The sequence below is a fragment of the Staurois parvus genome, unplaced genomic scaffold (assembly GCF_062004578.1).
Source record: "Staurois parvus isolate SC_StPar_1 unplaced genomic scaffold, SC_StPar_1.0 ptg000662l, whole genome shotgun sequence".
Taxonomy (NCBI): Eukaryota; Metazoa; Chordata; class Amphibia; order Anura; family Ranidae; genus Staurois; species Staurois parvus.
This window is the reverse complement of record NW_028318458.1, coordinates 1,434,097-1,506,185: the sequence shown is the minus strand read 5'-3', so window position 1 is coordinate 1,506,185 and position 72,089 is coordinate 1,434,097. Positions and strand designations below refer to the sequence as shown.

Genomic DNA, 72,089 nt, shown 5'->3' with positions numbered 1-72,089 from the left:
GGTGAGGGAAAATCTTCCAATGGGGCCACCTGTACTGGTGAAAACTGTTTAAGAGGTGAATTATAATGGTAAACTAAACAGGTTGCGCTTTACAAACCAAATATAATTACCGTATTTTTCGCTCCATAAGACGCACCTGACCATAAGACGCACCTAGGTTTTAGAGGTGAAAAACAAGAAAAAAAAATATTCTGAACCAATGGACTGCAGACACAGTACAGGGGATGACCAGAGACTGCGGACACAGTACAGGAGATGACCAGAGACTGCGGACACAGTACAGGAGATGACCAGAGACTGCAGACATAGTAGGGATGACCAGAGACTGCGGACACAGTACAGGGGATGACCAGAGACTGCGGACACAGTACAGGGGATGACCAGAGACTGCAGACACAGTACAGGGGATGACCAGAGACTGCGGACACAGTGCAGGGGATGACCAGAGACTGCGGACACGGTGCAGGGGATGACCAGAGACTGCGGACACGGTGCAGAAGATGACCAGAGACTGCGGACACGGTGCAGGGGATGACCAGAGACTGCGGACACGGTGCAGGAGATGACCAGAGACTGCGGACACGGTGCAGGAGATGACCAGAGACTGCGGACACGGTGCAGGAGATGACCAGAGACTGCGGACACGGTGCAGGAGATGACCAGAGACTGCGGACACGGTGCAGGAGATGACCAGAGACTGCGGACACGGTGCAGGAGATGACCAGAGACTGCGGGCACGGTGCAGGAGATGACCAGAGACTGCGGACACGGTGCAGGAGATGACCAGAGACTGCGGACACGGTGCAGGAGATGACCAGAGACTGCGGACACGGTGCAGGAGATGACCAGAGACTGCGGACACGGTGCAGGAGATGACCAGAGACTGCGGACACGGTGCAGGAGATGACCAGGGACTGCGGACACGGTACAGGAGATGACCAGAGACTGCGGACACGGTACAGGAGATGACCAGAGACTGCGGACACGGTGCAGGGGATGACCAGAGACTGTGGACAGTGCAGGGGATGACCAGAGACTGCGGACAGTGCAGGGAATGACCAGAGACTGCGGACAGTGCAGGGAATGACCAGAGACTGCGGACAGTGCAGGGAATGACCAGAGACTGCGGACAGTGCAGGGAATGACCAGAGACTGCGGACAGTGCAGGGAATGACCAGAGACTGCAGACAGTGCAGGGAATGACCAGAGACTGCAGACCTTTGGGGAGGGAGGGGGAGCGGGTACCTGAATTTGAGGTACTCGCTCCCACTTCCGCGGCGTTGTCTTTCCCTCTTCTTCCCGGGCCGGCTTCTGTGACAGCCGGGTGCCTACTGCGCATGTGCGAGAAGCGCTGCGCTTTGTGAATGGCCGGGCGCCTTCTGGGACCTTTCATGTGTCCCAGAAGACACCGGATCATTCACAAAGCGCAGCACATGCGCAGTGGGCACCCGGCTGTCACAGAAGCCAGCGCGGGAAGACTGTGCAGCGCTGGAGCGAGGAACAGGTAAGGCCCTGCAGGAGAGAACAGCTGAGCAGCCGGCCCGATATTCTGACATGGTGGCCGCAAAAATACCGGACCGGCCGCTTTATATTTGCTCCATAAGACGCACTGACATTTTCCCCCTTTTTTGAGGGGGAAAAAAGTGCGTCTTATGGAGCGAAAAATACGGTAGTGGCAAAAATATATTATGTGAGAAAATATAAATAAAGTCCAAATAACAATATTGTGTTGTGATGAAGGAAAATGTATTTGTGTCCAACAAATTTCAGTAGTATCCGTACATTCAAGGTATATTCAAGAGTATTGCTCCTTGAATATACGGATACTATCTACAGAGTTATTGCATCCTTCCGCAGAGTATTGCTCCTAGAGCAGAAAGCGCTTACGCTGATTTATAGTTTGATCAGCATATTGCTCTGGTGAGTTCATTCAATTTATTTGGTGGTGGATTAACACATGGTGAAATTTGTTGGACACGAATAGGTTTTCCTTCATTACAACAAATATTGTTATTTGGACTTTATTTATATTTTCTCACATTATATATTTTTGCCACAAATTATATTTGGTTTGTAAAGCGCAACCTGTTTAGTTTATATGCACCTTTTTTTAAGGTTAGGTTTGCAGCTGTGACTTTTTTGATTGGTTTATATGTTTTTTTCACTTTTTTGTTATTTATCATTTTGTGGCGCTATCCAAATATAATTTTTGATTAAGAGGGAAATTGTCTTCCTTTTTAGAGAATTCATCTCACTTATGGTTGAGTCCCTGGGTCAAGAAGTGAAGAAATTATCCCTGAAAAGACACACTGCAGACTATAAAGCAACAGGGGTTTTAGCCCTTCCCTTACTCAATCCAAACTAAACAAAATTGGGGCTAGAAATGTATATCCGATAAAGGTATCCAATAATGTTTCAGAGCTTATGTTCACAAACTGCATAGCTGTTATCATAGCTGCATGGTACATCATTCCATTCTCCATTGGTCCATACCAGTGCACAGTCTTCCTCATCATTATGGTCATTTGGCTCCCCTTTGGTCCAGGACCTGAAGAAAAATGGCCAGAATTACATACAGGAATTTTTTCAGGACATCCTTTTTTAAAATCCAATTAGCTAAGCTCAGTACGTTTAACTGCTTTCTGCCCACAGTCTGTAGATAGTTATGCATGGTGTGAAGGGAGTATTAATCTATGTTCCCTGTTTGAGCTGACATTCACAAACTGATCTGACCAACATGACATTCACAAACTAGTCTGACCAACATGACATTCACAAACTGGTCTGACCAACATGACATTCACAAACTGATCTAACCAACATGACATTCACAAACTGGTCTGACCAACATGACATTGACAAACTGATCTGACCAACATGACATTCCCAAACTCGTCTGACCAACATGACATTCACAAACTCGTCTGACCAACATGACATTCACAAAACTGATCTGACCAACATGACATTCACAAACTGGTCTGACCAACATGACATTCACAAACTGGTCTGACCAACATGACATTCACAAACTGGTCTGACCAACATGACATTCACAAACTGGTCTGACCAACATGACATTCACAAATTCGTCTGACCAACATGACATTCACAAACTCATCTGACCAACATGAGAGTCACAAACTCGTCTGACCAATATGACATTCACAAACTCATCTGACCAACATGAGAGTCACAAACTGGTCTGACCAACATGACAGTCACTAACTGATCTGACCAACATGACATTCACAAACTCGTCTGACCAACAGCACATGTGCACAGAGTTTACTGCTAGCTGTCAGACCTGGTTGTCACTGACAGCTCCAGTCTTCACTAATAATCAGGAACCATTCAGAGTAGCTCCCAGTCATCCAATCACTTGTCAGCTATGACATAGTAATCACATGCAAGTTGGAGGTTCATGCACATATTTTTTAAGTCTTTATTTTTGCTTTTTAATTATGAAGTGTAAGGCATACATAGCAAAGTTACAGCCAGGACAACAATTCCTGGTAACTTCAGTAACACAAGGAACATTAGGATATACTACATTCACTCATACATACAACATACCGTCAACTCCTACCCATCAAATTCCACAGTGACAAGCAAATTTTCATAAGTCATGGCAATTAACCAGCCAAATGCCTGGTTTTACAGAATTTTTGGGATAGTGTTCTCCCAGCATACAGTGTTTTCAGTTTAGGTACAACATTGTTAAGCATTCAAAAGAGTAAAGTTACAGTATATAGATTTGAGACCTTCCAGTGCATCGGTATTTCTTTGCAAGCCTAGAAGACTATCCTTCAGAACATGGATCTTTGATACACATGGGAAATAAAAAAATTTACTCCTAAAAGGTGTTTTGGGTGCATTGAAGTGGAGTTGGTATTCCAGGATAGTTTGTGTTTGGAACCAGTAATGGCTCAGGTACAAACTAATCCAAAACATACAGTGTGTAAATGATTGGCTGCAAGGAGCTAACGTCTTTAATGTGCCAAACACTAACTAAATTATAACAACTCAGCATGATACAGCTCAGGGAACAACTAACCTATTTGTACTTCAGTGAGCCAAGGATCACAATGTCAGCAATGGCCTGTTGTAAATTCCTTGCTTACCAGAACACCTGATAGCCCTGTGTTTTAAAAGACTTGTGCTTCCCAGTCTGTACTGGGAAGGTGACATGTCTATTATTTTCTTAAAGGGCAACTATATAAGAGGGCTCTCATTTATTCAGGTCATGCTATGACTTGTAGCCAGGGGCGGACTGACAACTCATGGGGCCCCCGATCAATAGGGGATCATGGGGCCCCTGTGTCCTTGCTCAAACTCAAAAAAGCCTATGAAAAAGGTACCAAGGGCATCTCATGGGGCCCCCTACTGACCCCGGGCCCTCGGGCAGAGTTTCCAAATGGTCAGTCAGCCCCTGCTTGTAGCATTAAGTCACATTCAACTGAACTTATTCTGTAACGTTGTTTCACCATTTGGATGACTTACGAAACATCTTCAATATTACAGAGCAAGTTCAGTTAAAAGGAAACGAAAATGGATTTGGATCAATTTTATTTTACATTTTTAAAAGTGCAAACATATTTAAAGTGAGTTTCTTACTTAGTTAAAGTAGAAGAAGGATTTTCATGGTGCCACTATTAATCATACATTTGCAACAGTTAAAATAACAATAATTTTTATTGTATTACATTATAAAATCTTGCATAAAAACTGGATTGTTGTTGTACAATAGTTATGCCTTTGGTACTATAAACTTCCTGATGAAACCAGACCAGGCAAAACATACAGAAGAAGCAAGTACCTATGGTGATTTAGTTCAAGATTAGGGGTGGACTGACCATTTGGAAACTCGGGCACTGCCCGAGGGCCCGTGGTCAGTAGGGGGCCCCATGAGATGCCCCTGGTACCTTTTTAATAGGCTTTTTTGAGTTTGGGCAAGGGCACAGGGGCCCCATGATCCCCTATTGACCAGGGGCCCCTTGAGTTGTCAGTCCGCCCCTGTTCAAGAACATTGACTTGGAACTGTATTGTTTATTTTGCTTTGCTGTGTTCAACAACAATTCAGTTTTTATGCAAGATTTTATTATGCAATACAATAAAATGATTGTTATTTTAACTGTTGCAAATGTATGATTAGTAGTGGCACCATGCAAACCCTACTTCAACTAAGACATTTTTATGTATTTGGAATGCAGGTGCCCTTTAACCTTCCTTCTATCCAGCTTTATGTATCACACATTTTTCAATTGAAATTTCTGTACATTTTTAAATTTTGTCTACAATTATTTATGTAGAAAAAAAAAACATTTAATAAGAGATAAAGGCTTTCCAGAGCACAATGGATTTTTCTTCAGAGAGAGCATAACAGAAGCATCCTTTTAGGCATGCTATCTATAATTGAAAGGGAAAGTTATTCTTCTGATTTACTACGTTGATGTGTAAATTTTGGCTATTGAACTCTCTATACAAGCCTTTTTACAGTAGGAGGAGAAGCTGGAAAACATGTGAAAAAGAGCTGTGAGCTCCACTTACCTCCTGGATATACAGATATAGAGTATTCATACAGAATATTTAATGTTTCATTTTTTTATGTGGTCATAATAAAGTAAACAGCTATATTGATCTTCAGGATGCCCATTAAATTTTGTAACATGACTATTAGAAGACTGGCTTCAGTGTCAGTTTATCAGAATTGTGGCAATTCTTTTTACCTGCTCATTAGTGGTAAAGATCACTCATGTGCGAAAAACAAAAAAAATGAATTAGCACACTTAAATAGAATAAAACAATGTCAAAATTGAGTTGCTCAATGCAGAAAGTATAAAGGAAAATCTAGTCTAGGCTTTACTGCACAAGTGGTAAAGCATCCAATCCCTTGGTGCTCCGCAAGCAGTGCTATGTACCACATACCTGCCATACTAGTGGACTAGGACTGGGCTGGGGAGCATGTGCCTCCTGAACCAATATTGTTAAGATATGTTGGGTTAGTGGCCCTGAGGAAAGATACTGCAACATTTAGATACTGATGTGTGGGGTCAGTGACATATGGGGAACAATATATAGCTACAAGCTCCTCATTTAGACCTGCAATCACAGCATTTTTGGGGCTTTGAGATGTCCTGTGACAGAATACAGAGATCTTTAAAAAACTGCTGAAAGATGTTAAAAATGCATGTCACAGTAAAATATGTCCTTTAGGAACACCCATCTTTCACCATGATCATCATTCAACAAGGCACCATAGTACTTTATTTTTGTCCCACAGGCCAAAGGTTCCCAGCCCTCCCCTGCTATTATGGATAGATTAACATTCTAATGTTTGTTTTTTTTGTGTAGTAAAAAAAATGACCAGAAGCTGGTGGTCCAGTGATTGTCTATCTCTCTGTCATCACATTAAGGTGGCACTGTATTTTCCATTTGCTGTATGAAGTACCATCAGAATATTAGTACAGGCACCATGCCAGTGCTGGATTTATAAGAGACAAAAGGGGCAATTGCCTCAGGCCCCAATATCAGAGGAGGCCTCAGACTTACTTTATAAAAAAAAATATAATAATTATAAAATAAGTTTTAATATTTAAAAAAAATTACCAAAGAGTGTGTGGGTGTCAGGATATGGAAAAGTTAAGCCTGACTTTACCAGCAAAGAAAGGGATGAAGGCTTCTTGCGGATGTTTTACATTTCACTATTTTGCCACTTGAGGTGTTTTTTTTAACTTGACTGTGAATTTATTGCCTTTTTTACTGAGAGACAAGTGGAAGGGACAAGGGAAATGTTTGAAAAGTGTTGGAAAGTGCCAAACAACAACCCCTCCCCCACCGTGTGGGAGTGAAGTTAATGACCAGCATTGATTTATTGCAGTAAGAAACAACAGAGACACTCCTTCCCCACTTGACCCTAATTGGGTCAAGGGGTGAATCTGACACTCTGCGATCTTGAATGGGGTAAAACTCTGTTAGCAAGTTGTACTCTACTTCTGGAATTTGGGTTGAATTTGGGACAGGCGTGGTCCTGGATTGGAATTCAGCCAGAGTGACATAACAGAGTGTTGGACAATCAGAGAGTAGAGGACCTTTGTTCCTTATGAGTCTTGCAGAGTGTTGTAGTGAAATCGACCCCTAACCAGTGGGTTTTTTTCAGTGTCCTAAATCATTCGTCCAGACTTCCCATAAGTGATTTTCCATTTCTCAAACCTTTCAGCTTTTGGATCCACACACACCACCTCCTGTGCGCCTGTCAATGCTGTCAACTCAGCAAAAAGAGAGGGGACTTCCCATAATGCTTGGAACAAGAGAACCCAGCAAAAAATGTATCTACCCCTAAGTGTCTTCATCAAAACAGATAAAGTTTATCACTCATTTCAGTTCACTTTTTTATTTGTAATATTATTTAATTTCTATGGTGAGGGGCCACAAAATGGGAAATGCCCCTGTCCCCCCATGGTCTAAACCTGGCACTACACTCTCGTCTGCCTGGGTGTCTCCTCAGCTATCTTCCAGGGCATGCCAGAAATCCCAAACCGGGGTGCTTTTTTTTACCTTGACTCCTACCTCTCAAAATTGCCCTCTCAATGTGCCCTGGGTTTAGATATTCTGTAACATAGCTGAGGAGATGTGCACACAGCTTGGTGCTAACACTAACATCCTGACAACACTTTATACAGAAAGAGAAATTTCACAATTTCTAAATGAATTCTCTCTGTGATTATTATCAGTTTAAGAACAGAGTAGTTTGTAATATTCTTATACTTACTTGAAAGATGTTTCATAGTTTGTTTCATCCACCCATTTCCACAATCCTTCCTCATCAGTATCGTGCAGACCAAGCCAGAAACGTTTGTAAGAGCTAGGACTTGTTTTGCCAGTAATGAAAAGCTGAAATGAAAAGGCAACCATCAGGAATTGAAGAGTAAGCTCCCCATTTAAAGTGACCCTGTCAAAACCAAAAGAAGACAGATAAAAGAAGAGGCTATATATTTACTTTTTAGTTAGCCTGTGTGTTGGAGCTCCATTGTTTGGCTGGTCCCTGGACACTGAAAGTATTTAACAGTTCTAGGTGTGTAATATAACTGCTCATCTACCACATTCTGTGGTTCCCCACCTTGGCTTGTAGATCACTATAGGACTTATCAGCAGGGAGACCGCTGTTTGCAGTAGAGGGAGAAGATAGTCAACCCACCTGAAGCGTCGGTTACTTGCAGCAGTCAGGGAACAGCATCACAGCAGCTTTTCAACACATGGGCCCCCAGAAACATACTGTAGGTATATAACATCTTTAACAGGTACAGTATGTCTTCTTCAGTCCACTTTTATCTCTGTAGTGACAGGGTCATATTAACCTGTGAAGGTTTTTAAAGCATTACCTATGGACAGGGGCAGACTGACCATTTGGAAACTCGGGCACTGCCCGAGGGCCCAGGGTCAGTAGGGGGCCCCAATGAGATGCCCCTGGTACCTTTTTCATAGGCTTTTTTGAGTTTGGGCAAGGACACAGGGGCCCCATGATCCCCTATTGCCCGGGGGCCCCATGAGTTGTCAGTCCGCCCCTGCCTATGGATAATTTTAGGTATAATTAGCTATAATTTGTTGCTATTTCACAGGCGTGCACAATTTTAAGTCTTGACATGTCTGGTATCTATTTACTTGGTGCAACATCATCTTTTATATGTTACCAAAAATTGGGTTTTATATTGTGTTTGCGTGTACTATAATTAATTTAATTGTGTTTTTTTTCAGAAAATTTGCATATGATAAATGGCTGTATAAATATCATGCAGTTTAAATAATTGTAATAACTAACATTTTATTCTCCACTTTCAGAAATAGTTTTCTAGCAAAAAAGGAACATTTTAATATGTGAAATGTCAAAGTTGGCCTGGATGGCAAGTGGTTAAAATAACTGTAAAAATATCTATTTTAAATCTTATAGCCCACAATTGTCCCTCATTTGGAGGGACTGGCCCTTACAGTATATCAGTGCAAAAATGGCCTCTGCCCCAATCTATAACTGGCCCTCACAGCAAGGAGCACATGGACGGGCGACGCATGTCAAGCAACAAAAAAGAAAAATTCCAGCTCAACTTGCCAGCCAGCCTGCAAACAAACAGAATTAACCTGTCTAACAGTATGTGTTAAAAACAGGGGTTTAGTTAGCACACAATTGCAAACACATGCGTAAGCTTCAGAGCCTCGTCATAGCACCCCAATATTCTGTGGTTCCTAACTCTACAAATTTTAAGAGCTCCCATAGTAGAAGCACATGTATTTAATGGATAGACCAAGGGCAGGTGGACCTGAGATTTGTTTGCAGGCTGGCTGGCAAGTTGAACTGGGAATTTTTCTTTTTTGTTGTTTGCCTTACAGTATCTCACCTGTTCTTTTGCACTGTTAATTACAAGCAAGTCACTTTCTTTTCCTTGACACATTGTCCTGGCTGCTGCCCATTCAAATTTGGACTTGCTTATGTAGTAGCAGCTGTTCTCAAATTGTATCCAGTCAGCTCGACACTTTTTCTCTAGAAAAATCCAGAAACGCAACAATGACACTCAAATGATAGAAGGATCATAAAGTTTTAAAACAGTCTTAACGCTTTAGAAAATTCAGTCCAGGCATCAGACACACATTGCACCTCTTGTGATTGATGCGTTTCACTATTAGCCTGTAAAGGACCACCTGGCGGCACCTCTAGCAGCTCTGGTCAGGTTTCCCCAGAGCGCGGAGTCTAAGTCCCGGATCACTTGTTCACCAGAGCCCCTGATGGTGGGGATGGACTTGGAGTGTACCGAGACCAGGTCGCGACTACCGGGTACACCTACCAGTGGTAGAGGAGTCCGCCAGAGGCTCCCGCAGGGTGAGAGCCTGATGTGAGGAGGCCGGGAGATCCCGGTGGGATGTACGGATGGATGGATGAGCAAGTGCACAGTCAGACAAGCCAAGTCGGTAGCCGGGGAGTTGGTGCAGTACAAAGCAGCAGGCAGAGAATGGTCAGGTCACACGCCAGGTCAGTAACAGGAGGTCAGATCTATAAAGGGGCATTCAGGAGCAAGGTCAGGCAAGCCAGGGGTCAGGACAGGAGAAATCAGCAAAGTCAGGCAATCCGGATCAATAATACTCACTAACAGATTCAGGAACACAGGTAACAGGGAAAGACCATTCGGCAACCAGTGACAGCACAGGGGGGATTTAAATACCGCGCCCTGCGCTGTCATTAGTGCCCGGCGTGCACCCGCGAATGCTAGTGTGCATGCACAGACTCCGTCGCCACGGCTGATCCACAAGTTTTGTCTCTTACCGATTTACAGATTAAGGGAATTGGCATGTCTTTAAAATAGAACCGAACCCACCTATTCAACTGTTTCCCAAAACCTTACATTCAAGGCATGTTTCAGTTACTGTACTGTCTACCATTATTATTGTGTTGAGTAGGGAGCCATCTATTAGGTGTTCGCTGCAATTGCACCCTTTTTTATTCTTTTCAAACAAGAACAGGAAGTGCCTTGTATTTATTCAATAAAGATTACCCACAAACAATGCAGTGCCATTTCAGCTTCCAGAAGGACACACCAGGGAAGGTCTCCTCTTTTCCCTTTGATAAACATATGCTTGGAAGTCTATTCATTGTTTGTTAAAGTTATATATATCTAGATTGTACTGTTATGTGCTTGATGTAGATTTAAAGGTAGTTATCTGCAAAACAATGCGTTCATTGTATGCATTTGTAAAAGACATGTATAAAGCATATTGTAACTCCAGTTTAAGTGATTTATGTGACTGTTTTACAGAACTATTCACAGAAGTAAATTTAGTTTTGTAATGAAACACAATGCTGCTTCTGTCAGTTTTGTTAGCTAGCTTTCAGCTAACTGTTAGTAGGACAGCATAGTTACTAGTGTGCTTATATTACCTTTCAACCGAAACTGTCAAGCCATAAAGAGGTCACCCTTTTAATGGTCTTAAATCTGAACTTTAGGAAGATATAAAACCCTGTGCTCATTAATACATGATTACTTTTTTGCGACCAGCAGGGATGAATTGGGCTTGGTACGAACTTGGTACAAATACAGTTCAGCAGTTCCCGCAGGAAGCTGTCACTTGATCGCACTCTGCCTACTCAAGCAAAAGCTCAGGGGCATTTCCCACCTCTCAGTTGCGCATACACAGAAGGGTTGCGGATGAACGTGATGGCTGCTTGGCTACATTGAATCAATGATATTGATCTAATATGACAATATTAGGTAAATGATGCTACGAGTCTCCCTGCCACTTTGTGTATGCTGGACTGGGGGGAATGCACTGGGTGCAGATGATTGGACTGGCAGCTCATCCATAGTGTAGTGTATGCATCTAAATTTGAACTGGCATTAGCCTCTTACAGTAGTGCTTATACTGGGAGAGGGGGAAGCAGCACAAGGAACCAATCATCTGTGCTGCAGAGTAATAAGAGAGATTATCTGTTCATGATTCCATTCCTTTCGTTGTCCACTCATAGGCTGGGGAAGGGACAAGACTTTTGAGAGTTACTTTTCAGCGGTAGAGAAAAAGCAGATCTCAAAACAGGGGTGAGCTATATGGAAGAATTGTGTAAATCCCTTAGGACTGAGTGGACAGAAATACATATCCTTCAGCAGGTAAAACAGCTTTCATATACAGTATATATATTTCATCTGTATTTAGCTGCCTGGCTTGAGCTCAGCTTTAACACAATGTAGAACTTCACATTAGATGTTGGTGGGATCCTCTGTTGGTCATTCTATGCACAGATGTCCTCCCGTCTCCATAGGTATAAATATGAACACTGCAGAGACCCATTTTATGCCTTCTTTTGGACTAAATAATAATAATAGGATAATGCCTTAAACAGTATCTGACCATCACCTAATGACCAGCTTTTGTCATTGTTTTATTTTCTCTGTTCAGCTCATTTCATCTCACAGGTCCTTATAAACTTAGAAAATGGCAACATAGCAACATTTTTTCTAATTGATTACTTTATGGTTTTTTTATGTTAGCTGTCTTACTTGTGAAAGTTGAATGTAGCTGGTTCATTTCTGAAGAGAGTTTGCTGACTGTAAAGGAAAAATACATTGCTAAAAATGTAAAACACACCGCCAATATAAAAATGACAGTTGCCTGTGGTCAGGCCGAGTTATATTAAATGGAATTAGTCCATCAGAATAAAGTTAATAAGAAAAAATTACTCATGTGGCTCAAAATGAAAGGTTCTTTTGACATACTTCCACTGACAGCTACTTTCTCAGTGCTTTCCCACTACCCTCTTCTTGTGCGGGACTTCAATTCACATGCTTGAGTTTACATAGAGTTACTATAGACATAATTGTACTCTTGCAGCAATGTGTATTTCTCCCACCATTGTCTACAGATGTCCTTCACTACAAAACTTTTCATACACAGCTAATGAGTTTCTTTTATTCCCTCATGTAACGGGCTTGGTGATTGGCTGCTCAGGCCTAGGCATTGCATCCTGGGAGGAAAGGGAAAGGGTCATATGCTCAGCCAACCAAAGAATTAAGCAGGCCATAGATGATACAATTTTCTTTTCTTCTACCAGAGTCGGTGTTGATGGTGGAATCACTCCTGTAGCGCTATTTTGTTAAGCCGGTAGCAGGGGTGGACTGACAACTCATGGGGCCCCTGGGCAATAGGGGATCATGGTGCCCCTGTGTCCTTGTCCAAACTCCAAAAAAGCCTATGAAAAAGGTACCAGGGGCATCTCATGGGGCCCCCTACTGACCCCAGGCCCTCAGGCAGTGCCCGAGTTTCCAAATGGTCAGTCCGTCCCTGGCCGGTAGGAAGCCCACAATGATATATTCGGGAACAGCACAGTGGCTAAATGGTTAGCACTTCCACCTGGCAGTACTCAGGTCATTGATTCAAATCCCAACCATGGCACCACCTGCCTGGAGTTTGCACGCTCTCCCTGTGCCTGTGTGGGTTTCCTCCCACACTCCAAAGATATGCCGATAAGTTAATTGGCTCCTGTTGAAATTGGCCCTAGTCTGTGTATGTATGATGGGAGTTCAGGACCTTAGATTGTACGCCCTTTTAGGGTAAGGGACTGATGTACAATATATATGTAAAGTGCTGAATAAATTGATGGCGCTAAACAAGTACCTGAAATAAATAAATAAATAAATAAAATATAGACACCAGCAGCAATCGCATGCTAAAAATCCAATATGCTGGTTGTACTGAAGTTGATCAATGGATCGACTTCAGTACAACCAGCCTGACCATAGATGGATCGGATCTCAGCTGGTCCCTGCTGAACTGGATGAAATTCAATCCATCTATGGCTGATTTTACTGGGTATTTGCAATGACTCTGACAGATAAATAAACCAGTGGGAGGAGTATATAATTATTTTACCATCCACTATTGATTTTCAGTAACTACCTTGCAATAGTTGTCTTTTAAAATGCTCCTGGATATTAAATGATTATTGCCCTGTCCTGCTGAAATGGCAGGATCAAGAGACAATCCTGGAGACCACGATTCACCATAAGATAAAGGCATACAGCTGTAGGCCAATTTGCAGCTGGCTATAAAGAGTCTGATACAGGGGCGGACTGACAACTCATGGAGCCCCCGGGCAATAGGGGATCATGGGGCCCCTGTGTCCTTGTCCAAGCTCAAAAAAGCCTATGAAAAGGGTACCATGGGCATCTCATGGGGCCCCCTACTGATCCTGGGCCCTCGGGCAGTGCCTGAGTTTCCAAATGGTCAGTCCGCCCCTGGTCTGATACCTTTAGAGTGAGATGAGGGAAGAAGACGCCAGCTAGTTTTGTGCTGCTTTAGTCTATTATGTGAGCCACACAAGCCACAGTGGTGGGTCTCAGTACTACTGTAAAGATGGAAGAGAGATGTGTCTCAGCACACAACTCTTGAGGACTTAAGCTATTGTACATGTTGGAAAACATTGTCTGATCGCTGTTATTTCACTGTAGATATGACAGCACCATAGATCTCCAGGCACCTCCCTAAACTTCCTTATGACAGGATCATTTATCAGAGGTACCGTGGGCAGGATCTGCTTATGTATCTTGCTGCCTTCCTGTGTCTATGAACACCGACAACTGGAGAGAATTCACCTGGTTCACATATGGGAATTGTTAGCCTAAGTGCCAGTTGGAGGGTTGAGACCTTGCAGAGTGGTCAAATCGTTTCCTGGCGTGCGGTGAATCACTAATGGCTATGACCAAGGGTGGACTGACAACTCATGGGGCCCCCGGGCAATAGGGGATCATGGGGCCCCTGTGTCCTTGCCCAAACTCAAAGAAGCCTATGAAAAAGGTACCAGGGGCATCTCATGGGGCCCCCTACTGACCCCTGGCCCTCGGGCAGTGCCCAAGTTTCCAAATGGTCAGTCTGCCCCTGGCTATGACCATGTTTAAAACCTGAAGACAGCTGATATTTATTTCAGGTTGAGATGTCACAGGAGGAGTTTATATGGCAGGAGTGGAAATCACTTTTAACTTTAATCCAAAACTTGACTGCAGTCACAACTGAATCTCCAGACCTTTACTGTTGAAGTCATTAATTTCCTTCTTGCTGACAAGCTGAAGATTCTCAGGTGAAGAGGCTGTAGAAATGGAAAGATAAAGTATATTTATAAATATACACGTTATACAAAGTATAAGGGCTCGTTCACACAGGCGGACCAGTTGCATCCGCCTGTCCATTTTTCAGGTGGACCTGATTGGACCACTCATTGTTCTCTACGGGGAGGTGGATGTAAATGGACATATGTCTGTTTACACCCAATATCATCCGATCCAATAAAAACAGATAGGTTGGGATCTGTTTCCCATATGTCTGGTGGATCGAATCGAATGACAGTCAGATGTAAACGGACAAACGGTCCGTTGACATCCAACCACCCCATAAAGAACAGCAGGCTGTGCGTGTGTCAGCTCTGCACAAGTGGAGCACACAGGGAACTGTCATATGCCTGCTCAGCAGGGATCAGCAGACAGACCCCCTGCTGAGCAGGTGGATCCGCTTGACAGAGTCCACCCATGTGAAAGGGCCCTAACAGGCACTTGGAGAATGAAAATGAGAATTCCAGATTCCCGAATCTTTCCAATGACTCACAGGGCCGGATCTAGCTGGAATGATGCAGGGGTGCAGTAAAACATTTCAGGGGGCAAAAGATGGGAGATCAACAGAGCAGTGTACAGGGGGTCAGCAGGGCAGAAGAAAGAGGGTAGCAAGACAGTGTGTAGTGGGTCAGCAGGGCAGAGGATGGGAGGTCAGGAGGCAAGTGTACAGGAGTTACTAGGGCAAAGGTTAGGGATAAGCAGAGAGATGACAGGAATCAGCAGGGCGGAGGACAGGGGTCAGTAGGGCAGAGGACAGGCGGTCAGCAGGGGAGTGTACACTGCTCAGTATGGAAATGTACAGGGAGTCAGCAGGCCAGAGGACTTTTAGTGTGTTGCTAAATGCAAACTTAGCCTTTAAACAATACTCTATCTGCCTTTCTTTACAAATAAAAAGTCAATACAGCATGACAAAATGTGAATAAGTCTAGGATTATGAAAGACATGGAGCACCCTTGGACAGAAGAGAAAAGTTCTTCGGCTTGCCAGTGGGGGGTCTTAAGGGGGAATTGGAACATAATATGTGCCTGCTGTATACAATGCACACATATAACAGTCCTTGTACCCACAAAACACTAATTACTGTGCCACAACTGACAGTCTCACAGACACAAATAAACCTCAGGACAAAGTAATAATGTTTTTAATTAAAGTTTTCCATTACATTACATGTATTATGCACAAGAAAAGGATATTTTTGTCTTAGGCAGCCATACAGGAATCAAAATAATTCCAATTCAGGAGGATGAGTTTCGATCCATGTACTGTATGGGCAGGCTGGTTGTACAGAAGTCGATCTACTGATTGACTTCTGTACAACCAGCCTTTAGAAATATTTCTGCTCATTTGGTGCAGTCGACTGCGGCTGGCAGCACTGATCAGTGTATTATGATGGCAGAGAAGTCTCCCCGCTGTCAGAACAAAATACCTTAGTGGGACTGATTCCCTCTTCCATATCGAATGTGTGGATGAGGGAATTAGCTCATTTTTTTATTCAACCGGCTGGTTAAATGAAAAATATGAATAACATATGGGAAGCCTTATTGAGCCTACCTTAAAGAAGAATTTAATAAAATCAGCAACTGTTGAGACAATGAACACCTTGGTCAAGTCTGTATGTACAGCATAATGTATACAGTGCAGGGGTCAGGACTTGGGAGTAAGTAACAAACAAAACAACATATATAGTGCAGCAGTCAGGATGAATGGCACATTTACATTAGAGTCCCATCTTACATCAGTGTCCACAAAGTGCCACCACCTTACATCAGGGTCCGCAGAACATCTAGTATGAGGCCTGAGTGAAATTTCTTCCCATCGCTGATATAATGATGACTCAACTAACACTTCAGAGATCTTATTAGCTTGACTACCCTGTAGGCCAATGGGCCAAACTGATCCACAGTTCAATGTTGGGCTGGAAAAGAGACAGCAGGCCTACTAAATAATTTGTAATGACAATCCTTGTGAAGGCATTTTGGGAAGAATGCTCGAAGAATAATCTTTGGCCACTCTAGTTGTGATGACTTTTTAACATTCTAATGACAGGTTCAGTTTATCACCAGTAACAGAAGCTGGCTTGGCTAGTGTGCTATATATATATCTGCAGAATGCTGATACAGTATGTTTTGGCTTCAGGATATCCCTTGACTTGATGGCAGAACTGTTGCAATTGATATCAACAAGTAGCGGAAGGAATGAGAATAATGTGCTAGTAGTGCAGGTGGTGTGCATATACAACATTGTATGTGTATGTGTGTACATGTGTGTTTTGGGGAGGAGAATTACCAGCGAAGGCTAAAGAGTTTAGAGAACAAAACTGAATGTCTTGCATCCAGGGTGCCAAATATCAACTGTATATGTTCTTAGAAAAACTTTATTTTTGCCTGAATTATTTTTTATTGTCATATGTTATTTTAATTTTTATTAAAGTCCAACTCCAGGATGGAAAATAAAATCCTTAAAGTGCCTCCACACCAATGCTCTCCTCTTCTCTTCTTCACTCCAGGCTGTGGGTGGTCCCACTGTGTCATCGTGTGCAATGCAGGGTTATTAATCCTACTTTGTATGTAATTGAGGTAAGAGTAGAACAATGGCAGGGAGTACCCTACAGAGGATCTGCAAGGGACCAGTTGCCCAGATTGAGGGGGCTGGCTGAGCGAGGAAGTCCACTGCAAGGATTTTTTTAGTTTCTTGGCTTTAAGTATTGTAAGCTCAGTTCAAGACTGACCTAAAGAGGGACTTTTCATGGGGGTTTACTTGGGTCATGAATAGCTACCTGAGCCACTTTATAAAATATGTAAAGGTATGAAACCAACATGCCAACCATACAATTGTATAGAAGCTAACACACATTTTACATAGAAGCTATATTACTAAATAAGGGAATCAATGTATATAAAAATGTTCAATGTCAATAAATGTAGCATTGAAGAGTCTCCACTGCAAATAAGTCAAGCATGCAATCATATTCCACATGTGTTCTAATCAGAATATATTACATTTCCAAGCAGTGAATAGCCATGAAAAAATATAAACAGATATTATAGTATACACAAATTTGAAATAAAATAAGAAAAAAATTTGAATTCTTACATTTGGAGAATACGGTAATGAATAAAGCCACGATCAGTATATATAACAAAGCCAGCAGTCCATAGGTAAGCCGTATTGGGTTTTGCCTGTAAAAAGTAGTCCATCTGTTACCTAAAATGACAACACAAAAGGGATGTTAGTTTTCCAGACCTTTAAAATTAAAAAAATTTGTATTTTAAAGCCTAACTCTATTTTTTACCCTGACCCTATTGTGCTGTTATACACACCTTTTTTTTCCTGCAGTCAGGATTTCATGTCTGCTGACATCATGACCTCTTCCCCTTTGGTGGTGGCGGTGGGTGGACTTTACTTTTGGACAGCATGGCGTTCAGATAATATTGTGTGAGCATAAGTCTGTCCAGCAGTACTGCAAGTCTAAGCTATGTGAGGGTGCACAACAAGAGTCCATGATGGCCTGAGCTAATGGGAAGTGGCTTGGATCACACTGGGCATCCTTCAGCCTGGAAGATGCCATGGTGAATATCGCATCCAAATCTTTTTTATTTTTACACTCCCTAGGTCTAATTATTTTGGTTTCCTTTTTAAAAGGTGGAGTTGGATTTTAATATATAAATAAGCCATATTGTACTTGCATAATCTAAAACTGTCCATAGATGAATCAAAATTTGACTGCTTCAGCAGGGATTGGACAAATTTTGATCCATCTGTGGCCATTCTTGCTTAACAGAAGTCGATATAAGGATCATCTTCTGTCAAACAGTAATGCTGAAATATTTTTCTTGATCAGCCGACTGCAGCCGGATAATTGCTGATCAGTGTATTCTGACGGCGGAGGAGTCCCATTGTCAGAATATAATGGCCCAAGGGTAAGGTTCCTCCATCCACCTCGCTTGGGGGAATCTGTTAATTTGTTTTGATCACCCCTCTTGCTTATCACAAAAAAAACCCCAAAAAATTAGTCATCTATGGCCAGCCTAAATCTGGGTACACACTATTATTATTATTATACAGTGTTTATATAGCGCCAAAGGGTTTGCTCAGCGCTGTACATTAGCGAGGGGGACAGAACATGAGACAATACAGTACAATACAATACACGAGGGGTTTGAGGGCCCTGCTCTTTCGAGCTTACAATCTAGGAGGGAGGGGATAGTGGTACAGGAGGAAGTGGCTGTGGGGGATGGAGTGGTAGGAGGAGTGGAGGAGATCGGTTGTTAGGTGAGGGTGGGGTAGGCTTTCCTGAAGAGATGGGTTTTCAGGGTGCGCCTGAAGGTGAGGAGGGTAGGTGACAGTCTGATGGATTGGGGTAGGGAGTTCCAGAGGATGGGGGAAGTCCTGGAGAAGTCCTGCAGTCGGGCATGGGAGGAGGAGACCAGGGAGCTGGAGAGTAGGAGGTCCTGTGAGGAGCGAAGGGCACGGGTATGGTGGTATTTGGGTATCAGGTCAGTTAGGTAGTTTGGGGCAGCATTGTGAATGGCTTTGTATGTCAGAGTTAGTAATTTGAATTTAATGCATTGGGCAATCGGGAGCCAGTGAAGGGATTGGCAGAGGGGGGTAGCAGAAGTGGAGCGGTTGGTGAGGTGGATGAGTCTAGTTGCTGAGTTCAGGATAGACTGGAGTGGGGATAGCATTTGTTTGGGTGGGCCGGTGAGAAGGGAGTTGCAGTAGTCCAGGCGTGAGATAATGAGGGACTGTACGAGTTGTTTAGTAGTGTCTGGGGTGAGGAATGTACGTATCTTGGAGATGTTGCGGAGGTGGAGCCTGCATGACTTTGATAGTGATTGGACATGAGGTTGGAAGGAAATGTTTGAGTCCAGGGTGACACCCAGGACTTTGGCGTGTGGGGTGGGATTGGACAGGTTTAACTTGAGGAAATGGAGCGACATCCAGTCTGATATGTCGTTCAGGAGGTGGGCGATGCAAGCGGAGAGAGAGGGGGTGAGGTGAGGGGTGGAGAGGTAAATTTGTGTGTCGTCGGCATAGAGGTGATAGTTGAAGCCGTGGGAGTGTATCAGTTTGCGAAGGGAGGAGGTGTACATGGAGAAGAGGAGGGGCCCGAGGACAGAGCCTTGGGGGACTCCAACAGAGAGGGGGAGAGAGGGGGAGGTGGCAGCGTTATAGGTAACGCTGAAGGAGCATTGGGATAGGTAGGAGGAGAGCCAGGAGAGAGCAGTGTCCCTTATGCCAAAGGAGTGCAGTGTAGTAAGGAGGAGGGGGTGGTTGATGGTTTCGAAGGCCGCGGAGAGGTCGAGGAGCAGGAGGACTGAGTAGTGGCCATTAGCTTTGGCGGTTAGCAGGTCGTTAGTGATTTTAAGTAGGGCGGTTTCGGTGCAGTGTAGGGGACGGAAGCCAGACTGTAGTGGATCAAGGAGGTTGTTATCAGTGAGGTGGGTGCTTAGGCGATTGTAGGCTAAGCGCTCAAGGAGCTTGGAAGTGAATGGCAGCAGGGAGATGGGTCTAAGGTTGTTTAGGTCAAGGGAGGGTTTTTTGAGTATGTGGGTTATGTGTGCGTGCTTTAGGGGGGAGGGGAATGCGCCAGTAGAGAGGGAGAGATTGAAGATGTGGGTGAGGGAGCGAATGATGGAGGAGGGGGGTGACTGGAGGAGTTGTGAGGGGATAGGGTCCAGGGGGCAAGTGGTGAGGTGGGTTTCAGTGAAGACCTTAATGACCTCCTTAGTGGTAGCAGGGCTGAAGGAGCGGAGTGTTGGGGAGGTTATAGTGTGCGGGGCGTTAGGTATGGTGGGGGGCAGTGCGGTTGCGAGGTCAGAGGAGGGGAGAGTTGAGGGGGTGATGGAGAGAGGGAGGCTAGGGTGAGAGGTCGATTGCGAATTGACAATGTCCTTACGGATTGCGTCAATCTTGTTTTGGAAATGATTTGCAATCTCATGGGCGGTGAGTGAGGTTCTGAGTGGAGGTGGGGGGGGAGAGAGCAGGGATTTGAAAGTGGAGAAGAGCTGGCGAGGACAAGTGGAGAGGGTGTTGATGAGGGTTACGAAATATGCTTGCTTGGTCGGCGTGGAGGGAGGTGGTGTAGGTGAGGAAGGTGGATTTGTAGAGGGAGAACGCTCGAGGGGATCTGGTTTTGCGCCATAATCGCTCCAGCGCACGACTGCGTCGTTTGAGACATTTTGTATGGTCGTTCTGCCAGGGTTGAGGCGGTCGGGGTTTGATGTTACGCGTGGTTAGGGGTGCCAGGGAGTCTAGGGCAGCTGACAGTGAGTCGTTGTATGCAGTAGTAGCCAGGTCAGGGCATGACAGTGGAAGGATACTGCCGTACAGACGGTCAGCTGCCGAGTGGAGACGGGCCAAGTTCAGGTTGCGGAGGTTATGGCTGGTGATGGTTTGATGGTTTGGGGGGGGAGATAGAGGAGGGGGAGATGGAAAACATGAGGAGGTGGTGGTCAGAGAGGGGGGAGGGTGTGTTAGTGAAGTTGTGGAGGGTGCAGAGGTGGGAGAAAAGAAGGTCCAGGGTGTTCCCATCGGTGTGGATGGAGGACTGTGTGCACTGTGTGAGCGCGAAATAGGAGGTTAGGAGGAGGAGTTGGGAAGTAGCCGGGTTGTTGATGTTGATGGGGATATTGAAATCCTAAAGGATGATGGTCGGTAGCTCAGAGGAGAGGAAGAAGGGAAGCCAGGCGGCAAAGTCGTCCAGGAAGAAAATTGGAAGAAAAATTCCATACGAGGATCGATTGGTTGATTATCTGATTGCTAGTCAAGTACTTGTAACAGCCAATTCCCACACACAACATTTTAATACCATTGTCGGTTACATCATGATAAGCACCTTTGTGGAAAATCGGATGATTGTTCGTCCGATTTTCTCATAGTCTGCACCCCACCTAACATTGTACAGTGATGATAAGGGAATGTTCAGATACCAGCTTCTACAGAATTGTCTTACCATTGTCCTTTAATAAGGCTACACTATTACAACTGATAATGGATTGGTTGCTACAGGTTGCAGAAAATACTTGCTTATGTAATTAACAGTGGTATTTTTAATGATGTCTGAAGTACGGATGCTCATGGTACCGTCCTGATGTCTGCTCTAGCTACCCTACTTAACTGGGTATTACAACCAATGTTTTGGGCCTCCAGGGGTAGAAATTATTTTGACTTGGCTATGTTCCACTGCAGAGCATATACACCACAGGTGCCCTCCAGCTTTTGCCAAACTACAAGTCCCATGACACTGCAAGATTGACAGTTACAAGCATGACTCCCAAAGGCAGAGGCATGATGCGACCAGGGGCGGACTGACAACTCATGGGGCCCCCAGGCAATAGGGGATCATGGGGCCCCTGTGCCCTTGCCCAAACTCAAAAAAGCCTATGAAAAAGGTACCAGGGGCATCTCATGGGGCCCCCTACTGACCCCTGGCCCTCGGGCAGTGCCCAAGTTTCCAAATGGTCAGTCTGCCCCTGGCTATGACCATGTTTAAAACCTGAAGACAGCTGATATTTATTTCAGGTTGCGACTTGTAGTTATTATTATATTATTATACAGGATTTATATAGCACCAACAGTTTGCTCAGCACTTTATAATATATTGTAGTTTTGCAACACAACAGCCGGAAGGGCCGCCAGTTTGACACCCCTGACATACAGTATTTTGGGTCTGATGAATAGAGACCCCCCCAAAAAAATCTCATACGAATATGACCAAAAAGTTCTTTCACCCAAAATATTGGGTTGGTGGAAACCCACATAGGATCCCAAAACTGTTTTAGGGCGTTCAGATTGACATTTAACAACAGAAATATGAGCTGGTCTAAAACCGCTTTTGACCTAAATTGACGCTTTTTGGACGCCATGGACATTTCTCAGTTTCAAGGCAGAAAGAACAGTAAAAATGCAGGCAGGGCACAGGACAAAGCACTCGGGACAATATGTATGTGAAATGGTTTGATACAGGAATGTTTTACTATGTGATTTTAGAGTATTTAGTGAATGTCACTTTTTGACATTTTTAAATTTCCCGCCAGTTCCGTCCCCGTACGTCCCAACGTCGCAGGGAACGGAACCGGGAAGACAGATGCCGGCATCAGCCGGAGGACTTTGCCGGGGACGCTGCAGGGGGGACATCGCGGGAGCGCAGCACAAGGTAAGAGAAGAAGAGATCCCGGAGCAACGCTGCAGGGTATTTCCGAGTGTAGCTCGGGGTTACCGCTTGTGGTGCTGAAACATTACCCCGAGCTACACTCGGGAATACCGCCAGGGAGGTTAAGCTGCTCTTGAGGGTTACAGAACCTTATTCTAACTACCCTGGACCTGTTCTTAGCTGACAAATAGACTCTTATTAGCCTCATTATTTTACACTTTTTTTTTAAGCACAAAAAAAACAAAACAAAACAAAAAACTTACAGGCTACAAACACATACACACACACACTAAAAACAGTTGCACACTGAATTTTGTGGACACTTTTTTATTGGACATTGGACATATTGCGCTGCTTGAAAAATTGGGAATAACATGTTCTTTATTTTTCATTCAATTTAAGTTAATTATATTTAAGAGCAGAAGCAATTAAGATTTTGAAATTTAGGTTGTTTTTATGGTTTATTTTATAAGTTAAGGGTGAGATGAAACTGATTTTGGCACCTTTTAGGAATTTTTTTATAAAAACAATAGACAATCAAATACATACAAAAGAAAAATGAAATGACTTACACAACCCCCCAAAAAACACAGAAACTGTCGATTTTGTAATCAAATTTTGCCTAAGCAGCCCAATGAGCAAAACCTGGAGTTTTCACTTACTTTGAAAATTTACCAAAGGATAAATCAGTTTCTTAGAAAACTCTCCAAACTCTTTGGTATTTACCAACACATACAAAATATTGTATATTTATTTCTGCACTTTGCACATCATTCTTTCACTTGCACTGCCTTACATAAGTCCACTGGGTTTTGTGCATAAAACTGAAAAAAAGCAACATGCAAAGAGCAAAAACCCATTACAATCAATCAGGCCACTTTCAACAATATTATTTTTCTCCAAATGGTTTTATTGAATTTATCATCTGTGTTTTCTTTATATACTATTCAGCTACAGGAATTAAATTCTTACCAGAATTCTGCAGATCATGAAAAGTGCTCTGGTCCGATTCCATGGTCACAGTTTACACTATCTTGACTGAACGGGTTTTATGCAGAAAACAGCTGAATCAGGAAGGAAATGGTTAGGAAATAGTCTATCCTATCCTTGCTTTTGGACGTGATTCTAAAAGATAAGCACATCTTTGTGGACACAAAATACTTATATATGCTTTTCCTAGAATCAGACTGTAAACAGATCTGTGGAAACTGAACTCCAGTCAGATATAACAGAACTAAATTACAGGGGTATTAGACCCAAAATCAAAAATTGCACTTTTGATTTTGGCTGCATTATTTTCCTCTTTTAAGCTTTTTACTTTATTTTCACCTGATGATCTGACCAATAAAGCTGGTCATACACATATAGATTTCTTTTTTTCAGCCCGTGGGCTAAATGAAAACAATGTAAGATTCCTTATCTACGGATGGATGAATCTCTCACTCCAGCTATTTTATTTTGATAATAATTTGATAGAAGTGCAGCGGTAAAAAACAAGCAGTAATGAAAAAAACATAATTGTCATTATCAATCCAATGTTAAGTGTTCAGAAAATAAACAAAATACAAAAATAGAAAGTTCATATATGAGGGGCGTTCAAGTCAAACTGGGACTTTTCATTTTGCAGGTATAAAAAGGGATGCCAGCATGGTGTGGTACTACACACAGCAGTAAATAAATAATATCAATGAAAAAAAAAAATGCTGGGCTACATATACAAAAATGCACAATACCTATAAAATATATAGACGTAGACAGTGATATAAAAAAACAGAGATTATGTGACTTCAAAGAGAAATATTCCAAAAAAAAAGAAGAAATTAATTAATTAAAGTCCAGTCAATTAAGTGTTCTCCTGTGACCCCCTCCTTGAGATAACAACCACCGTGTGCACTAGCGGCTACAGTATTCAAATTATACTTATTTATATTTTGTATTCACCATAGTAAAAACTTGAGTTTATTCACAATTTTCTTACACACAGTGGTAAGTGTGTCCTATTACTGATAGGCGGCACAAATGTCGCGGGCCAGTCCAGAAACCATTTATCAAGATGGCAGACAACAGTGTTAGTGCGTGCATGGAACAGCGTGTGGTGAAGAGGTTTCTTGTGAACAAAGGGGTAAAACCCGCAGATATCAACAGAAGATTTCACGCACAGTACAGTGATGAGACACTCAGCCGCAGTGCATGGTGTAAACTTTTCAAAGATGGCCGTACATCCATCAATAACACTCCCGGCCATGATGGTTTCCAGCCCACAGCAGTCATTCCTGTAAACATTCAACGTGTCGAATGCCTGATCCTGGATAATCAACACAAAACCTGTGAAATTGCACATCACTAAAGGCATCCTGTATCTCCAGGATAATGCACGAGCTCCTACTGCTCATCGCACTACATGCAGATTACAGCAAATCAGCTGGGAGGTATTGTCACATCTCCCTTATAGCCCAGACTTCGCTCCACCTGACTGGATACCTAAAATTGTTCTTCCAAGGTCAGCATTTCAGCACTGATGACGAAGTGAAGCAGGATGTCCTAGGATGGTTCAGGCGCACTGACAAATCTTTCTATGCCAAAGTTTTCCAGGCATTAGTTAAATTCTGGGATAAGTGTATAAATGTAGCAGGGGAGTATGTTGTAAAAAATAGATGCAGTTTCAAGGTCCAGGTTTCCAAGTCCAGGTTTGTTTTGAACACCCCTTGTAGTTCCAAATATCAGTGTAAAAAACAGCAGAAAATGTTCTCCAACAGTTGCTTCCACCAAACGAACTAAGAGGAATATTCCAATCACCACGTGACCACCTCAAGTGCCCATGAAGTACCTTACCAGAGGATATATGACTATGTATAGAAATATGGTCATTAGGCGCTCAGAGTAAATGATAATATAAAAGTATTGCGCTACTCAACAAACATTCAAAATACAAAGTGCAATAAAGTCCAAAAACATAATAGAAACTATATTAAGTGTGTCCATAAAACGTGGATGATTCAAATGTACTTCAATGATCCAAACAAATACTGTGTGCTTCACCCGTCACACCCTTCCACCAAGCTTAAGGATGGTTGCTCACATGAGCACCAGGACCTATATAATTAAATGCAGGTCACAAGCACTTGCATTTCCATAAATAGACTCAAGATGATATCAATTTGATGAACACTGTACATCTCCATTTGAGCTCCACTCCAGTTATGAAAACTCTACTTCCTTTCCTCCACTTGATATACCTCCACTTCCTCTCCTCCACTTGAGATAGCACCAAGGGAGAAGAAAGAAAATGCCTCCAATAGTGTAATATTGTTTTATTAAAATATATTGAAAAAGCCAAATAACTAATCACATTAACAATAAAAACAGAAGACTTCCAGTCCATGGCTCCGTGCCAGAAATGACGTCACCATGCTCCACCCCACGTGTTACGTCACTACCCACGTGGCTTTAACAAGGATAGGACATCTGAAATCCTCTAACGACTAGCTCAAATCCAATGCTCCAGCCCAAGCATACCGATGACATATAGAATAAGAAGAACTCTCAAAGTTTAGTAAAGACCGATATAGAATTTTTATACAGTACACTCACATGGTTAAAATGGAAAGACATCAAAGTACATATCTACAACCATCAGATCAGCCGCTGTCTCGATACACAGTCCCGTTTCCCACGTCAGCATGTGTGGTGGCATCACATCCGCTGACCTGACCCAAAGACTCACACAGCAGGACTTAGCCCCGCCCTCACTTTCTCCTCACTGCATTTGATTGACAGCAGCAGGAGCCAATGGCTCCTACTGCTGCTTGAGTCCTGTGTGAAGAAGAAGAGGGTAGAAGCCATGCACAGCGCTTGATCTATTCTCCCCTCTCTTCCCCTTCACACATGGAAGGGGGGGACAGAGAAACAGAAAATGTTTTTTACCTTAATGCAAGGAATGCATTAAGGAACATGTGTCAAACACAAAGGCCCTCGGGCCAAACTCGGCCCCCCCAGCCCATTTCACATTTCTCCTGCAGCTGCGACACCCATCCTCACATCGGCACCCACCTTGTCTCAGCAGTCGGCAGCAGAGAGGAGGACAGAACTCCTCCGCCAAATCCTACACTTCTCCGTTCAGCCATGGAGAGGCTCATCTCTCTGCCCCCTCCCCAGTCTCAGCAGTCAGCAGCAGAAAAGAGGACAGCCTTCAGCAAACTCCAGCAGTTGACTCCAGCCCTCCTCTGGTCCTCCTCCAGACTCTGCACTTTCTGCTTTCCAACTTCTCCCCCAGCTTCTTTCAGGCAGAAGCACAAGGTAGGGGGGTGCAATGTGACATAAGGGAGGGTGGGGGACTCTTGCTATCTAATGTAAGGGGGGTGGGGTGCTCTGTATGTCTAGTCTCACAGAAACAACTGGCCTTTTGAGGGCAACCATAATGCTGGCCCACAATGAAATTGAGTTTGACACCCCTGCCTTAAGGTTAAAAAATAGTTTTTAGATTAAGTATCACTTTAATGTTTGGTAAACTGCAATATGTTACATTTTTTGTTTATTACCGCTTTATTTCATCTTTGTATTCATTAACACATTTTGACAGTTTTTTTAAATGCAAGAAGCACACAGTGCCTTGAAAAAGGTATTCATACCCCTTGAAATATTCAACATTTTTTCATGTTACAGGGCTCCAGAAGCTCTGACATGTAGAGCCTCGCAACCTGTACTGAGATGAACTCACTCTACCTCTTTCTGAGGCTGACTCATCCCAGGCTGCTAGCCAGCCACTTACTAACAAAACATCAAAACCCAACACTAGAGGGTGCTACAGGGGGAAGAATAGGCTTGTTGACTTATCAGCTCCCTCTAGGTCAGTGTTTCTCAAACTTTTTTCAGTCAAAGCAACCTTTAAAATTATGGATAATCTCAAAACACTCTTTGAAATTCTGCACAATCTTAAGGCACCCCATTCCAAAATGCAAAAAACTATTATACACACATCCAATGCACCCAACGTCAGAGGTGATTTACTCTTCCAAAGCAAATACACCTTTGCACATTGGTACCAACTAGTACCAGTGTGTTGCTCTGTCTCCCTCACTCTACTAATGTGACTCCAGTGCTGATGGAGAGGGGCGGGGAAGGGGCAAACAAAGATGATGTGCATGCAACCCACGTCCTTATCAACTGATGATGTTGAGAGAGAAAGGATGCTCTAGGTCATAAGCGCCACAAAGGTGAATACAGAGAATCATGTAAATATATAGATATAAGAATTCTAATTTGAATAACAACGGCCTTAGGAGAGAAGAGATCCCTTTAACTACAGATTGCAACTTGAGTCCTGTGATGTTTAAAGTTCCTGATATGGTGGAGTCCGTTGTCTTCTGCTAGCAATGGTGGGCTCCATAAACATTATTGAATACTGGTAATCAAAGCAAAGTTGTAAAGGGGCAGTTTGCAGTGTCTCTAAAATGGTGACAGATAAAAGTTAGGCATCCACCCACTCACCAATCTTATGGAGAGCACTGCCTCCTAGGAATGAGAGTTCTTTCCCAGGCTCTTGGCTGTTTGCAGGGAAGTAACCACCCGATGGCCTGTCAGTGCGGTAAGCACAGATGAATGTGTCAAGACTGGACAGTAATAGCCCCAATGCAGAGAAGCTTATGTGATCCCGGTGTGGCGATTGGCATCATTGATGTGCTGAACTGATGTGCAGAGTCCTGCAGCAGAAGTTCAACAATCTGTCTCTGGAGGAGCAATATATTTGCTCTCCCAGCATCCTTCTGGAGAGATGAAGTTGCACACTACAGAGCACAGTGAGGAAAGTTCTGAGAGCTGATTGGAGGGAAGGGACACACCCACTTCCACACAGCTCCCAGGAGCTGAGGCAGTCAATCTGCTGGAGGTCCCGCCCTTGTCACCATTTTTATCTTGGTGTCAAGAAAATTTGTCATAAGTGACTCATGCTGATATTAGAGGAACAAAGCAAAAGACAGAAATGACACTTAGTGCTCTTAATTGAGAAAGGTACACACTATAGAGGGATATACTTTGTTCATATTTCATATCTGAGCTTTACAATCACTTTAATACTCATTTTGCCTTCATTCAGCCTCAAAGAAAATAATTCAGTACTTGCAAGTATGGAGGAGTAGATGATTCACACCAAATAACAGCCCTGGTGCTTTGGAATTGGCCCCACGCTGTCACATAAGGGCAGAGGATGTCCTCAGCTCTGTGTAATCTCTAACGCATACATGGATTGAAATTTGGCTGAACCAGCAGGGACTGGCTGAATCTTGATCCATGTATGGGCACTGTGGCTGTACAGAATTCTACTGATTGGCTTATGTACAAGCGCCCTGTTATATTTTTCCAGCTTGATCAGCAGTGCTGGCTATATACTGCAGTGCTGATCAGTGTACTGTATTCTGATGGTGGAGAAGTTTCCCTGCTCTCAGAATATAATAGCTCTGCCCTGATGTGGTGAACATCTGTTGGCATTGCAGGGAGGCTAAAATTACCATGTTACACATTATCTTGTCATTCCAGAAACTAGAGACGTTTTGGTCCCAGGTGTGTGGCACTATCAAGCAACTCACTGATTTAGATATGGGCACCAATCCAGCCAGATACCTCCTCCATTATCCTGATCTCTCAAAACATACATACAAAAACTTAATGTTGGTCCACCTTTTGAATGCAGTGAAAGGCCTGTATAACAGCGATGTGGAAGCAAGACTCCCACCCTACAATCTCGCTGTGGCTCACTAACATTGCTAATATGTATGCCATGGAAAGTACACTGCTAAAAAAAATGAATGGAACACTTTTTAATCAGAGTCTAGCATCAAGTCAGTTACACTCCTGGGATATGCACTAGATGGGCAACAATGAGACGACCCCCAAAACAGGAATGGTTTTACAGTAGGCCACTGACATTTTTTTCCCTACTCATCTTTTCTGACTTTTTTTCACTAGTTTTGCATTTGGCTAGGGTCAGTGTCACTTCTGGTAGCATGAGGTGATACCTGAACCCTACTGAGGTTGCACAGGCATTCCAACTCCTCCAGGATGGCACATCAATACGTGCCATTGCCAGAAGGTTTGCTGTGTCTCCCAGCACAGTCTGAAGAGCATGGAGGAGATTCCAGGAGACAAGCAGTTACTCTAGGAGAGCTGGACATGGCCGTAGAAGGTCCTTAACCCATCAGCAGGACCGGTATCTGCTCCTTTGTGCAAGGAGGAACAGGATGAGCACTGCAAGAGCCCTACAAAATGACCTCCAGCAGTCCACTGGTGTGAATGTCTCTGACCAAACAATCAGAAACAGACTTCATGAGGGTGGCCTGAGGGCCCGACCTCCTCTAGTGGGCCCTGTGCTGACTGCCCGGCACCATAGAGCTCACTTGGCATTTGCCATTGAACACCAGGATTGGCAGGTCCTCCACTGGCACCCTGTGATTTTCACAGATGAGAGCAGGTTCACCCTGAGCACATGTGACAGACATGAAAGGGTCTGGAGAAGTTGTGGAAAACGATCAGATGCCTGTAACATTGTTTAGCATAACCGTTTTGGTGGATTTTGCGCACCCGTGCCGCCCTGTAGCAGTATTTCTGCTATAGGGTAGTCAGGAAGCGGTTAAAGTAAACCTTTTGACAGGCTATTGGCATTCAAATATCCTAATATAATAAATTGTAACTCCTCCCCTCCCCTCCCCTCAGGAGCCACCCCAATGGGAGATATCAATCTAACATGCAGGTTTCCGTAGTGTAGTGGTTATCACGTTCGCCTAACACGCGAAAGGTCCCCGGTTCGAAACCGGGCGGAAACAATTTTTTTTTTTCATCCTCCACTTCTTGACACTTTTTTCCAGACTCCACAAAGCTGCTGCTTCTTCTTTCTTTTTTTTTTTTCATGTTTGACGTACATTTTTTCAAGCGGCAAATATGCAGTGTTAATTAAGAAATGTATAGTGAGCGCTCTTAAATATATATAGCAGCTGGAACACTTCAGGTAACCACAATACCTTTAGAATATAAGTATATCAATGTAACAAGAAACAGTGCAGCGCTCAAGAATTGATAAATAAATGAAAACCAAGTATATATAAAGTCTGTGCAATATCCGTGGTATCGTCTGGTAAGGTGAATACACATCCGGAGTATATACTGCCTCGAAATAATAGCAATGCGCACTCACCAGAAACGCATGGATTATGCGCATGTAGGGTAAATCATCCCAGATATCAGATCCAACAAAGACCGAGTGGTGGGCGTCCTACTCACGGTGGGTCATCAGAAACACCAAGACTGATATCCCAATTACAATGAGCAGATAAAAGGTCCAGAGTTCATTTCAAGTGTGCTATTTGCATTTGGAATCTGTTGCTGTCAACTCTCAAGATGAGATCCAAAGAGCTGTCACTATCAGTGAAGCAAGCCATCATTAGGCTGAAAAAACAAAACAAACCCATCAGAGAGATATCAAAAACATTAGGCGTGGCCAAAACAACTGTTTGGAACATTCTTAAAAAGAAGGAACGCACCGGGGAGCTCAGCAACACCAAAAGACCCGGAAGACCACGGAAAACAACTGTGGTGGATGACCGAAGCATTCTTTCCCTGGTGAAGAAAACACCCTTCACAACAGTTGGCCACATCAAGAACACTCTCCAGGAGGTAGGTGTATGTGTGTCAAAGTCACCAATCAAGAGAAGACTTCACCAGAGTGAATACAGAGGGTTCACCACAAGATGTAAACCATTGGTGAGCCTCAAAAACAGGAAGGCCAGATTAGAGTTTGCCAAACGACATCTAAAAAAGCCTTCACAGTTCTGGAACAACATCCTATGGACAGATGAGACCAAGATCAACTTGTACCAGAGTGATGGGAAGAGAAGAGTATGGAGAAGGAAAGGAACTGCTCATGATCCTAAGCATACCACCTCATCAGTGAAGCATGGTGGTGGTAGTGTCATGGCGTGGGCATGTATGGCTGCCAATGGAACTGGTTCTCTTGTATTTATTGATGATGTGACTGCTGACAAAAGCAGCAGGATGAATTCTGAAGTGTTTCGGGAATATTATCTGCTCATATTCAGCCAAATGCTTCACAACTCATTGGACGCCGCTTCACAGTGCAGATGGACAATGACCCAAAGCATACTGCAAAAGCAACCAAAGAGTTTTTTTAAGGGAAAGAAGTGGAATGTTATGCAATGGCCAAGTCAATCACCTGACCTGAATCCGATTGAGCATGCATTTCACTTGCTGAAGACAAAACTGAAGGGAAAATGCCCCAAGAACAAGCAGGAACTGAAGACAGTTGCAGTAGAGGCCTGGGAGAGCATCACCAGGGATGAAACCCAGCGTCTGGTGATGTCTATGCGTTCCAGACTTCAGGCTGTAATTGACTGCAAAGGATTTGCAAGCAAGTATTAAAAAGCGAAAGTTTGATTTATGATTATTATTCTGTCCCATTACTTTTGGTCCCTTAACAAGTGGGAGGCACATATGCAAACTGTTGTAATTCCTACACCGTTCACCTGATTTGGATGTAAATACCCTCAAATTAAAGCTGACAGTCTGCAGTTAAAGCACATCTTGGTCGTTTCATTTCAAATCCATTGTGGTGGTGTATAGAGCCAAAAATGTTAGAATCGTGTCGATGTCCCAATATTTATGGACCTGACTGTATAATACATGAAAATTATAGCGTCTAAAAATTGTGTTATTTACTGGAATTTTTTTTTCAAATACTAGTAATGGCGGTGATCAGCAGCTTATAGTGGGACTGCGTGACTGTGGTGGGCATTCTGGCATTGGTGGGGAACTAACTACCACTGACATCCCCAGTGACGTTAATACAGTGATCAGTGCTAATAAAAAGCGGCACCATAGAGCTCAGTTGGCATTGCCATTGCACACCAGAATTGGAAGGTCCACCACTGGCACCCTGTGCTTTTCACAGATGAGAGCAGGTTCACCCTGGGCACATGTGACAGACGTGAAAGGGTCTGGAGAAGCCATGGAGAATGTTATGCTGCCTGTAACACCATTCAGCATGACCGTTTTTGTGGTGGGTCAGTGATGGTCTGGGGAGGCATATCCATGGAGGGACACACAGACCTCTACAGGCTAGACAATGGCACCCTGACTGCCATTAGGTATCGGTATGAAATCATTGGACTCATTGTCAGACCCTACACTGGTGCAGTGGGTCCTGGGTTCCTCCTGGTGTACAACCATGCCCGGCCTCATGTGGAGAGAGTATGCAGGGTATTCCAGGAGGATGAAGGAATTGATACCATTGAATGGCCCCCATGCTTGCCTGACCTAAATCCAATAGAACACCTCTGGGATCTGGGAGGATATACCCCAGGACACCATCCATTGTCTCATTAGGAGCATGCCCCGACGTTGTCAGGCATGCATACAAGCACGTGGAGGCCATACAAACTACTGAGGACCATTCTGAGTTGCTGCAATGAAATTTCAGCAAAATGGACTGGCCTGCTGCATAATTTTTTCACTTTGATTTTCGTGGTGTCTTTGAATTCAGTCCTCTGTAGGTTGATAATTTTCCTTTCCATCAAACGATGGGGCATCCTTACATTCCTAACACATTACCCATCCATATCAGTATAGATATCCAGCATGAGATTATTTCCAAATGAGATCTGAAGTGTTTTCAAAGTGTTCCTTTAATTTCTTTGGGCAATGTATCACGGCTGCCTTGCAAGGTAAAGAGGAGGAGTTTAATAAAAAAGTGGTTCTATTGGTCTCTCTATACACGTTCCAGGAAATATGGCTCTGCTCTTGTAGAGGAAGGGGAAGGGTAATGGTACTATTCTCCCTCCCCCATTCCCCCCTCCCCTTTCCTTTTTTCTTCTTCTTCTCTGTTCTTTTTCTTCCTTTTATTTGTTGATGTAGCCAGGTCCTGGCTATATCAATATGCCTTTTAGGGACATTTACAGATTAGACTATATTTAATCCTTTTGCCCCCCTAGTGCCCAGTACTGGGACTGCTACATCACTTCCTGTTAGCAGAATTGATACAGATCTTGGGATCTGTAGTCCTACAGCTAATACCTAATGCATTTCTGAGTGCCAATTGAACTACAACTACCAGAAAGCTTGTGAACCAGAAGGAAGCTGGGAGAGCAGACATATTTTACAGCAAGGGACTGGTTTGCTCTCTTGCTGTGGGATTCAGACCTGAAAACAGGGGGTTTGCTGCTCTCCTTCAGAGACAGATTGTTGACCTACTGGTGATTGCCACACCAGCATCACATCAGCTTCTCTGCATCGGGACTGTCACTATCCAGTCTTGACTCATTCATTTCTGCTCACTGACAGGCTCGTCGGGCAGTAACTCTGCACTTCCCTGCAAATAGACAAGAGTCTGGATAAGAACTCTTATTCCTAGGAGGCTATGCTATCCATAGGATTGGTGAATGGGCAGATGCCCAACCTTTATCTGTTATAACTCTAAAAACACTGCATGCAGACAACTTTACACCTCCGTATCAGATCTTTGCTTTGAGCAGTACCACAGCCTGTTTAACTTCATTGCATCACCAGTATTCACTAATGTTTATGGACCCCACCATTGCTAGGAGAATACAACAGACGCCACCATGTCAGGAACTTTAAACATTACAGGACTCAAGTTGCAATCTGTAGTTAAAGTGACCTCTTCTCTTCTAAGGCCATTGTTATTCAAATTAGAATTCCATCTATTTATGTCGGAGTATATAATTACATAATTCTCTGCATCCACTATTGCTGTGCGGTGGCCTAGAGGGAGCTGATAAGTCAACAAGCCTTTCCTTCCCCCTCTTACTGCTGGTGTGGCAGTTTAATTTATTATTAATATTATTATACAGTATTTATAAAGCGCCAATAGTTCGCTCAGCGCTGTACATTACAAAGGGAGACAGAACATGTGACAGAACAATACCAATACAATGCAAAACATGAGGGGATCAAGGGCCCTGCTCTTTCGAGCTTACAATCTAGGAGGGAGGGGGTGGTGGCACAGGAGGAGATAGCTGTGGGGGATGGAGTGGTAGGAAGAGTGGAGGAGGTCGGCAAGTTAGCAGGGGGTGGGGTAGGCTTCCCTGAAGAGATGGGTTTTAATAATCGAAGCTTACTACTCATGACTGTATAATTTGTTAAACATTGAAAAATTGATTATTTCTACTTTACCAGTGTTCTGTTTTGTACGTTAACTGGGGTTTGATATCCTAAACCCTTAGTTCTTGTGGTCTACTCTTTTGAACAAGACTAATATACAGTAGAGGTGTTACTAAAGAATTGTGCCTCTTGTATTGTTATACTATACTGTTGAAATATGTCCGAACCCAGAGTGTCAGAGGTGTCGGGAGGCTTGCAAGGTCAGGGCAATCACTGGGAAGCAGTATTATCAAGCGACCCCTGTGGGGGTAGCGCTACATTACTATTGTTGTTTCGACTCCATTTTGTTTTTGTGTGTGTTTTTGTTTTGTGTTCTGAAAAATGAAGTACAATACGGGTGGTGAGGACTTCATTGCTATCCATAAGCAGTGTTCAGTGACATGGAGTATGAATTTTGGCCTGGTGTATTCACTCACAATGTAGTATATTTTCTGAGTTGTACTTTTTGGTTGGCTTTGACTATTGTTTCTCCCAGGTCTTTCTGTATGAAAGAAGATTCCCCATTTACCGCAAATGTGTGGATGGGTGACTTGGATCAGATTTTTCATTCAACCAGAAGGAAAAAAACTGGCTAATGAATGGGCTACCTAAGTCAAGTGACTCCATGGCTTTTTTTCCTCTCCAGTTGACTAAACAGGGAAAGGAAAGGTGAGTTTAAACTGAGTGAAAGGGCAGTTTTAAAGTCTTGTTTAAGCAAAGCTTCCCCCAATACAACAATGAAAATTCACTATCGTGCCCTGAAAATGCACTATGGCTTTCCTTTACTACAATAGGTTCAGATCACCAAACTAACACAGGGATAAGAATCTTTATTTTGCCAGGATACTGTATTTTTTTTTTAAATCACTGGCCTCAGCAAAAAAGATGCTTTGTTTTTAGAATAAAAAAGATCCTTTTCCTGGTGGGTTGACTCATCTTTTTCTGAGTTTACTATTCTCCAGAATTGGCCTTCTCACATGTAACAGTTTTACTCTTTTAACATAACTATGCCTAACCTAAAAATGGGGAACTATGGGCAGAGCACGCCACCCTTTTGAAGATTTTCACAGAAGAAAATTCTGCATGTTATATCATTTAAGGAAGATATCTGAGAAAAACAAAAATCTCTTGTTGGACTGGGGCCCATTTTTTGCAAAACAAAAAGTCCCCACCTCAACAGCAACCGGCACTTCTCTCTCTCAATCAACATGAGCTATTTTTAATCCTTATGCTGCTAGCATTAGTAAATAGACAGGAACGTACATCATATTTCCTTGCTTTAACCTCTTGGTGCCGGCAGAACACAAATGTGCGACCTCCCGGGCGTCTGGGCCTAGACGCAGAGCGGCCACACATTTGCCTTCTATTAAAAGAGATATGTACTGTGAGTGCGCGCCCTGCGCACTCCCAGCACACATGTCCAGTACTCACGGAAAGGTTCCAATCTCCTCTTTCGATCGGGACCTTTCCCGATCATGTGACCGCCGTGACACGACATCATGACAGTCACATGACTCTAAACCCGGCCTCCCGGCTTCTGAAACCCTTAAAGGGCCGGGAGGCACCGGCGCCAAGGGGTTAAACATTTTCTTTTTACATTTCTTCAGTTACTTCCTGGTTTCCATGCCTAGGCAAATGATGTCATACATCCCAGGAGTCTTCAGGAGGGGAGGGAGGGATTTTCTCAACTAAGCACACCCTCCTGCTTGTATGCCTAAGTTAGGGGCAGGCACACTTCAGGAAGAAAATGCTACATGAATGATCTGCCCTTACTCAGGATGGCCATGGCTAGAAATAGGGGACAAGAGGAGGCACTTCTAAGTGTAATAGGCTGGAAAAATTTATAGGGACAAAAAAGAAAAAAATGCACTTACTAGGGCATGGTGAAATTTCAGCATATCAATCAAATAAACTGTCAATGAATTCCTCCTCAAAGGGATCGAGTATCTAGATGCTTTATTTGATTGATATGCTGATATTTCACCATGCTCTAGTACAGCAATGGGCAAACTACGGCCCGCGGGCCGTATACGGCCGGCGGACCTTTTAATCCGGCCCGCGGAGCGTGATACTGTCAGGATGGCTGTCAGGATGTGTGTAGGCGGGGCAGCGTGATGAACGTGAGGGGAGCTAGGCTCCTCTCACAGTCCGCCCTGAAAACCGGAACGGCGCGGGAACATGGCGAGAGGAACGCGCGGAGCAAAGGTAAGTAAATTGAATTACTATAGGGGGGATGAATTACTATATGGGGGATGAATTACTATGGGGGGTGAATTACTATGGGGGATGAATTACTATATGGGGGATGAATTACTATGGGGGATGAATTACTATATGGGGGATTAATTACTATGGGGGATGAATTACTATGGGGGATGAATTACTATGGGGGATGAATTACTATATGGGGGAGAATTACTATATGGGGGATGAATTACTATGGGGGATGAATTACTATGGGGGATGAATTACTATATGGGGGATTAATTACTATATGGGGGATGAATTACTATGGGGGATGAATTACTATATGGGGGATCAATTACTATATGGGGGATGAATTACTATGGGGGATGAATTACTATGGGGGATGAATTACTATATGGGGGATGAATTACTATGGGGGATGAATTACTATATGGGGGATGAATTACTATATGGGGGATTAATTACTATGCTTACTATGGGGGAATATTACTATACTTACTATGGATGACACATACACATCATTCATCTACTCTTGGTCCGGCCCCCGGGTCCAATATATGAACCCATTGCGGCCCTCAAGTCAAAAAGTTTGCCCACCCCTGCTCTAGTAAGTACATTTTACTCTTTCTGACCCAATAAATTTTTCCAACCTATTACACTTAGAAGCGCCTCCTCTCTTCCCTTGTTGCTGTTTAGACCCTGGCTTCCCTCTCCTGTAGGGCTGCTGCAAGCGGATGATGATTATCCATTTCCCCTCACCACAACATAGATGTTTATAGCCTACATACATGACTGTTTGGATTCCTAGGGTCTCTCTTACCAGAGAGCCCTACATATCCTATTTATTGCTGACCACGGCTAGAAATACTAGGGGGGGGGGGGGTTTCAAAGTGATTTCTAAGCAAAATACAACATGGAGACATGGATGGATGGGTGAGTTTTCTTTCAATATTAAAAATGAATTATTATTAGACAGCATTTATATGGTGCCAACAGTTTGCGCAGCGCTTTACAATATAAGGGAGACAGTATAATTACATTTCAGTACAGAAGGAATATGAGGGTCCTGCTTGTGGAGCTTACAATCTAAAGGAAGTGGAGGTGATACAAAAGGTGATAGCTGCGGGGGATGATCTTGTGGAGGTGATTGAAATACAGTTCTTAGGTGGAGGTGGGGTAGGGTTCCCTGAATAAATGAGTTTTCAAAGATCGCCTAAAGGCAGACAGGGTGGGGGCTGACCGGACATACTGTGGTAGGGAGTTCCAGAGGATGGGAGAGGCTCTGGAGAAGTCCTGGAGGCGAGCGTGGGAGGAGGTGATGAGGGAGCTAGAGAGGAAGATATCTTTGGAGGAGCGGAGTGGGCGATTTGGGTGATATCGGTGGATGAGGTTGGTGATGTAGCTGGGGGCAGTGTTGTAGATGGCTTTGTATGTCATGGTTAGTATTTTGAATTTTATACGTTGGGTTAGTGGAAGCCAGTGGAGGGATTGGCAGAGAGGGGCAGCAGTCGCTGATCGGTTGATAAGGTGTTTGAGTCTAGCAGCAGCATTCATAATAGATTGAAGGGGGGATAACCTGTGTAACGATAGACCAGTAAGGAGGGAGTGCAGTAATCAAGGCAGGATATAACCAAGGCGTAGATAAGTTGTTTTGTGTTGTCATTGGTCAGAAAGGGGCGGATTCTGGAAATGTTCCGGAGGTTGAGGTGGCAGGATAATTAAGGGTTCTTTGGTTTCTGGGTAAATTCTGTAAACTCAAACTTTGTTTTTAAATTTGATGTGGCTGATTCAGTTGAATTTTGTAAAACATCTTTCTAAATATCATACAAGTTGCAATCTTCAGATCTTTTATCCAGTTCTGAGACATACAGGGCTTTACCAAACTGAGTGGCCAGTTAGGCAATATGGCCTGGTTATCTCCATGCACCATAACTGTGACTGGACAAGAAAAGCCCAGCAGCCCTGCTCCTTGCACCTCTATGACCAGCCTGATCAAGCCAAATACTTGTGCTGGACTTCATGAGTAGTGAACCCCCCCCTGTTCAGTTCGAACATTCAAACCTAATGAAAGTTCAACCACAAACTTCAAATCAGGACAATTCACTAAGCGGTATCTTACTGCATCTGAGTATGCGGTAAGATACTGCACAGCAGTTTTCCCAAAAAACCTTCTAAAATACTGCATGAGTTATTTTATTAAAGTGTTACTAAACCCAGGACCCTGCATTCATTCAAATACCTTTTCTCATCAGCAGTTAGAGCAGTCTTGTGACTTCTATCAGTGTCCAGTTAAAGTTTGTAGGAGGAGTTTTCATTCTCTCCTATGAGGCGGCAGGACCCCTGAGCCTGTGTTTGGACAGTGCTGACAGTACTCTACCAGGAAAAAAAACTCTTTAGCAACACGCCAAACTGAGCGTGTACAGCTTGCCCCCAAGGCTCTGTTCTATCAGCAGATGGATTGGGGACAGTAGAAGAAGGGGAAGATCAGAGAAGTCAGGATCAATCCTTTTTATACAATGCAGAGGATTAACCTCTTCCAGAGTGAGTATAACAAGCATGCTTTACTGCATATACTGTACAGACTGATTTTACTGTTGTGGGTTTAGTAACACTTTAAGTCATGCAGTAATTTAGTAGTGAAAACATGCTTTAATGGTTCAATAATTTTGCACAAAAATGACATGGGACCCCCCCCCCATCCATACCAAGCCCTTCAGGTCTAGTATGGATTTTGAGGGGAACCCCACGGCAACGTTCTTTTAAAAATGGCATGGGGTCCCCCCAAAATCCATACCAGACCCTTATCCAATCTTGCAGTCCTGCAAGTCAGGAAAAGAGGGGAATGAGCAAGCACCCCCCCTCCTGAACCATATAAAGCCACATGCCCTCAACATGGGGGGAGGTGCCTTGCTCCCCCCCAAAGAATATTGTCCCCATGTTGATAGGGACAAGGACTCCTTCCTCACAACTGTGACCGGTGGTTATGGGGGTCTGCGGGCAAGGGTCTTATCAGAATCTGGAAGCCCCCTTTAACAAGGGGGCCCCCAGATCCCTGCCCCCCATGTGAATAAGTATGGGGTACATGGTACCGCTACTCATTCACAAAAAAGTGTAGTGTAAAAAATGACAGTAAACAGTCTTTGACAAGTCCTTTATTAAAAACAAAAAGAAAAAAAAAAGGCTCCGCTCTCAACGCTGTGCCATCCTGACATATCTAAGGGGTGGAGTCACCCGGTGACGTCAACTGGGTGACCCTGCCCCCTTTTGACATCATCATGTGCTCTGATTGGCCAAAGCATTGCACCTGACCTGTGGTCAGGTGCATTGCTTTGGCCAATAATAATGCGCTGCCAGAGCGCTGTGCATTGTGGGACGGGCGGGCGTACACTCGAACGGCCGATGTTCAAGACAAACTTAAGTTCGACTTGAACATCAAGCTGAACACTATTCATGAGGAATGTACTGTTAGGTCATTTGCAATGCAATACAATGTATTGGTACCCTGCTGAACAGGACATGATAAGAGACCTAGTCAAATTCAGGTATTCACACTAAAGAATACATTCTATATTTTTTTGGTCATCAAACAAGACGTGACTAAAGCACTGTAAACGCTAAAATTAATCAGACTGTTGCAGCTTTTGGGTCCAGACACACTGGCTTAAAAAACTCTGCTTCTACAGGAGTTTTGTGTTTTGCCTGTAGAAGCAGCTCAATATTATCCTATGTGTCCATTCACATTAGGATGTTTAGAGGCATATTTGAAGCTCAGGGTTTAGGCCTCATGTACACTGATGTTTTTTTTAACTCCCCTAGAAGCCTGTTCCTGGCAGCAGCGTTTTGGCTAAAAAACCACTTATGTTTGTAAAAGAGTTTACTGCGTCTACACGTGTTTACTTGCGTTTATCTGCTTTTACCCATGTTTACCCGCATCAAGCGTTTGGCTGTTAATTAATTGCATTGGCCAAAATAAATAACTTATTACGGCCATTGAAATAAATTAACGATCCAGCACTAAACGCACCTAGCGCTTAGGGGCATTTACATGCATTTAAGCACTTCAACTGTTTTTTCTGCCAAAATGTCGCTGTTCCAGGATTCACTGGCACTGTTTTTTTTTTCTACTGCCTCTAAATGCCCCTTTCACAAAAAGCTTCTAAAAGCCATAGAGTGCATGTACGCATAGAATAACATGGAAGGGTGTTCGGAGGCAGTAAAAAAAAAAATACCTGACACTCCTAAAAGCGGCAGTAAAAATGCACTGTGTGCATGAGGCCTTAGAAGCAGAAAAAAAAAACCTTCTGTTTTGCATTTTTAACCACTTCAAGTCTGGACACTGGACTCAGTCCAGATCTGGACCATGGTCCGCCATTTAGTGATTCCTGCTTTACAGCCTGCTAGGATTAGTCAGGAAAATGAGTTAACCTTTCTCAATAGCTTGGTAGATGAGTCTGTTGTAGCTCTTCTCAACAAGAGCCTCTCAAGCATCTTAAGATACAGAGACTCCATGGACTACAGAGACTCCATGGACTCCGTGTTGTACCTGCCCTTCCACCCAGGACAGGGGAAAAAAAACACTGCTGGATCACATGGCTGGCCTTGTATACAGCACACAGGAAACAATGGTATTTCAATGTCTCCAGAAAGTGAACTTCACACACCATAAACCCCTGCCTTTTCTCCAGACTGGGGGAAGGTTTCCTCCAAACATGGAACAAGGACCTACAAAAGAAAAGATGCTTGGCAGTGGTGGGATTCAAGCCCACACCCTCAAAGAGACTGGAGCTTTAACCACTTCAAGTCCAGACACTTTGACCCCCTTCCAGTCCAGGCCAATTTTCAGCTTTCAGTGCTATCACACTTTGAATGACAATTGCGCGGTCATGCAACACTGTACCCATATGAAATTTTTAGCATTTTTTTGAGACAGATAACAATTTATTTTGGTGGTATTTATTCACCACTGGGATTTTTATTGTTATATAGATAAAAAAGTCCAAGCATTTTGAAAAAAAAGTGTTTTTCTTATAAAATTTTGCAAATAAATAATCTTTCTCCATAAATTTTGCCAAAACGTATTCAGCTATCTTTTTAGTAAAAAAAAAATAACCGAAATTAGTTTAAAACCAAAAATATAATTTAAAAAAAAACTTTTTTAATATTATTATTTATGGGTTTTTTTACGTACTGTCACCCTAGCAGCACAGTGTCACCACAGTGACACTGTATTACTTGTGGGGGGTGATGAAGATTTTTTTTTTTTTTTTTTTTACACTGATTGCTTTTACACCCATAAGCCTTTACAGCCTTGTAAAAGCAATCATTTCTCCTCTCTGGCTGCATTCTGGCAGCCATTGAGAAATACTGTGAGAGCTGTGATTGGTCACAGCTTGTCACATGGTACAAGGCTGTTGGGAATAGCCCTGTACCAAGTGACCTCTTTGATCATTCACAGATTTCATTGATAGTAAGCAATGATGTCAGGAAGTGACATCTTGCTTACTACTATTCATGTGATCACTGATTGGCCAATCAGTGATCACATGATTGGGACCTCACACAGAGGTCCCGTACAGCGATCGGTGTTCCGCTGTGTCCAGGGAACGCGCATAGGCAGTGAATGTGGAGGCCGTTTATAAACTGGATGCTCCTAAACTGTCCTAAAAGCTTCTAAACATGCCTAAACTCATGAACATAAACACTCTATATGAGTATTTTTTTTTTGGCCAAGGGAACTGGCTTTTTTTAATCCAGTGTGCATGGACCCTTAAACCTCGTACACTCGTACACTTTTTTTGCATGCTAGTCTCATATAAAAAATGAATAGGTTACTAGAGTTAGGAAAATTCTCATAAGACAGAATACAACTTCCTGTGATTATGTAATTTATTTATTTATTACAGGTACTTCATATAGCGCTGTCAATTTATGCAGCACTTTCCATATATATTGTACATTCACATCAGTCCCTAACCCTCAAGGGGCATACAATCTAAGGTCCCTAACTCACATTCATACATACACATACTAGGGACAATTTAGACAGGAGCCAATTAACCTACCAGCATGTCTTTGGAGTGTGGGAGGAAACCCACGCAGGCACAGGGAGAACATGCAAACTCCAGGCAGGTGGTGCCATGGTTGGGATTTGAACCGACGACCCTAGTACTGCCAGGCGAAAGTGCTAACCATTTAGCCACTGTGCTGCCCATATTGTAATGTATTCTTCCATTTCTGAGCATGCACGGTCTTTATCACTTGATTTTTTATGGATGAATACTGTACTGAATAAACAAAAATAGTTTGCTCCGTTATTTTGGTACCGCTCCAAAAGTGGTATTTTTGTCTGATTTTCTCATCATGTGTATGTGGCTTTAGTCATACCTCCGGTATATTTAGTTTAAAATAACTATGTTTTATTTAATAGAAAAAAACATTTATGTACAGAAGATATTTCTAAATTCCTTTTCTTTACTAAGTTCCCATATTGATATCATTCACTCTTCCTAGCTGTGGTCAGCATGGAACATCCGCACCCATTCTGGTGAAGAGGAAACAAATATGCTGAAGATGGCATTTAATAACGCAGACATAGATGTACAATACAAAGGTCTTTCCCAGATATCTAGAAGCTCCTAACTGTTCCCATTTTATAGGAATGAGATTTGATTTTGCAGCCATGTAGATTTTGACTTTACAAGATCACTGTTCGCTAAACAGATGAACTAAATGGCCAGTGGTATCACTACTGACACTAAATTAATGGCTTCCCACTTCTTTCTAGTTTCTAGAACACAGGAGATGACCTGCACCTTAGCAATGAAGACTGCTGTGCAAGCTGGCCACTTGCCTCCTCGAAACCAATCACATCATTTGTTACTAGAATGTCAGCAGCAGCACAGCCCCCAAAAAAGATGTGGGGCTCCCTCAATCCATAAAAGATCCTTATCCTAGATAGGGGCTACTATGGATTTTAATAGGCTACCCCACAAACCAATTGTGTCCTCCCAAAATCCATAGCAGACCAATATCCAAGTATCCTGGGTGGTCAGGAAAAAGTGCCCCTCCAAACCATACAAGACCATGTGTCCTCACATTCAAAATTCAAGAACAAAACAGCTTGTTCCCATATTGATGAGGGCAAGGGCCTCCTCCCCAAGACTATGGCCTCATCATAATCTGGAAGCCTCCGTCAACAATAAGGGGGCACCCAGATACTGCCCCCTATGTGAATGAGTAAAAGGCACATATAACCTATGCTAATTCAGAAAAAAAGTCAAGTGTAAAGACAAAAGCTGTGTTTTTGTTTGTTTTGTTTTTTTCGTGGTGTGGTGGTGGTGGGGTGGTTGGGAGACAGAAGCAGTTTTTGACAAGTCCTCTGAGAACGAATTGCTTTGTGCTGGGATTTAAAGTGCCATACACAAGGTTTTTTATGTAAGTGCAATTTTAAACGTTTTTTACCTAATAAATACGGTGTTACGCTATGGAAGTTTTGCTTTGATGTTTTTTTGATGGTGGAGGAGTACTGTGGAGGTTCTGGAGGAGTTTTGTCGCAAACCATTGATCTAGAGGTGTTTCCACTGTGGAGTCTGTCATCAGCATATAGCGGTATCATGACCACACAGACGGCCAACTTTCCTGCAGGAGAGCGCTGCAACATCTTATACGATATTTGACCTACCAATCCAGGTGGTCAGTTATCTGTGGTGAGTGGGGCTCTGGAGGAGGAGCCCTTCACACAGAGAATTGCTATGGATAAGAAGATTTACTGTATCACTTAATATTCACACTGGATGCGGATGGGGGTTTCTTTGTTTTTTTTTTGGAACTTTCAATTTTTTTAACTTTTATATATTTGGACAATTATTGAGACTTTAACATATACAGGTGAAACTCGAAAAAAATTTGAATATTGTGCAAAAGTTCATGTATTTCAGTAATGTAACTTAAAAGGTGAAACTAATATATGAGATATATATTCATTATATAGATATATATATCTATATAATGATATATATCAGATATATACTCATTACATGAAAAGCAAGATAGTTCAAGCTGTGATTTGTCATCATTGTGATGATTATGGCTTACAGCTCATGAAAACCCCAAATCCACAATCTCAGAAAATGAGAATATTACATGCAATCAATAAAACAAGGATTGTACATAGAACAATATCGGACCTCTAAAAAGTAGAAGCATGCATATGTACTCAGTACTTGGTTTGGACCCCTTTTGCAGCAATTACTGCCTCAATGTGACGTGGCATGGAAGCTATCAGCCTGTGGCACTGCTGAGGTGTTATGGAAGACCAGGATGCTTTAATAGCAGCCTTCAGCTCTTCTGCATTGTTCAGTCTCATGTCTCACATCTTTCTCTTGGCAATGCCCCATAGATTCTCTATGGGGTTCAGGTCAGGCGAGTTTGCTGGCCAATCAAGCACAGTAATCCCACGGTCATTGAACCAGGTTTTGGTGCTTTTGGCAGTGTGGGCAGGTGCCAAGTCCTGCTGGAAAATGAAGTCAGCATCCCCATAAAGCTCGTCTGCGGAAGGAAGCATGAAGTGCTCCAAAATCTCCTAGTAGACAGCTGCATTGACCCTGGATTTAATGAAGCACAGTGGACCAACACCAGCAGATGACATGGCTCCCCAAATCAACACACACTGTGGAAACTTCACACTGGACTTCAAGCATCTTGCAGTGTGTGCCTCTCCATTCTTCCTCCATACTCTGGGTCCTTGGTTTCCAAATGAGATGCAAAAGTTGCTCTCATCAGAAAAGAGGACTTTGGACCACTGAGCACCAGACCAGGTCTGTTTTTCTTTAGCCCAGGTAAGACGCTTCTGATGTTGTTTGTTGTTCAGGAGCGGCTTGACAAGAGGAATATGACATTTGAAGCCCATGTCCAGGATCCGTCTGTGTGTGGTGGCTCTTGATGCACTGACTCCAGCCTCAGTCCACTCCTTGTGAAAGTCCCCAACACTTTTGAATGGCCTTTTCCTGACAATCCTCTCCAGGCTGTGGTCATCCCTGCTGCTTGTGCACCTTTTTCTTCCACACGTTTCCCTTCCATATACCTTTCTATTAATGTGCTTTGATACAGCACTTTGGGAACATCCAACTTCTTTGCAGTTACCTTTTGAGGCTTTCCCTCCTTATGGAGGGTGTCAATGATGATTTTCTGCACAACTGTTAGGTCAGCAAACTTTCCCATGATTGTGATTCCTACTGAACCAGACTGAGAGACCATTTAAAGGCTCAGGAACCCTTTGCAGGTGTTATGGCTTAATTAGCTGATTAGAGTGGGACACTTTGAGCCGAGAATATTGCACCTTTTCACAATATTCTAATTTTCTGAGATTGTGGATTTGGGGTTTTCATGAACTGTAAACCATAATCATCACAATTCTGACAAATCACGGCTTGAACTATCTTTGCTTTGCATGTAATGAGTCTATCTCATATATTAGTTTCACCTTTTAAGTTGCATTACTGAAATAAATGAACTTTTGCACGATATTCTAATTTTTCGAGTTTTACCTGAATATACAGTCAGGTCCATAAATATTGGGACATCAACACAATTCTAACATTTTTGGCTCTATACACCACCACAATAGATTTGAAATGAAATGAACAAGATGTGCTTTAGCTGCAGACTGTCAGCTTTAATTTGAGGGTATTTACATCCAAATTAGGTGAACGGTGTAGGAATTACAACAGTTTGCATATGTGCCTCCCACTTGTTAAGGGACCAAAAATAATGGGACAGAATAATAATCATAAATCAAACTTTCACTTTTTAATACTTGGTTGCAAATCCTTTGCAGTCAATTACAGCCTGAAGTCTGGAACGCATAGACATCACCAGACGCTGGGTTTCATCCCTGGTGATGCTCTGCCAGGCCTCTACTGCAACTGTTTTCAGTTCCTGCTTGTTCTTGGGGCATTTTCCCTTCAGTTTTGTCTTCAGCAAGTGAAATGCATGCTCAATCGGATTCAGGTCAGGTGATTGACTTGGCCATTGCATAACATTCCACTTTTTTCCCTTAAAAAACTCTTTGGTTACTTTTGCAGTATGCTTTGGGTCATTGTCCATCTGCACTGTGAAGCGTCCAATGAGTTGTGAAGCATTTGGCTGAATATGAGCAGATAATATTGCCCGAAACACTTCAGAATTCATCCTGCTGCTTTTGTCAGCAGTCACATCATCAATAAATACAAGAGAACCAGTTCCATTGGCAGCCATACATGCCCACGCCATGACACTACCACCACCATGCTTCACTGATGAGGTGGTATGCTTAGGATCATGAGCAGTTCCTTCTCCATACTCTTCTCTTCCCATCACTCTGGTACAAGTTGATCTCGGGCTCATCTGTCCATAGGATGTTGTTCCAGAACTGTGAAAGCTTTTTTAGATGTCGTTTGGCAAACTCTAATCTGGCCTTCCTGTTTTTGAGGCTCACCAATGGTTTACATCTTGTGGTGAACCCTCTGTATTCACTCTGGTGAAGTCTTCTCTTGATTGGTGACTTTGACACACATACACCTACCTCCTGGAGAGTGTTCTTGATCTGGCCAACTGTTGTGAAGGGTGTTTTCTTCACCAGGGAAAGAATTCTTTGGTCATCCACCACAGTTGTTTTCCGTGGTCTTCCGGGTCTTTTGGTGTTGCTGAGCTCACCGATGCGTTCCTTCTTTTTAAGAATGTTTCAAACAGTTGTTTTGGCCACGTCTAATGTTTTTGCTATCTCTCTGATGGGTTTGTTTTTTCAGCCTAATGATGGCTTGCTTCACTGATAGTGACAGCTCTTTGGATATCATCTTGAGAGTTGACAGCAACAGATTCCAAATGCAAATATCACACTTGAAATGAACTCTGGACCTTTTATCTGCTCATTGTAATTGGGATAATGAGGGAATAACACACACCTGGCCATGGAACAGCTGAGAAGCCAATTGTCCCATTACTTTTGGTCCCTTAACAAGTGGGAGGTACATATGCAAACTGTTGTAATTCCTACACCGTTCACCTGATTTGGATGTAAATACCCTCAAATTAAAGCTGACAGTCTGCAGTTAAAGCACATCTTGTTCATTTCATTTCAAATCCATTGTGGTGGTGTATAGAGCCAAAAATGTTAGAATTGTGCCGATGTCCCAATATTTATGGACCTGACTGTATATATATGTGATCTTGCATTTCCGGGTAGGGGGCGTGTGCAAGCTGTGTGCGCCCTACCCACACCACTATTTGCAGCCGCGGATGTCAATCACTGGGTCCCAGTGGGTAAATACTCGGTGATTACCGAGCATCTCTGATGGCGAAGATGATTATTTTGTTTACAAACAATCTTCCTCCCTGTCAGCTCGAGCACACTGCTCAGTATGGCTGTGCACAGTACAGCCATCCCGATCAGTGTGCTTACAGTGAAGAACACCCCCCCGCCCTCTAGTAAAACACACACAGCACACAGTTAACCCTTTGATCGTCCCTCACATTAACTCCTTCATGCCCAGTGTCATTGGTACAGTGCTTTTTTTTTAGCACTGCTCATTGCATTGGTGTCACTGGAGATGTCAGTGACACCAAGTTAGTTCCCCCCCAGTGTCAGAATGTCTGCTGCAGTCCCGCTAAGAGTCGCTGATCGCCGCCATTACTAGTGAACAAAAAAAATCCCATTATCTACACCGCCATCTGTAAGCGTATAACTTTCACGTAAACCAGTTAATTTACACGTATTGGGATTTTTTTTAGCAAAGACATGTAGCAGAATACATTTTGGCCTAAATTTATGACGAAATTGGATTTTTTAAATTTTTTTACTTCACATGTTTAATAGCAAAAAGTCCAAAATATAGTTTTTTTCTCAAAATTGTCTGTCTTTTTTTGCTTATAGCGCAAAAAATAAAAACACACAGGTGACAAAATACCACCGAAAGAAAGCTCAATTTGTGGAAAAAAGGATGTAAATTTCATTTCGGTGCAGCGTTACACGACCGCGCAATTGTCAGTCAAAGTAACGCAGTGCCGTAACACAAAAAATGGCGAACAAAACATGTTTCCTAAGGTGAACCTAACCTTTGCAGGCTCTTGATTGCAAAGAAAAGTTTAGCATCTCTTGCATGGATCACCTGTATGCTGTCACGAAGGGGTGCCGAGGAACATGTTACACTCTCAGGCTCCATGTACTGTACACTGCAGCTGATAAACTGATGTTCAGGAGCTTTTCTGCATTTGTTTTCAGCAGCCCCTGAACTCTCCCTAATGTTTTCCTATGTGTCCACGTACACATTGTCGTTTACAGTCATTTACAGGCAGTTGAGTTTACAGTCGTTTTTTTGAACGCACCAAACTTGTGTTTAGCAGTAGATTTTATCAGCATTTCAAACGCCAAATTCTTGTAAATGCATGTAAATGTGGCTACCTGCATATATAAGAGTTTGTGTTTAGAAGCGTTTTTTAACTGTTCCATGTCCAGATGCTGTCCAGAGCCTTTTTTCATCATCAGAAATGCATGCAAAGTGTTTTCCATGTATTCAAATAGACCCGGTACACCAGCGCAGTCAGTTGCAGGTTTGGCCTGAAGGAAAAAATGGTAGAACGTGCCGCATTATGCTCATGATGGGATCCATAGTGAATACAACCAGAAAAGACAGGTCATCTCAACACATACTACTCTCTCTGCTTCTGCTCTCTCTATTCCTCTCAAAATGTCTGAAATAGTTAATTTTTTACTATTTTTCAGTGCATTCTGGGCATTTTGGAAGGTCTCTGGGGTTATCTTTAAAAAACGCTTCTAAACACAACTGCCCATAAACGCGGATAAACAAATGGTTTTTAAGCTACGTTTTCCAGCAGTCAGTTTCCATCATTCAGAAGTGTTTTCCAAACATCCCGTGTACGTGGAGCCTTTGTATGGGTGTAACTTGTTCCTAATGGGGAACTTAATCTTTGTAGGACACTTGAAAATAATATAGTACTTAAAACAGTCTATGGTGTATCACTGTCTTTAGGTAAATCGCACAAGCCCCTCACAAGTCTCTGTGGCGCAATCGGTTAGCGCGTTCGGCTGTTAACCGAAAGGTTGGTGGTTCAAGCCCACCCAGGGACGTGTGATATTTTTCCTGGCTGACTTTGCTCACTTTGAGACACTACTGTTTCTATGGTTTACTGAAACGCATCCCATCAAAAAGGCAATTTTTCATCCATCTTTCAAATGCATCAAAATAAAATAGTTCAAAGAAAACTACCAAAATTCTTACCATGTAAAAGTATAAATAGTGTACAAATACAGTAAATGTGTATCTGCAGTCAGGCCCGGTTCAGATATCGGGTTGGGGGAACAAGCATTCCCGCTTGCAATTTTAAAATCACTATTTACACTCGTTTCCGCATGTCGCACATAGGGCAGCGTATTCTCTTCAATGGTCTACCCTATGCACATTTGTCGCCCAAGAAAAGCTCCTGCTCCCTTTTGAATGACAAGCTGAGTGCACTTTTTCAACACGCGTTTCGACGTGATCACGTTTTGATTCTGTCATGCAACAATTGCGGCAGAATAGCACTGCGTTTTGGTGTTTTTTCCTTTAACAAAAAATAAAAAAAATCTAGTGGCGATTAAATACCACCAAAATAAAGCTCTATTTGTGTGAAAAATGATCAAAATTTAATTTGCGTATAGTGTTGTATGACCGCGCAATTGTCATTCAAAGCGCGTCAGCACTGAAAGCTGAAAATTGGCCTGGGCAGGAACCGGGCGAGAGTTTCCAGTACTGAAATGGTTAAAAACAACCAAGTCAGAAAGCAATATTTTAATGAGCCTGGTTAACCTACCTATCAGAAACTTATTTAGATTTGAATGACCTTTTGTGGGATGACAACACCTAGCATTTTTGTGGACTGAGTATCGTCATTTTCTTTTGCTAAACTACTCAACTACCCCCACTGTCTTAACCACTTCAAGTCCGGACACTTTCGCCCCCTTCCTGCCCAGGCCAATTTTCAGCTTTCAGTGCTATCACACTTTGAATGACAATTGCGCAGTCATGCAACACTGCACTCTTGTTTTTTTTAGCATTTTTTTTGAGACAGAAAAAACATTATTTTGGCGGTATTTATTCATTATATATAGATGAAAAAGTCCAAACATTTTGAAAAAAAAAAAGTGTTTTTGTTATAGAATTTTGCAAATAAATAATCTTTCTTCATAAATCTTGGCCAAAATGTATTCAGCTATCTTTTAAGCAAAAAAGACAAAAAAAACAAATTAGTTCATAACCAAAAATTATAATTTAAAAATTTTTTTTTTACATTTTTATTTTATTTTTTTATATTATTATTATTTTTTTTTTTTAACATACCATCACCCTAGTAGTATAGTGTCACCATAATGACACTGTACTACTTGTGGGGGGTGATGAAGATTTTTTTTCCTTTTTTTAACACAGATTGCTTTTACACCCATAAAGGCTGTACTATGTAACTATGATACCAGATTGTACGATTTTCGTTTAATCGGTACAGTTTTATTCAACTTTTGAATTTGTATTCTGTCATACAAGAATTTTCGTAATTCACTTTCGATATGAGACTAGCATGCAAAAAAATTGGACAATCATTTGTCCGATATTGTCATCGTGTGTACAGGGCTTTAGCTGCATCAAGAGTTTTAGGCAGGCAAAGATAGAAAGTAGCAGTTCATGCTGGGATTTCACTTTAGAGCCATCTATATTAGCATGTAGAAGAGTTTGAGTATGGAATATACTGTGTGTAAAATGCATTGTAGTTATATAGTGCTCTTGTTCATTTATTTTATCTGCATTATGCAGTATATGTAATGTTTTTGTATATTTTAGAACACTTGAGGGCTTCTTCTGATAACATCAGTTTGACTGACGTGTTGGGACTTGACTGACGAAACGCGTTGTGTCACTTCTACCATCTGGAACGCTGGAGCATTCCAACGACCACATATAGAGGAAGGGAGTTCCTGTAGTTTTGCTGCTTTTCCACACAATATACAGTAAGTGCAATTTGGATTGTTTCATTTAAAAGTTTAATAAAATGGGATTACACTATTTCTTGGGTCTCCCCTGTCTTTTGTTTCATGGCCATTGGTATGTTGGAGAGGAGGAGGAGTGAAGTTTACTAACCTTAGATGGGGTGGAGAAGAGACAATTGTCTGGTTACCCATGGTTGGAGTTAAAACTGCAACGCAACGCGTTTTTTGGTTCTATAGACTTCAATGGGAACACTGCAGAAAACCATGTATTGTGTTTTTGCTGCGTTTTTTATGTGGTTTGCATTTAAAATCTGCCTGGCAACAAGAAAAATAAAAAAAATATGAAAAAACCTGCAAATAGCATAAAAAACACAGCAAAAACACAAGTACAAAAGTGCAAAATGCAACCGGCATAGGTGTGAACCTAGACTAAAGAAGACTTGTGAGAAGGAAAGGCAATGCTGGGAGGCTGCCAGCTGTAGAACGTATTCTAGGGTAGCGTGGACTTCAGCACGTTATATATGAATGCGGAATTTATTAGAGATACCACCTGTCTCTATGCTTTGGATGCAAGTTTAAACTTCATGTGCTACTAAATAATTTAACCCTTAAATACAAGAAATACGTTTTAATTATTATATGCCAAAAGAGCGTCCCTGGGTGGGCTTGAACCACCAACCTTTCGGTTAACAGCCGAACGCGCTAACCGATTGCGCCACAGAGACTTACGTGCTGTTAGTTGACTTCACCTAAGGAGTGTGATGAATCTCAGAGTGTTCTAATCAATTATTATTTTTTCAGGAGTCTTTTAAGGAGATCTAATTAGAAGATGGTTCATGCCTGTTCACACTGCCCTAAACAGACAGACTTTTACCATTACAATCCTGCACTACAAAAGAAAAAATGTCAGACAATGGGTTAAAGGTGGGAATACACGATTAGAAAATTGACTGATCGGTCATCCGACGACTGAGAGGCGTTCGTTCATTGGTCGAAATCATGGCCCACATTAACCAATCTAAAAAAAAACATTCATTGGGCAATACGTAGTGTTGACGTCTTCCGTACAAGTGGAAGTGATGCAGTGTGCGTGTGACCTTGTAGCCACGCCTTTCCGGCCAGAACGAGCGATATAAACAACAATTACCAGCAATGAGTATAATATCGTTTATTACATGACCTATATACATAAATAGTGATACATAAAATATAATCTGCACAATTCTGGTGTCATTATCTCATTAGGCCAATCTACTTTTAACATTTGGATTTTTCGTTCGTGTTTACGAAGATTCCTTGGACATAAACACCCGGGTCATCTTCTGTTTCCGCTCATGCGTGATAGCGCTTGATAGATTTTTTTTTGTACGACCGTCATACCACCGCATAGAAAATCGGTAGTTCGTATGCGGAACGACTAAATTTTTCACTGTTGTTCAACCGGATTTTTTCGTTTACAATATCGTTATCAGTTAAAACATCCTGCTCATCAACAAAGGGAAAATAGTTCGATCATTGGTATTTTTTGTACGATTTTCTTATCGTGTGTACGGGGCACTGGTAAACAACAGCAATATACATCAACCGATCGGTCATCCGACGACCGAGAGGTGTTCGTTCGTTAGTTGAAATCGTGGCATCCCAGGCATGGTTCAAGATGGATATCAGATAAGTGTGGAAATGGCAAAAGCATTATAGAAGTAGCTGCTTGGAAGATCTACCCAAAGGCAGCTCATACATTGATTTTGTTTGTTCAACCAGAATGCAGAATGAAAAGAAAATGATCCAATTTCCCTATCCACATATTCTAGGTGGATGGGGGAGTCCTTCCCGCTGTGGTATTGTATTTTGACAGTGGGGAGCCTTCCCCGCTACCAGTATTTAATAAGTGTTGATGGCACTGAAGGTTCAGGAAAGCCCAACAGGCCAACAAGCTGGCTGTACACAAGTCAATTTCACAGATCGATTTGTGTACAAACAGCCTGCCCATACATGGACTGAAATTCAGCCATTCCCTGCTGAACAGGACGAATTTTGACCCATGTATGGCTGATTAATGCAGACCAAAGACGGGTCGTTTATCGGCCGATAAACGAAAAAACGGTCGTTGCCACCATGGATGCTGCCACCAATGCTCACGAAAGAATGTGACAAGAAACCAGTTTGACAGAGACAGGGGAGCACACCATACAATGTGACAGCAATACGTACAGGGATCTGCACCAGGGGAGGACTGACAACTCATGGGGCCCCCAGGCAATAGGGAATCATGGGGCCCCTGTGTCCTTGCCCAAACTCAAAAAAGCCTATGAAAAAGGTACCAGGGGCATCTCATGGGGCCCCCTACTGAACCCGGGCCCTCAGGCAGTGCCCGAGTTTCCAAATGGTCAGTCCGCCCCTGATCTGCACAGATCTACACAGAACAAAAAATATAGAACTTGGTAATATTACACACACTAGGGGAGATTTAAACTGGAGCGCGCAATATCTGCTGCTGCACCTCTGCCCAGAAACCAATCAGCTTTGTAGTAAATCTCCCCCACAGTATATATATATATGTATATACCGTCAGGGACATTAAATCGTACGCTTTAATGTCAACTATACCATAATAATCATCTCGGTCTATCATTATTCGGCACGTGGTGGACCAAATACATTATGTTTTTATTTGGATACAAATGGATACATTTGTTGCAACCGCAAGACTTTTTATGAAAACACTTCGCAAAACACAATGTTCTATTATCTAATCCCAACGGTAGGACAGACAGTCATGGGTGTTAATATATGGATTCATTTTCATATAAAATATAATAGCTAGGACTGGACTTCCAGTTCGTAGGATGGATTCAGGTGGAAAATAAAAATTATATATATATATATACATATATATATATATATATATATATATATATACATACATACAGTATGTATACAGTCAGAGTCCTGACCTCAACCCGATTGAAATGCTGTGGCATGACCTTAAGAGAACGATTCACACCAGACATCCCAAGAATATTGCTACACTGAAACAGTTTTGTGAAGAGGAGTGGTCCAAAATTACTCCAGATCGTTGTGCAGGTCTGATCTGCAACTACAGGAAACGTTTGGTTGAGGTCATTGCTGCCAAAGGAGGGTCAACCAGTTATTAAGTCCAATGGTTCACATAATTTTTCCTCCCTGCACTGTGAATGTTTACATGTTATGTGCAATTAAACCATGGAAACATCTAATGTTTGTGTAGTATTATGTTCAGCAGACTGTGTTCTTCTATTGTTGTGACTTAGATGACGGTCAGAGCACATTTTATGCCCAATTCATGCAAAACTCCACGTAATCCCAAGGGGTTCACATACTTTTTCTTGCAACTGTATGTGTGTGTGTGCATTTACTAGGGACTGTCATTTCATTTCTAGAACTGAGGAAATATCTATATAATAGCTGGGATGGGAATGACCGTTTTTTCCAGGGAACAATGTAGCTAGGGCTCCTATTTTATTAATGGGATTCAGCAAAAAGAATGCTGGCAACCTTGTAGGTCACGGCTCATGCGCAGATTTTTTATCGGTAAAACGATCGTCCGATTTGCCCATCATTGCCGGGAAAATCGGCCGATCGTCCAAATCGGCCGTGAATTTTCCAACATGACCGATAAAAGAACTGTGCAAAAAACCTGAGTAACGGCCGACCAATTAACCCACTAACAGTGCAAAAATCGGCAGATTTTTTTTTTGTCCGAAAAATCAGCCGATTTTCGACCCATCTATGGCTGGCATTAAATAGACACATTCCAAGCCCTTTCAGCCCAGAGGAAAGCCACCATATTTGCACAGTGCAGTTGACCTTGCTGTTGTAGAAACCCAATTCAAAGTAAGATTCAGTGATAGACATCCTGATCATGCGAACCTTAGAAACATTCTTTGTTTTCTTAGCACCAAAGAAAAAGATGCATTGCTAAAACTGCGCATACTGGTAAGTAGATTCCTCCATGCACACTAAGCAGGTTTTTGAGCTATTACCTGTTAAAGACATTGTCATGTAAGGTAGGGAAAGGCATGTGTATTCATATGCAAATAGGAACAGCAAACAGCTACTTGCAGATCCATGCTTTGTTCTTTTAATTAGGTCAGAGATTTGCTTTAAATGCAGTGGAAAACAACAAAAGAAACAATTCCCAGCTCTAACTTGCTAGCCAGCTTGCAAACAAACCAAATCAACCTGTCTAACAGTATGCCTTAAAAACAGGGGTTTAGTTAGCACACAATTGCAAATGCATGCGTAAGCTACAGAGCCATGTCACGGCACCCCAGTAAATGCAGTGGAGACTGGGGTAGCATTTTAAAGTGTTACTAAACCCATAACCCTGCATTCCCTATATCTGGTCTCCCACAGTACACACAACATGGAAATGCAATTATTTTACTAAATATAAACTGCTAAATACCTTTTCTCATCAGTAGTTGGAGCCGTCTTGGGACTTCTATCAGTGTCCAATAGAGCACATGTTAAAGCTTGTTGGAGGAGTTTTCATTCTCCCTTGATTGTCCTATGAGACTGCAGGACCCCTGACCCTCTGTCTGGACAGTGCTGATTGGCCCTGTGCTGATCACATGCACTCTCCCAAGAAACAAAAAACTCTCTAGCAATACACACCAAACTGAGTATGTGCAGCTCGCTCCAAAGGCTCTGTTCTATCAGCAGATAGATTGGGGGCAGTAGTAGAAGGGGAGGACCAGGGAAGACAGGATCAAACACACTTTTTACACAATGCAGAGGATTAACCCCTTAGGTTCCACAGTGAGTATAACAAGCATGCTTTACTGCATATACAGACTGATTGTACTGTTGTGGGTTTAGTAATAATTTAAATTAGCACATATGTACGATTTAACTGGTTCCATGAAATATTGCTACAGGGAGGTATGGGTGCGCAAAATCACGTATATATATCTATATATATATACGTGATTTTGCAGTTCCGGGTGGGGGCGCATGTGCGTGCCCTACCAGCGCCACCATTCACGGCCTCGGTTGTCAATCACGTGATAAGGTGCCGCCACCCAGTGATCGCCGAGTATCTCCAATGGGGGAGAGACCTATGTATAAACAACATAGTTCTCTTCGGTGTCAGCTCCTGCACACTACTTTGTATGGGAAAATTCTGCAAGATGCTAAAAAATTCACGTTTTTAATGTGACTTTACACAGCTAACGTTACCAGCGTTGACAAAACGTCCCGTGTGCATGAGGGCTAAAGCCGGCCATAGTTGGTTTGAATCTAGGCAGGTTCAGCAGGGACTGGCTGGGATTTGAACCTTTTATGGGCAGGCTGAAAACTGAAGTAAAATCCGATGTAAACTGAATCTGTTTTACTTTGAAAAAAACATGACTAAACGGATGATACTCGTGTGAAAGGACCCTAAAGTGTGTCCATGGTCAAAATTTAAAATCATATATTCTTAGATTGTAAGCTCCCAGGATCAGGGCCCTCCTAACCCTCTTGTATTGAACTGTATTGTTGCTGTATTGGCTCCCTTTATATTGCAAAGCGCTGAGTAAACTGTTGGCGCTATATAAATCCTGTATTATAATAATAATAATATATTCATTTCCACATTGTATTTATACTGTTTCTAGCCAATTCCTATTAATCTGTAAGATCTTAAAGTTTGACTTACTTTGTGACGATCCCCACTCATTACTTCATTTAATGCAGTCACACATATTCCCTATTCCCTGTGAATAATCACTGCTGTGTCACACATTTCACAGAGCCTGCTTTCTGAACTACAGAGGTGCTGAGAGGAGGAGTTTCAGGAGGTGGAGTCAGTACAGGAACCACTGCTTGCAGAGAGCAAGATACCATGGGACATGTAGTCTTTAGAAATTGAAAGAAAACCAAAGGACACGAAGCTGCAGAGCATGCAGGGAATCCAGGACGTTGTGGAAAGTGATGGTCAGCAGACAGGAATCACAACATGAAAGATTTTTCAAGTAAGCTTATACTGGATTGCTAGATATAAATGAAGTTTGTATTGCAGTTACAATGCTGATGTTATAAAATGAAAGTGGATGCTGTGAATTTATGCAGTTTATCAATACTTTCAAATACCTGTAAAACAAAGTTTAGTTTATTTAATTTAAAGTGATACTAAACACACACTGTTCAATTTACATTGTTCCTTCTCTTTCTGTATGCGGATGATGGCTCTGTAATTACTGTAATTTAAAAAAGCATCTAAGTACCTTTTTCCTAATTGATATACAGCTATCGCATGACCCTGCTCTTTCCCAGTGTGTCTGCAGGGAAACAGTGGCAGGTGGAGTTTCTAGTCCTTTGCTGCTGGTCACATGTTTAGAATAAAAAAGAACAGCCTTTGGGATACAGAGTAATATCAATACACTGTTTCAAATCATCATACAAATATATACATGAAATTAAATCTTTATTATTTTTTGGCAATAACATGGTGTGGGCAGATTTCTGCACGTGAGAGGTTGTTTCACACCCCTCCAGCCTCATCCAATCAAGATGTAATATGCCAATCCCATTGTGTTTAGCTAATTAGTAGGCATGGAGGAGGGAGGGAGTGGGCTGACATTTACCAATGTGTAATATGCCTACATGCGGGACTAATGGGCTGCTCAGATGTGATAGAGAAATGCTCAGCATAGAAATACACTGAAAACTGATCATGTGCAGTAGCTGCCGACACTGCTCTGCAAAATCCCCAACTGCATTGGGGACATGGACAGAAAGGAAAGATAACGATCAGCAGGATCAACCAGGTTTTTTACAGAATGCAAAAAACTAATCCCATTGTGAATGAGCGAGCATGAACAGCATGTATTTCATGTATATCCATTCACTGTCCAACCTTCTTGACCGTATACAGTCTGGCTTTCGCTCAATACACTCCACTGAAACTGCCCTACTAAAACTCACTAATGATCTACTAACTGCTAAAACCGATGGCCACTACTTCATACTCTTACTACTTGACCTCTCTGCGGCTTTTGATATGGTTGACCATCCCCTCAAAAACCTCCAGTCTCTTGGCCTCAGAAACTCTGCTCTCTCCTGGTTCTCCTCCTACCTATCACAGCGCTCCTTCAGTGTTACCTATAACGCTGCCTCCTCCTCTTCACTCCCTCTTTTTGTAGGGGGTCCCTCAAGGTTCTGTCCTTGGACCCCTTCTCTTCTCCATCTACACCTCCTCCCTTGGTCACTTGATAAACTCCCATGGCTTCAATTACCATCTCTATGCTGATGACACACAAACCTATCTTTCTACCCCTCACCTCACCACTTCAGTCTCCTCTCGCATTACTAACCTACTAAGTGACATATCGGCATGGATGTCACTCCACTTCCTCAAACTCAATCTTTCCAAAACTGAGCTCTTAGTATTCCCCCCAGCCCGTGCCCCATCCCCTGACTTTTCCATCAAGATCAATAATACAATCATCAGACACTCCCCTCATGCCAGTGTACTAGGTGTAATCCTAGACTCCCATCTGTTCTTTCAGTCCCAAATCTAGTCGCTGTCCAAATCTTGTAGACTTCACCTCCGCAACATCTCCAAGATACGCCCGTTCCTAACCTCGGAAACCACTAAGCAACTTATTCACTCCCTTGTTATATCTTGCCTCGACTATTGTAACTCCCTCCTCATTGGCCGACCTCATCGCAGGCTATCCCCTCTTCAGTCTATCATGAATGCTGCTGCCAGACTCATCCACCTTACTAACCGTTCTGTATCTGCCACCCCTCTCTGCCAATCCCTCCACTGGCTTCCCATTGCCCAACGGATAAAATTCAAAACATTAATAATAACGTATAAAGCCATTTATAACTCTGCCTCAAATAACATCACCAATCTTGTCTCTAAATATCACCCAAACCGTACTCTCCGCTCCTCGCAAGACCTCCTACTCTCTAGCTCCCTTGTCTCCTCCTCCCATGCTCATCTCCAGGACTTCAACAGAGCTTTCCCCATCCTCTGGAACTCTCTATCCCAATTTATCAGACTATCGCCTACTCTGCTCACTTTTAGGCGATCTCTGAAAACCTATCTCTTCAGGAAAGCCTATCCTGCCCTCAGCTAATAATAGAATCTTCTACTCTTCCAACCAGTCCATCCCCCAGAGTTAATACCTTTTGTACCACTAGCCCCTCCCTGTTAGATTGTAAGCTCCAAGGAGCAGGGCCCTCCTATCCCTCTTGTATTGAACTGTATTGTTGTTGTATTGTCTCCCGTTATATTGTAAAGCGCTGAGCAAACTGTTGGCGCTATATAAATCCTGTATAATAATAATAATGTATTACAGCATTCATTAATCATTTTTTATGATTTGAGTTTGGTGTAATGTTAACATTTCTATATGGTAACTGCTGCAGTAGTACAAGGGTATCCAAACTTTTGAAACAAAGGGCCATTTTACTGCCCTTCAAACTTTAGGGGGGCTGGATTGTGGCCAATGGGAGTAGAAAATACCCTGGCATCAGTGGGAGTAAACCATACCCTAGGCTTGGTGGTCAGTGGGAGGAACAGTGCCCCATCATTGGTGTCAGTGGGATAATTAGTTCCCCATTTTTTGTGTCAGTGGGAGGAATAGTGCCCCATCGCTGGTGTCAGTGGGAGGAACAGTGCCCCGTCACTGGGGTCAGTGGGAGGAACAGTGCCCTGTCATTGGGTTCAGTGGGAAAAACAGTGCCCCATCGTTGGGGTCAGTGGGAGGAACAGTGCCCTATCCTTGGGGTCAGTGTGAGGAACAGTGCTCTGTCGTTTAGGTCAGTGGGAGAAACAGTGCCCCGTCATTCAGGTCAGTGGGAGAAACAGTACCCCGTCGTTGGGGTCAGTGGGAGGAACAGTGCCCGCCGTTGGGGTCAGTGGGAGGAAAAGTGCCCCTTCGTTGGGATCAGTAGGAAAAACAGTTACCCGTTGCGGGGGTCAGTGGGAGGAACAGTACCCTGTCGTTGGGGTCAGTGGGAGGAACAGCACCCCATCGTTGGGGTCAGTGGGAGAAATAGCACCCAATCGTTGGTGTCAGTGGGAGGAATAGTGCCCAGTCATTGGTGTCAGTGGGAGGAACAGCGTCCCAGTCATTGGTGTCAGTGGGAGGAATAGCGCCCCATCATTGGTGTCAGTGGGAGGAATAGCGCCCCATCGTTGGTGTCAGTGGGAGGAATAGCGCCCCATCGTTGGTGTCAGTGGGAGGAATAGCGTCCCATCGTAGGTGTCAGTGGGAAGAATAATGCCCCATCGTTGGTGTCAGTGGGAAGAATAATGCCCCATCATTGGTGTCAGTGGGAAGAATAATGCCCCATCGTTGGTGTAATTGGAAGGAAGGAATAGTGCTTCATATCAGTGGAAGGAAAAGTGCCCTAAGGGCCGGGTAAAAGCAAAAAGCAAAAAGCAAAGGGCCACAGTTTGGAGACCCCTGCAGTAATACATAGCTGCTAGAATGCAAAAATTCACTTAGCAGAGGATGGTTTCGATCCATCGACCTCTGGGTTATGGGCCCAGCACGCTTCCGCTGCGCCACTCTGCTATATGTTACAAGTTGTTGTCTTCTCTATGTTACCTTTTGTAATAGATCATTTGTTCATTCTTTGTGTTTCCTTTATTGTTATATCAATTCATTTTATTTACAGTATCATGAGACCATTTGTCTTGCAAAAATGTGACATCACATCTTAAACTAAAGAAGGAAAGATCATCTTAGTTGTATCATTTGTATGGTCAATGAGTGGGAGAGGGTTGGATGAATGACAGAATGACCTTCCCCACTCGCAGATAGTGTTACATTCAGTGAAATGAATGAACGGACTTTTGTCTGGAGAGCTGTGGAAGAGCCAAAGTTATAACTCGTGCGGTGCCAGAAGTTCAGAGCTGTGACAAGGGCTGGGCATCACAGGAACAAAGATATCTTCAGGATCTAGTTTCTTTACAGGTAGGTACAGTATGTAGATTAAAAAAAACAACTAAACTTCAGCTTTAACTTTCAGCATTTTTTCCAGCTGGTGATCTAATTTCTATAAATAGTTTTTATATATATTTTTTTAGCTCTTTTTCTTTTGGGATGTATTCAGCTTCCTATGTATCACTGAACAGTTATGTTGTGTTCACATCTGAGTGTAGGGGTAATGCACACAGAAATTAGTGCATCTGTGAGCTTTTCCAGAACGTGACAAAAACGTGCAAAAAACACAGAACACACATTTGGGTGCCATTCATTCTTAATGGAACCCAAATGTGCTAAAAAGGGCTTTTTCCCCAAGCAACAAAAGCCACAAAAACACACTGTTCACAAATGCACCAAAGTCAGCTCCAAAAGAGGTACATTAGTACATTTTCGGAGCACAGGGCAGTCTATTAACCTCCTTAGCAGTTTGATTATGTCAGTATTTCTGTGCTTAAAGCAGTATATTTTTTTTCATGGAAATATGTTGTTTTTTTATTGTAGGCCTGTAATTCTTAGGAATAACTCATTGAAATCTGTCCGAACAAGAGTCTAGTAAACATCCCAGGTATGATAAATTTTGAAACATGAAATCATAAATTATAATATAATAAATAATCATAAAAAATAATAATATTATAATAATAATACATTTTATTCAATAATGTAATCAAACCAAAAACACTGAAATTTGAAATAGAGCGCCAAGTTCGCACATCACTGAACTCAGTCGCAGAATCGTTTTCAGTGTCTGATGACGAATTTCCCCACGAATCATTATTGCTCAATTCTGCAAGTGGTTCTAATTTACTATCGCTGTTCTCTAGCTGGTCTAAAACCGCTTTTGACCTAAAGGGACACTTTTTGGATGCCATGGACGTTTCTCAGTTTCCAGGAAAGAACAGTAAAAATGCAGGCAGGGACAAAATGTATGTGAAATGGTTTGATACAGTAATATAATACTATCAGATATTATGTGTTATATGTATGTAAAATTTAGACATTTTTGAATCTCCCGCCGGTTCCGTAACCCATACATGGCAACGCTCGCAGGGAATGGAATCCAGAAGACGAATGCCGGCATCGGTCTGAGGACATGGCCGGGGACGCAGCGGGAGGACAGCGCGGGACCAGGTAAGTGATCCAGGGATCCCAGAGCAACGCTGCAGTGTAATTCTGAGTTTAGCTCAAAGTTACCGCTTCTGGTACTGAAACTTAACCTACACTCGGGAATTCTGCCGGGGGGGGGTTAAGGTGAATGGACTGCCCTACACTGTCACCTTGCCCCCTCCCCCCCCAAAAAAAAATACACAAAAGTGCAGCTAATCTTTCTGCTCCGATGTGAGTGTGATATTATATATGGAAACAGTTTCTAGTTAAATAAGTTTTATTGGTTTAATAGCACAATACATCTGATCTGAAAGACATCTGAAGCAGACCATCATTGACCTATATCTTTGTCAGGTGATTCATTATGAAATGATGAAGCAATAAAAGATCTTTCCTATTTCAGGACTAGGGATATGTGTGAGGTTGATACTATAACCAGCGCACACGGAAACCAAAGCAAACTAATTGCAGTTTTGACAACAGTGAATACACGCTATGCTAACCCCAGATGAACGTATTAGGAGTCATATATGGTACTGCACATAAAAAGGCAGATGTCTATAGATGTCGTGCAGTCAAACAAATCTTCTGCTAAGCAGTTTTTAGAATTCTTGGGGAGAGTTGGTTGTTGTGAAAAAACCTAAAATATAAGCAAAAGACTGCGCCCAACGTGGGGCTCGAACCCACGACCCTGAGATTAAGAGTCTCATGCTCTACCGACTGAGCTAGCCGGGCAACTTGAAAGTAGAGAATGAAGTTTCACTTTAATGCAGATTGAATGGAGGTTGCACCATAAAAGTTAATATTGAATTAGAAGGGCACTAAAGAGGTTAAAGTATAGTGACGTGAATGCACAGTAATAGCTTCATTTACTGTAGTGGGAGGTGCTTAGTGGAAATCTGTTACTCGATTTGCAGTTTGGAAAACCTAACAACCTGCCAACTATTTTTGACTTGAAAGACTTGGGCCTTTCATCTAGGTTACTTCAACTCCAGAACTCTGCCCTGTATTTTTTAGCTCAATTTGCCATCTATTTTTTTGAACAGGAATTTTTGATTTCCATTGTTTATCAGGCCCATTCCTATGGTTTTTTTTCCTCATTCCCCTTGGACCTCTGAGTGAAGCTTCAGTCATGTTAATTACATTTGAAATTATGATTATTATACAGGATTTATATAGTGCCAACAGTTTGCGCAGCTCTTTACGAAATGAAGGTAGACATTACAGTTACAATACAATTTGGTACAAGAGGAAACAGAGGGCCCGGCTCGTTAGAGCTTACAATCTAGGAGGAGGGAGTGAGTGAGGACACTGAATGGAGGCCAGTGGAGGGATTGGCAGGGAGGGGTGGAGGACACTGAGTGGAGGCCAGTGGAGGGATTGGCAGGGAGGGGTGGAGGACACTGAATGGAGGCCAGTGGAGGGATTGGCAGGGAGGGGTGGAGGACACTGAATGGAGGCCAGTGGAGGGATTGGCAGAGAGGGGTGGAGGACACTGAATGGAGGCCAGTGGAGGGATTGGCAGGGAGGGGTGGAGGACACTGAGTGGTGGCCAGTGGAGGGATTGGCAGGGAGGGGTGGAGGACACTGAGTGGAAGCCAGTGGAGGGATTGGCAGGGAGGGGTGGAGGACACTGAGTGGAGGCCAATGGAGGGATTGGCAGAGAGGGGTGGAGGACACTGAATGGAGGCCAGTGGAGGGATTGGCAGAGAGGGGTGGAGGACACTGAGTGGAAGTCAGTGGAGGGATTGGCAGAGAGGGGTGGAGGACACTGAATGGAGGCCAGTGGAGGGATTGGCAGAGAGGGGTGGAGGACACTGAACGGTTGGTAAGGTGGATGAGCCTGGCAGCAGTAGAAATAATAGTAAACTCATCAAGTCTTTACTAAAACCCTTCTATTTAGCAGGACAATGGGCTCAATCCCCTAAGTGTAAATTATTAATTTTACCTGTAAATGAACGCATGTAGTATTTTTCAAAAATGTTTTCAATTCATCATGAAACGCTACTAAAATAGTGCATTCAGTAAATCTGTCAGTGTTCATTATTTTACCAAGATGCACCTCTAATCCCATCGTTTCCTTTTCACCAAATGAAATCTCTAGGTCCCCACACCTAAAGTAAACAAAGGGGCAGGGACACCCATGTGACATCTTTAATAAATATGGATATGTCTATATTTGGTCAATGACATCACCCCAGTGACCCCCGCCCCTTTGTTTATTGTAGTGGAGGGGACTCAGATATGTCATTCCGTATGGGGGAATTGGTGGGATCTGTCAAGCGCAGGCGAGTGGTTCATGGTCATTTACATGGATCTGCATCACTGGATGACATCATTGCCAACCGATGTACATTAGATTTTTTGGAAAGAAAATTTAATAAGGATTTGTCAAATATTTGGGTGTTTTTATTTCTAGCGTACATTCTTTTTTTGTGAATGAGTAGGTGTACTATGTACCCCTTACTCATTCACATGGGGGGGCAGTGTCAAGGGTCCCCCTTAAAGTGAGCTTCTGGATTTCGATGGACCCTCACCTACAGACCCCTACAACCTCAGGGCCAGGGTTTTTGAGAAGAGGTCCTTTCCTTATCAACATGGGGACAAGGGACTTTACCAGTGGGGGGTCAATGCTGACAAGGCACCAGCACCATGTTGAGGGCATGTGGGCTGGTATAGTTCAGGAGGGTACATAGACCCCTCTAACCTCATTGACTCTGATTAAACCTTCAAATGGGAAGAAGCAAATCAGAGCAGAGTGGCATGGTGGCACGGTGAAGCTGGTATAAAGCCCCTATATCGTGTGATCAGTGTGGCCATGAAGAGCTCTTGTGTACCAGAGCAATATAGAGGCAACTTCAGGCAATTTGTTAAAAGATAAAAAGGCAAAAGGCACTATATATATTAGAGAAGGATGAAGTAATAACGTTTTTTCTTCCATTTTTGTACTGTTTAGCCTATTTTTGTTATGTTGTTTAGAGCACCAGGGAAGCTGTACAGAGTCTGTCATAGCCAAGCTTTCCTGTGTTCACCTACTGTGACAATGTTAAAAATAAATTCATACCAATATTCTGGAAGTATCCAGTATAAATAAAGAGTATGCAAACTGAACATTTTATATTCCTGGTATGTGTCTGCTGTACCATGTATTTGTATGAAAAAGTATCCTGTTTTCTATATATTGATTCTTTTGTGTAAAATTTGTGGTGTTCCTGCCAGTCCCTCTGCTTTCCTATTAAAAACTGACCACACACCACACTAAGCAGGAGGGCACACTGTGGTCAGTTCTCTAGCTCTGCTGAGAAATCAGCCTGCTACCTTTCAATGATCAGACTTGTCCTGACACTCCCCTTCTGCACAGCCATTCACTGGGAAGATCAGTGAGCTGCTGTTTCTCCTTCCTCAGCTCTGGGAAGATCAGTGTGCTGCTTTTTCTCCTCCCCCCAGCTCTGAGAACAGTGTACTGCTGTTTCTCCTCCCCCAGCTCTGAGAAGATCAGTGTGCTGCAGTTTCTTCTCCCCCAGCTCTGGAAGATCAGTGTGCTGCTGTTTCTCATCTCTGAGAAGATCAGTGTGCTGCTGTTTCTCTTTCCCCAGCCCTGGGAAGATCAGTGTTCTGCTGTTTCTCTTCCCCTAGCTTTGGGGAGATCAGTGTTCTGCTGTTTCTCCTCCCCCCTCTCATACAGCTGCGAACAGAAGGTTTGAGCTGAGCAGCTGAGAAAAAAAGTGTTTTTATATATGTGTGTGTGTGTGTATCTATAGACAAATGTTTTGCCTTTCATTTCTGTTTTAAACTGAATTTTTTTTTTTTACAAGAGGAATGGTTACATATGCTTAAAATGAAGATTTCTCTAGTAAGCAGCAGCCGGAAGGACATGGAAAACACTTATCTGCAAGTGATGCCTCTAGTGCTGTAGCAACAACAAACATTTGAACTCAACTACAGCTTTAACATTTCTGCAGCGCTCACTAATTTGTGTCACTGTATGAAAGATTTCTACTTTGCTTTATGTTTATAAAATATATACATTTACCTCATCACATGTTTTATAAATCTAATTTCTCCTTGAAACAGTATTCCAACATTCAACATGGCACATGGCTTTCATATCAATGGAAGGAAAAGTGCCCTAAGGGCCAAATAAAAGCGAGCAAAGGGCCACAGTTTGGAGACCCCTGCAGTAATACATAGCTGCTAGAATGCTGGAACAATGTTTTGCCAAAACACACTTAGCAGAGGATGGTTTCGATCCATCGACCTCTGGGTTATGGGCCCAGCACACTTCCGCTGCGCCACTCTTCTGTATGCTATAAGTTATTGTATTCTCTGTGTTACCTTTTGTAATAGATCATTTGTTCATTCTTTGTGTTTCCTTTATTGTTATATCAATTCATTTTATTTACAGTATCATGAGACCATTTGTCTTGCAAAAATGTGACATCACATCTTAAACTAAAGAAGGAAAGATCATCTTAGTTGTATCATTTGTATGGTCAATGAGTGGGAGAGGGTTGGATGAATGACAGAATGACCTTCCCCACTCGCAGATAGTGTTACATTCAGTGAAATGAATGAACGGACTTTTGTCTGGAGAGCTGTGGAAGAGCCAAAGTTATAACTCGTGCGGTGCCAGAAGTTCAGAGCTGTGACAAGGGCTGGGCATCACGGGAACAAAGATATCTTCAGGATCTAGTTTCTTTACAGGTAGGTACAGTATGTAGATTAAAAAAACAACTAAACTTCAGCTTTAACTTTCAGCATTTTTTCCAGCTGGTGATCTAATTTCTATAAATAGTTTTTATATATTTTTTTAGCTCTTTTTCTTTTGGGATGTTTTCAGCTTCCTTTATATCACTGAACAGTTATGTCGTGTTCACATCTGAGTGTAGGGGTAATGCACACAGAAATTAGTGCATCTGTGAGCTTTTCCAGAACGTGACAAAAACGTGCAAAAAACACAGAACACACATTTGGGTGCCATTAATTCTTAATGGAATCCAAATGTGCTAAAAAGGGCTTTTTCCCCAAGTAACAAAAGCCACAAAAACACACTGTTCACAAATGCACCAAAGTCAGCTCCAAAAGAGGTACATTAGTACATTTTCGGAGCACAGGGCAGTCTATTAACCTCCTTAGCAGTTTGATTATGTCAGTATTTCTGTGCTTAAAGCAGTACATTTTTTTTCATGGAAATATGTTGTTTTTTTATTGTGGGCCTGTAATTCTTAGGAATAACTCATTGAAATCTGTCCGAACAAGAGTCTAGTAAACATCCCGGGTATGATAAATTTTGAAACATGAAATCATAAATTATAATATAATAAATAATCATAAAAAATAATAATATAATAATAATACATTTTATTCAATAATGTAATCAAACCAAAAACACTGAAATTTGAAATAGAGCGCCAAGTTCGCACATCACTGAACTCAGTCGCAGAATCGTTTTCAGTGTCTGATGACGAATTTCCCCACGAATCATTATTGCTCAATTCTGCAAGCGGTTCTAATTTACTATCGCTGTTCTCTAGCTGGTCTAAAACCGCTTTTGACCTAAAGGGACGCTTTTTGGATGCCATGGACGTTTCTCAGTTTCCAGGAAAGAACAGTAAAAATGCAGGCAGGGACAAAATGTATGTGAAATGGTTTGATACAGTAATATAATACTATCAGATATTATGTGTTATATGTATGTAAAATTTAGACATTTTTGAATCTCCCGCCGGTTCCGTAACCCATACATGGCAACGCTCGCAGGGAATGGAATCCAGAAGACGAATGCCGGCATCGGCCTGAGGACATGGCCGGGGACGCAGCGGGAGGACAGCGCGGGACCAGGTAAGTGATCCAGGGATCCCAGAGCAACGCTGCAGTGTAATTCTGAGTTTAGCTCAAAGTTACCGCTTCTGGTACTGAAACTTAACCTACACTCGGGAATTCTGCCGGGGGGGGGTTAAGGTGAATGGACTGCCCTACACTGTCACCTTGCCCCCTCCCCCCCCCAAAAAAAATACACAAACGTGCAGCCAATCTTTCTGCTCCGATGTGAGTGTGATATTATATATGGAAGCAGTTTCTAGTCAAATAGGTTTTATTGGTTTAATAGCACAATACATCTGATCTGAAAGACATCTGAAGCAAACCATCATTGACCTATATCTTTGTCAGGTGATTCATTATGAAATGATGAAGCAATAAAAGATCTTTCCTATTTCAGGACTAGGGATATGTGTGAGGTTGATACTATAACCAGCGCACACGGAAACCAAAGCAAACTAATTGCAGTTTTGACAACAGTGAATACACGCTATGCTAACCCCAGATGAACGTATTAGGAGTCATATATAGTACTGCACATAAAAAGGCAGATGTCTATAGATGTCGTACAGTCAAACAAATCTTCTGCTAAGCAGTTTTTAGAATTCTTGGGGAGAGTTGGTTGTTGTTAAAAACCCAAAAATATAAGCAAAAGACTGCGCCCAACGTGGGGCTCGAACCCACGACCCTGAGATTAAGAGTCTCATGCTCTACCGACTGAGCTAGCCGGGCAACTTGAAAGTAGAGAATGAAGTTTCACTTTAATGCAGATTGAATGGAGGTTGCAACATAGAAGTTAATATTGAATTAGAAGGGCACTAAAGAGGTTAAAGTATAGTGACGTGAATGCACAGTAATAGCTTCATTTACTGTAGTGGGAGGTGCTTAGTGGAAATCTGTTACTCGATTTGCAGTTTGGAAAACCTAACAACCTGCCAACTATTTTTGACTTGAAAGACTTGGGCCTTTCATCTAGGTTACTTCAACTCCAGAACTCTGCCCTGTATTTTTTAGCTCAATTTGCCATCTATTTTTTTGAACAGGAATTTTTGAGTTCCATTGTTTATCAGGCCCATTCCCATAGTTTTTTTTCCTCATTCCCCTTGGGCCTCTGAGTGAAGCTTCAGTCATGTTAATTACATTTGAAATTATGATTATTATACAGGATTTATATAGCGCCAACAGTTTGCACAGCTCTTTACGAAATGAAGGCAGACATTACAGTTACAATACAATTTGGTACAAGAGGAAACAGAGGGCCCGGCTTGTTAGACCTCACAATCTAGGAGGAAGGGTTGAGTGATACAAAAGGTAATAGCAGTGTGGGATGAGCTGATGGAGGAAATAAATGGCAGTTTACTAGGTAGAAGCAGGGTAGTCTTCTTTAAAGAGAGAGGCTTTCAGGTATCATCTAAAGGTGGATAGATTATGAGATAACCAGACAGATTGGGGTTCCATAGGATAGGAGAAGCTCAGGAGAAGTCCTGGAGGTGAGTATGGGAAGAGGTGACAGGGGAAATAGAGAGCAGAAGGTCTTGGGAGGATCGAAGAGAACGGTTAGGTGGATATTTTGAGATCAGGTTGGTGATGTAGCTGGGGGCAACTGTTTCTCCTTCCTCAGCTCAGGGAAGATCAGTGTGCTGCTTTTTCTCCTCCCCCAGCTCTGAGATCAGTGTGCTGCTGTTTCTCCTCCCCAAGCTCTGAGAAGATCAGTGTACTGCCGTTTCTCCTCCCCCAGCTCTGGGAAGATCAGTGTGCTGCTGTTTCTCAACTCTCAGCTGTGGAAAGATCAGTGTGCTGCTGTTTCTCCTCCCTCAGCTCTGAGAAGATCAGTGTTCTGCTGTTTCTCTTTCCTCAGCTCTGGGAAGATCAGTGTTCTGCTGTTTCTCTTCCCCTAGTTTTGGGGAGATCAGTGTTCTGCTGTTTCTCCTCCCCCCTCTTATACAGCTGAGAACAGAGGGTTTGAGCTGAGCAGCTGAGAAAAAAAAGTGTTTTTATATATGTGTGTGTGTGTGTATCTATACACAAATGTTTTGCCTTTCATTTCTGTTTTAAACTGAATTTTTTTTTTTTTACAAGAGGAATGGTTACATATGCTTAAAATGAAGATTTCTCTAGTAAGCAGCAGCCGGAAGGACATGGAAAACACTTATCTGCAAGTGATGCCTCTAGTGCTGTAGCAACAACAAACATTTGAACTCAACTACAGCTTTAACATTTCTGCAGCGCTCACTAATTTGTGTCACTGTATGAAAGATTTCTACTTTGCTTTATGTTTATAAAATATATACATTTACCTCATCACATGTTTTGAAAATCTAATTTCTCCTTGAAACAGTATTCCAACATTCAACATGGCACATGGCTTTCATATCAATGGAAGGAAAAGTGCCCTAAGGGCCAAATAAAAGCGAGCAAAGGGCCACAGTTTGGAGACCCCTGCAGTAATACATAGCTGCTAGAATGCTGGAGCAATTGCCAAAACACACTTAGCAGAGGATGGTTTCGATCCATCGACCTCTGGGTTATGGGCCCAGCACGCTTCCGCTGCGCCACTCTGCTGTATGTTACAAGTTGTTGTCTTCTCTATGTTACCTTTTGTAATAGATCATTTGTTCATTCTTTGTGTTTCCTTTATTGTTATATCAATGCATTTTATTTACAGTATCATGAGACCATTTGTCTTGCAAAAATGTGACATCACATCTTAAACTAAAGAAGGAAAGATCATCTTAGTTGTATCATTTGTATGGTCAATGAGTGGGAGAGGGTTGGATGAATGACAGAATGACCTTCCCCACTCACAGATAGTGTTACATTCAGTGAAATGAATGAACGGACTTTTGTCTGGAGAGCTGTGGAAGAGCCAAAGTTATAACTCGTGCGGTGCCAGAAGTTCAGAGCTGTGACAAGGGCTGGGCATCACGGGAACAAAGATATCTTCAGGATCTAGTTTCTTTACAGGTAGGTACAGTATGTAGATTAAAAAAAACAACTAAACTTCAGCTTTAACTTTCAGC

The 72,089-nt window shown here is 42.6% G+C and overlaps 1 protein-coding gene and 5 non-coding genes across 6 annotated transcripts; 2 read left to right on the top strand and 4 right to left on the bottom strand.

Annotated features, from left to right (window-relative positions):
- Nucleotides 1-2,052: 2,052 nt before the first annotated feature.
- LOC149448665 (hepatic lectin-like) lies at nucleotides 2,053-23,885 on the bottom strand. The gene is made up of 7 exons (XM_089651743.1): nucleotides 23,764-23,885; nucleotides 17,730-17,840; nucleotides 14,555-14,617; nucleotides 12,036-12,083; nucleotides 9,390-9,532; nucleotides 7,772-7,893; nucleotides 2,053-2,548 (listed from the first exon to the last, which is right to left on the bottom strand). Exons 1-7 carry the CDS (start codon nucleotides 23,804-23,806, stop codon nucleotides 2,416-2,418), a joined length of 663 nt encoding a protein of 220 aa, XP_089507869.1. The 5' UTR covers nucleotides 23,807-23,885; the 3' UTR covers nucleotides 2,053-2,415.
- A 6,647-nt stretch (nucleotides 23,886-30,532) lies between these two features.
- On the top strand, nucleotides 30,533-30,605 carry TRNAV-AAC (transfer RNA valine (anticodon AAC)). The gene has a single exon. It is a non-coding gene; the product is annotated as a tRNA-Val (tRNA).
- Nucleotides 30,606-50,207: 19,602 nt separating this feature from the next.
- TRNAN-GUU (transfer RNA asparagine (anticodon GUU)) lies at nucleotides 50,208-50,281 on the top strand. The gene has a single exon. It is a non-coding gene; the product is annotated as a tRNA-Asn (tRNA).
- A 2,541-nt stretch (nucleotides 50,282-52,822) lies between these two features.
- TRNAN-GUU (transfer RNA asparagine (anticodon GUU)) lies at nucleotides 52,823-52,896 on the bottom strand. The gene has a single exon. It is a non-coding gene; the product is annotated as a tRNA-Asn (tRNA).
- Nucleotides 52,897-63,911: 11,015 nt separating this feature from the next.
- On the bottom strand, nucleotides 63,912-63,984 carry TRNAK-CUU (transfer RNA lysine (anticodon CUU)). Its single transcript has one exon. It is a non-coding gene; the product is annotated as a tRNA-Lys (tRNA).
- A 5,744-nt stretch (nucleotides 63,985-69,728) lies between these two features.
- On the bottom strand, nucleotides 69,729-69,801 carry TRNAK-CUU (transfer RNA lysine (anticodon CUU)). Its single transcript has one exon. It is a non-coding gene; the product is annotated as a tRNA-Lys (tRNA).
- Between the last annotated feature and the right edge of the window lie 2,288 nt (nucleotides 69,802-72,089).

What these genes read in the sequence shown, in the direction of transcription:
- LOC149448665 (XM_089651743.1), bottom strand. Translation starts at nt 23,806, where the DNA reads ATGGAATCGGACCAGAGCACTTTTCATGATCTGCAGAATTCTG. An exon ending in TTAACAGTGCAAAAGAACAG is followed by an intron (nt 7,894 to 9,389) that starts GTGAGATACTGT and finishes TTTTCATTTCAG; the next exon opens with CTTTTCATTACTGGCAAAAC. An exon ending in AACTATGAAACATCTTTCAA is followed by an intron (nt 2,549 to 7,771) that starts GTAAGTATAAGA and finishes ATTTTTCTTCAG; the next exon opens with GTCCTGGACCAAAGGGGAGC.